Source organism: Heterodontus francisci, chromosome 3, assembly GCF_036365525.1.
Source record: "Heterodontus francisci isolate sHetFra1 chromosome 3, sHetFra1.hap1, whole genome shotgun sequence".
In the NCBI taxonomy this organism is placed as follows: domain Eukaryota; kingdom Metazoa; phylum Chordata; class Chondrichthyes; order Heterodontiformes; family Heterodontidae; genus Heterodontus; species Heterodontus francisci.
Window position 1 is genome coordinate 38,065,825 of NC_090373.1, and position 66,647 is coordinate 38,132,471.

Genomic DNA, 66,647 nt, shown 5'->3' on the forward strand with positions numbered 1-66,647 from the left:
CCCTAAACAAATGTTGTCTATTCATCAGCTCGACACATTCCATTACTCTGACTCATTCCCTCCTTGCAGGAAAACAGAGCACAGAAACCCAAGGAGGGTCAGAGAACTGGATGTGGCCATCCAGCCATTTCCATACTGACAGCTGCTGGGGAGGGGGCACTGGAGATAAGCCAGGTCTCGGTGCACCTGGCCATTGGAGATGGGGGGTGGGGGCCTCCCAGCTATCTGGTGACAGAATTAAATATCACACAGCAACATTCACCCATGTTGGCAGCAGCAGTGGAGCCAGTCCAGGGTGGAGACTGAGCACAGTGACTGAGAAGTTAAAGCGGAATCTCTGGCAACAAAAGCAACATCTTCAAACTCGCTTTAGTGATGTCCCAACCAGAGAAAGAGCCAATTGGTGAGTAGCTAGTAAGTGTTTCTAGATAATAGTCAAGATAGTAAAGGCATGGTAGGGAACCTCAGCCCCATGGAATGCACTTCCTCTGTCATAGGAAAACCTGGATGATTCTTGTGGTCTGGCTGACCACATTTCCAGGAAGTGTTGCCAACTAGTGCAGCTCAAGCTTTGGGTTTCAGAGCTTGAGTGGCAGCTGAAGCCACTATAGGGCATCTGCGTGGCTCAGTGCTTTTTTGTGGTTGCACACAAGCTGTACATTGATGGGAGTGGAAGCCATTGCAGTTTATGAAGATTCCAGAGTGATCTGCGGGCACCTTGACTGTCACACGTATGTGGTCAATAACTCCATGGACCAATGGGAAGTTAGACAAAATCGGACAGCCAAGCACCTGCTCATTCTGACTGGCCTCATTGGTTACAAAATGTACATAATTCCCAGCCCTGGCAAACATGTATTTGTGGATAGCATATTGCAAATTTCTGCAAATGTTCCCTGCAGATCCCTGGAACGAACCAGTGGCAAAGAAGTTGAGGGCGGTGGTCACTTTGACAGCCACTGGTAAAGTGTGGTCGCCAGGTCCACTTGTAGCAGGTTGCAAATATTTGCGTCTGCCTGGTGCGATACCCTGAGCCTTCTAAGGTGCTTCTCTCGTGTACCTTCTGGGCTATGACTTAAATCTGATATCTTAATCCTGAACTTTATTGTTTTGTTTTTCTTAAATCATGCTTTGCTTTCTGATAGATTTTTAAGTTGCCCATGATCAAGTATTAACATTAAGGTGTCTGTCAAGTATAAAGGAAAGCAGGTCATTTTTGACATACGACTTAACATTCCCTGTGTTGAGGGTATTGCCTCCTGTAAGCTGCACTTTCGTGTTCATCCCCTCTCTCCTGTGGAGTGCCAGGAGGGTGAGGACAAGGCTGGTGTTGTTCCTGCTGGTGCTGTTGTTGCTCATTTTGATCCTCAACTGAGGTCCAAAGTAAAGCAGCATAAGTGGTACCCCATGCCGAACTGATGTCTGACAGATGGGAAGTGTAAATCAGACGCGCAAAACACCGAAGCAATAGAAATGACCTCCAATGTCTTGGAAGCCAGCTCTAAAGCAGTGAAAGCACACTCTCAGAACAAGTCCTGTGAACAAAAGCCTTTCAATTAGGCAAGGAAGCAGGTGTTAAGTTTCAATATTTATAGGATTTTTTGCCTACCATTTGTTCAGTTCCCTCAATTCCTTCTATCCTCTCACCTTGCTTCTACTGACGAGTTCCACAAAGCCCAGGAAACCCATGCACCCATACGTAAAATTGACAACCCCAGTTAAAATAGCTGTTAATTACCTCGTAACATATTTAAACTGGCAACACGCCTCTCCCAAGGGAATTTCTCGCATGCAGCTGAACATGATGCTGTTAAAAGTGAAAGTTGGCAGGTTGGAGCTGGGTTCCCGATACTCAGCTAATTTCAGCGCTTTTAACCACTAGCCCAGTCCCAAATCCACTTGTCTGTTAGGTTGTTTCTCTCCCAGCTGATGCCGTCTGAACTGCTGAGTGTTTCCCAGCATTTTCTGTTTTTATTTCAGATTTCCAGTATCCACACTATTTTGCTTTTGGAATTCTATAGTGCCTGGAAATTGTTCATATGTGGAATTACCCTTGCTTCCATGGATAATTTGTACATTTTCATTTCCTGTATAGGACTGGAAGGGATTTCAGTAAGGGTGATTAGGCAGTGAAAACAGTATGGGCAGAATTATGGAATGGCAAATGATGCAAGACTGGTAGGAGCTGACTATAGACTCCCTCATAATAGTGTCGCAATGGAGAATGTATAAATACAGAGATCAGGGATGCATGTGGCAAAAGCAATGCAGTTATACTGGAAGATGTTAATTTTCACAAAGCTTGGGAGAAGTAGAGCAACTCAAGTAGTAAATGCAATGTATTTCCAGAATGCATTCGGGACAGTTTACTAGAGCAATGTTTTAGAACTGACAAAGGAAACAGGCCATATTGAAGTTAGTGATGAGTAATAAACCAGAATCAGTTAACTATCTGATGATAATGCTGTATCTTACAAATAGCGAGCATAATACAATTGAATTTGATATTAAGTTTGAGAGAGAGAGAATGGAGAGTCACAATCCAAGGTTTTAAATTTAAGTAAGAGAAACTTCGAAGGGATGAGAAATAAATTGAGAACAGTAAACTTGACTGAACCGTTAATTGGTAAACCTACAGACAAACAGTGGGAAGTTTTCAGAGATATTTGGTATGATTTAAACAAGTGCATACCTCAAGAGGGCAAAAGCTTATGGTCAAAAACTCAGGCAAGAGACACATGGAGCTAAAAAAAAGGGCTCAGAGAAATGCAAAAATAAATGGAAATCCAGCAGACTGGAAGAGCTATAAAAAGCATCAAAGGGATACAAAGAATGTAATAAGAGATGAAAAAAGGAATACGGAATAAAAATTTACAAGGGATATCAAAACTAACAGAAAAAGTTTTTATAAATATATGAAGAAAATAAAATAAGTAAAAGGGAATAAAAGCAAAATACTGCGGATGCTGGAAATCTGAAATAAAAACAAGAAATGCTGGAAATACTCAGCAGGTCTGGCAGCACCTGTGGAGAGAGAAGCAGAGTTAAGATTTCAGGTCAGTGACCCTTCTTCAAATAAGTAAGAGGGAACGTGGGCCCATTAAAGACAGATGCAGGTGAGACTATGATCAATAATAAGGAAATGGCAGAATTGTTAAATTAACAGCGTTATGGCACATGGTGAGGCCAGATCTTTTGACTTTTGGTGGCCATCTTGAAGCACATTGTGCACTTTTTAAAAAGAAAAGTCAATTTTTATAACTCTTCAGGCTGAGTTCTTGTATCGCTGCACTTCACATGAGCATAACACCTCCCCCAAAAGGGAAAAAATTAAATTCCTTGGATTTCATTTTTATGTTGTATGATTTGTTTTTGGTTACGAAAGAAAGAAAGTATGTATGTATGTATAGGGGTCACATCACTGCACATTTGGCAAAGACACCTCAATCTCACAACTGCTATAGCTGGCAGTGTCTGTAACAGCCATTTCTTGTTGAAGTTTGAGTTTTGCATCATCCTTTCTTTGGATGAGACACAAATACAATCGATTTTCCTTTTTGGATGTTGAGGTTTTTGACCCAGGAAAGCTTCCGTTTCGAACATTTGGAGTTTTTTTCATCCACTTCCCACTTTTACTGTTCCTAGGCTTGTGATATGCAAATTTCCATTAATGTATTGTTCTTGGCTTTTTGCAAATTTCACTGCCTATGTAGTACTTAACCCCTTAACTGCTGTTTCCACAGCACATGGGTTCAATAGTTCAGGTTCTATCACATTAATAATTCTTAACTCTAGGGTGATAGTGGGTGATAAATTGTTTTTCAACCCCTGTGAGGTGTCTGGGTTCTCCTCCTGCATTTTGTCCTAAGTGAGTTCTGTTTGGCTGGGTTCAGTTAGCTCTGGATTTAGAACCTGACTCTGATGCCTCAGTGGGCACATACACACTGACCTCACTTTTAGTTTTCTTGTGGCTTTCACAAATGTTGCTTATCTTAGGGTATTTTACATTCCCTTTTCCTTTTATTTTGGGGATGGGTTTTCCCCTAATCTGCCCCATGTCCTCTGGGACACTACTGTTCACGGGTGGTTGCCCACCTTTCACTGCAATCCCCTGTGGCACTTCAGTTAGATGTGGCATTTTCCTCACTCTTGGTTTGTCTGTATGGGAACTTTCCTTGTCCCTGTTTAAATCCTTAAAGACAGTTTCAGCTAATTATATCTCTGGTGCTTTTACTTCAAACTTTGCTGCTTTTATCTCAGCTCCTTTAAATTCCTCTGGCTCTATCTTTGCCTCTTTAAATTCCGTTGGCTCTATCTTCGCCTTTTTAAAAATTCTTCTTGCTTCATCTTGACCTCTTTAAAGTCTACTTGCTTTCCTTTAGCCTCTTTAATCTTTACTGGCCCTATCACCCCCTGTGGGATTTTTGGGACTTCCTCAGCCCTCTGCAGCTATGCAGAGTTTTGTTTGTTCCCCTCAGTTACTCCAATTTTTGTGGACTGTTTTGGACCCTCTGGGTACAATACTGTGTTTCCTACCAAGTCAATGCCCAGCAATAGGTCGACCCGTTACATTGGTAAGCTTGGAATGATCCAGACTGTCACTACCCTGATGAACATGTTAATGTATAGGTAAACTTTGGCTCAAGGAACCTTCAAGCATTTGCCAGTAAGTCCTTGTACCAATCCTGTGGTATCTGTTCTACTTTCGGGGTGCATTTCTGTAAACTTGGCTGCAAGTAGTGTTTGAAAACAACCTGTATCCCTGAGGATGGTTATCTCTTTGCCTGGTGCCTGAGATACAAAAGGAGTCATTTTCCCTTTGTGTAAGAAGTTCTGGTATGTGTTTTATTCTTGGGTTATGTTGGAACACATGCTTACTACTTTCATAGCCATGGATACTGGCTTGACTGCAGCACCCCCTGTTGGCTTCTGGAATATCAACAATTTGCCCGGACATGGCCAGATTTCCCACACTGGAAAAACATCAGGTGTGCCCCTGCTGATTTATCATCTGAGTTCCTTCTTTTAAAAGTTGGAGACTGATTGGTTTGCCTTCCCAACTCCCCTTTTCTCTTGAGCCCATTTCTGCTTATCTGCATCCCTCCTATCTCTCCCTAGCCCATAAGAGTTACTAGACACAAATTTATATTGAGTTAGTGGGTCTGGGTATTAACTCATAGTCATTGGACATTTCTGGTGCTCCTTTTACTTTTGTAACTCTTTGTTCTTCAATGTCGGTTCCTATACTAACTAGGATGCTATTTTAAATTCTTCCATCGCTTCTCTAAAATTTTCAAAGGAGGGTTCAAGCTGAAAGTCTCTCACACCTTGCCACTGTTCCTCCCTGTGGTAATCAACAGCGGCCCAGGTTGTGGCTACTTCATACCTTCTTTGTTTCAGAAGAACCCATTCAATTCAAAAATGTCTCTTGATGTGATCAGGATGGGTGCAATTGACACCTCTTAGCTTTGGAATGTATCCTTCTGTCCTTGCCAGACAGTAAGACAATTTGAATATACAAGGCCAGGTCTTTTGATCTTTGGTGGCCATTTTGAAGCATATTGTCTATTTTTTTAAAAAGGAAAGTCCATTTTTATAACTCTTCAGGTTGAGTTCTTGTATTATCAATTGCTGTGCTTTATATGAGCATACTTAGTATCCATTTTCACTATGGAAAAAGAGGATAAAATATCAGAGGCAGAACAAAAACTAAAAATAAGTCAAGTGGAAGGACTTAGTGATATGTGTTTAAAAATGCTATTGGAGAAAATAATGGGATTTAGGATAAATAAATCTCCAGGATCTGATAGTTTCCATCTTAGGCTATTAAAATAAATAAATGAGGAAATTACAGATGCTTTATTCATAACTTTCCAAAACTACAGTGTAGGGATAAAGGATTCATTCTCTGATTGGTGGAATGTGACAAGTGATATTCCTCATGGATTTGTACTGAGGCTTCAGAGTTTCACCATATATGTTAATAACTGGAATACAGGAATACATAGTTGTATATCCACATTTGCAGATGACACTAAGGTACAAAGCACAGCAAGTTATGTGGTTGGAAGGAGAAAGTTACAAAGGGATATTGATTAGGGGAAAAAAAACTATGAAAGATAGGATTCAAGGTGGGGAAGTGTGAAATCAGCTTCCAATTTGGAGCCAGGAAAGCCGAATTAGAATATTTTCTTAATAGTGAGAGGCAAGAAACTGTGTAGAAGCAAAGGGGTTAAGATGTCCATGTATCTAAAATCTAGTGGACAGGTTCAAAAAGTAATCATAAAGACTAATGGAACGTTGGTCTTTATCTCAAGAGGCTGGAATAGAAAAGTGAAGAAATTATGCTTCAGTTGCACACAGCCTTGGTCAGATCCATCTGAAGCACTGCATTCAATTTTAAGCACCAAAAATGAGGAAGGATATATAGGCTTCGGAAGGGGTACAGCGCACATTCACCGAATGATACTAGTGTTATGGCACGACCACTCAAATCAAAGCCCCCAATCAAAATATATGATTCTGATTGCAATGGGAGCAACACACTGTCAATTCAGTCCCGTCACTCCACAAGTTGCATAAAATATATCTTTAAGCTTTCCCAAATCAAAGAAAGCAGCAGCCAAATTGAACAATCTTCACCGAAGGAGGTGAACCAAACCAGGTATCTTTAGATATTAACAAATTAACTGTTTATTAGCAAAACTAAAAAATCTTAAACACTACTAAGATAAGCCAATATCTAAAAATAGAAATAACAGTTAAGTCCTTGCAGATTTACGCTTCCTGGTGAACAATCCTCTGATTCAAAGTCCACCCGCAATCTTCCAGGGTTGCTTGAAGCCTTCCAAGGCCTGATGAATCCAACGATAGGAGTTCAGCAATTACAGTTCAGTAGTTGAAGCATTAAACTCTTCTTCTTTCCAGTGATGAACACAGTAGATCGACAAATATCTATTATTTTTTAAAAAATTAATCTGGCTTGACTTTTCAGAATTCTGAGAGAGAATAATGAATAGGGTTTAAATAGACAGAAGGAGAGTTCTCCTAGTTCCTCATGTGCCAGAATAGTCTGTGACCCAAACTGTCTCTCAACCATCTCGCAAAGTCAGTTTTTTTTTCCAGCTAGTTTCAAAATTAAACAGCAACATTGCATGTCCTGTTCTCTGTCTCTGAATGGTTGTATCCAGGGCAACCAAGATGCACTTTTCAGTAACTCCTAAAGTTGGCTTGTTCTCCCTCTCTGTATGGTTGTATCCAGGGCAACCAAGTTGCACTTGGTAACTTCTGAGGCTTGCTGCCTTAAAGAAGTACTGATCTCTTACAGCCTTAAAGGCACACTGCATATTTCCTGGAAAATAAAACAGGATCATGACAGTAGAGCATAAAGGGTTAAATTGTGAGGACAGTTGCATAAACTTGAACATAACTCAATATCAAGCTCATTTCCATGAAGAAAATGAATAATCAATGAATGGAAATTGTGACAGCCATTGCATTTGTATATTGCCTGTAACATAGAAGAACATCACAGAGGTGCAATCAGACAAAAATGGACATCAAGCCAAAGAAAGAAATATTAGGAGGTGTAAGCAAAAGCTTAGCAGTTGGGAAGGTGACTGGGTTTTGGGAGGGAATTCCACATCATGGGGTCTAACTAGTGACGGCATTGCTGCTAATGATGGGTCAAAGGGAAGTGGGTCATGCACAGGAGGCCAGAGTAATGGAGGGTTCTGGCAAGAGTTTGTAGGCTCGGGATAGTGAGGGGCAAGGCCATGAGGGTGCAAATGGAATTATCATACTTCATCCAGTTTATGTGGAATTATCAGCTACCTCAGAGGAATTATTCTATTGTTAGCTGACAATGGGAATCTTGAACAATGCCAATCCTTTTACTGGGCTCAACAATCAAGCACCTGGGCGAGGTATACCAATGCTATTCCAGGGTGTTAACACTGATGCACCCACCAGTCTGGAAAAGTAAATACATCACTGGGATGTATTTGCCCTGAACTCTAGATGAGTCTGTAAATCAATTCTCTAACAGGTAGAATGGTTGTTACATTTCAGGAATTTTTGAGCATTTTTGCCGAAGAATGAATTTGAAAATGAGTTACCTTAAAATGTTGGATTTTCAAGTAAAATGTATTCACACAAGTATAGAAAAAAGTACCTAGATCAAAAGTTAATGGGTGTTGTTTTCCCCAAAGACTATGAGCACAAGAGAAGAGCAAAAACGATAGGGCAGTAATAGCAGGGGATTTTAACTAACCCAATATTAACCGGGATAGTTATAGTGTGAAAGGAATTGAGGGAGCAGAATTCTTGAGATGCATTCAGGAGAACTTTTTGGTCAGAATGTCACAAGTCCAACAAGAGAGGATGCAGTTTTGGGCTTAGTTTTAGGAAATGAAGCTGGGCAGGTGGAAGGAGTGGCAGTGGGAGAGCATTTTGGTGGTAGTGATCGTAATTCATCTAGTTTTAACAGAATTATGGAAAAGCACAGAGATAAAACAGGAGTTAGAGTTCTCAATTGGGGCAAGGCCAATTTTACAAAACTGAGGAGTGATTTAGCAAAGGTGGGCTGGAGACAGCTACTTGAAGGTAAATCAATGTCAGAGCAATGGGAGGCATTCAAAGGGGAGATTCAAGGGGTTCGGAGCAAACATGTGTCCACAAAAAAGAAAGATGGGACAGCCAAATCTAGAGCCCGCTGGATGTCAAGGAGCTTACAGGGTAGGATAAGGCAGAAAAGGAAAACTTATGCCTGACACCTACAGAAAGCCGAGAGGAGTATTGAAAGTTGAGGGGTGAAATCAAAAAGGAAATTAGGAAAGAATATTGGCAAGCAAAATCAAGGTGAACCCAAAGATGTTTTATCAATACATTAAGAGTAAGAGGATAACTAAGGAGAGAGTAGGGCCCATAAAAGACCAAAAAGGTAACCTATGTGGGGCGGAAGATGTTGGTGTGATTCTTAATGAATACTTTGCGTCTGTCTTCACAAAAGAGGGGGACGATGCAGACATTGTAGTTAAGGAGAAGGAGTATGAAGTATTGGATGTGATAAACACAGGGAGGGAGGAAGTATTAATGGGACTAGCATTCTTGAAAGTGGATAAATCACCAGGGCCAGAAGAAATGTACCCCGGCCTGTTAAAAATAAGCAAGAGAGGAAATAGCGGAGGGTCTGTCTGTCATTTCAAGTCCTCACTGGATACAGGTGTGGTGCTGGAGGATTGGAGGACTGTGAATGCTGTACCTTTGTTTAAAAAGGGAGCGAGGGATGGACCAAATAATTAGAGGCCAGTCAGACTAACCACAGTAGTGGGCAAATTATTGAAATCAGTTCTGAGAGATGGGATAAACTGTTACTTGGAAGGGCACAGATTAATCAAGGTTAGTCAGCATGGATTTGTTAAGGGAAGATCTTGTCTGACTAACTTGATTGAATTTTTTGAAGAAGTAACATGGAGGATTGATGTGGGTAGTGCAGTTGATGTGATCTACATGGATTTTAGCCTATGACAAGGTCCCACATGGCAGACTGGTCAAAAAAATAAAAGCGCATGGGATCCAGGGAAATGTAGCAAGCTGGGTATAAAATTGGCTCAGTGGCAGGAAACAAAGGGAAATTATTGATGGGTGGTTTTGCAACTGGAAGACTGTTTGAAGTGGCATTCCGCAGGGCTCAGTAGTAGGTCTCCTGCTTTTTGTGCTAGATATTAACAATTTGGATGTAAATGTAGGGGACATGGTCAAGAAGTTTGCAGATGACATGAAAATTGGCCGTGTGGTTGATAGCAAGGAGGATATCTGTAGACCAGAGGAAGATATCGATGGACTGGTCAGATGGGCGGAAAAGTGGCAAATGGAATTCAACTCAAAGATGTGTGAAGTGATGCATTTGGGGAGGTCAAACAAGGCAAAGGAATACACAATTAATGGGAGAATACTGAGAGGTGTCGAGGAAGTGAATGTCCACAGATCCCTGAAGGTAGCAGGCCAGGTCGATAAGGTGTTTAAGAAGGCACATGGAATCCTTTCCTTTATTAGCCAAGGTATAGAATATAAAAGCAGGGAAGTTATGCTGGAACTGTATAAATCATTGATTAGGTCACAACTTGAGTACTGTGTGCAGTTCTGGTCACCTCATTATAGAAAGGATGTAATTGCACTAGAGAGGGTACAAAGGAGATTTAGGAGGATGTTGCCAGGACTGGAAAAATGCAGCTATGAGGAAAGATTGGATAGGCTGGGGTTGTTCTCCTTGGAACACAGGAGGCTGAGAGGAGATTTGATTGAAATGTACAAAATTGTAGGGGCCTGGATAGCGAGGATGAAAAGGGCCTATTTACCTTAGCAGAGAGGTCAGTGACTTGGGGTATAGATTTAAAGCAGGGTTGTCCAACAGGGTGGGCCAGGATCTGGCCCGCCAAAGGTTTCCATCCAGACCCTGGATGTAAACTGTACCAGGGCCATTCCTCATACTCACCAGGGATCTGTGACCGAGATGAGAAATTTCCCTTTGTCTTCTTCTTGCAGACCAGCTTTAAAAAAAAGTCACAAGTCAGTTTCACTGCTGACAGCTGCTGATGTCAGGATCAGCAGTTTCTAACTTCGAACAGATTCAGAGTTTTCCGGTGGGCTTTTAAAAAAAAGTTGGAACTGGCTGGAAAACCCTGAATCTGTCTGAAGTTCCTGCTCCCAGTACCTGTCAGCTGTGACACTGACTTGCGACTTTTTAAAACAAAACTGACCAACCATCTGCTGAGCGTTTGCGCTCTCTGCAACTGTCAGAGAGAGAGAGATAAAGGAGGACAGAGAGAGAGAGGGGGAACAGAGAGAAAGAGGGGGGACAGAGAGCCCGAACGATACAGAGAGGGGGCAACAGCACAGAGAGGGGGAACAATACAGGGAGGTGTGACACAGAGAGTGGGGTACAGAGAGAGAGAGAGAGATAGAGAGAGAGAGAGACAGAGAGAGTGATCATGATCATTCCTGATGGATCGACATCTAGCTGGAATATGCCACATCACTACAAGTGTGCGGGCAAGCACTATCTACTTCTGCAAAAAAATGTCTCTAACTCACTAAATCAGTGTCCAAAATAGTGACGAGAAAGTAAGTCAATAAATTAGTCTTCTCATTTAAAGCTTCTTCACAAAAATGTTATTGTTTTGATTAGTTGTAAGATAACTTTTTAATGCCTTTATCTTTTAAAGTGATTGGTAGAAAGATTAGAGGTGAGATGAGGAAAACGTCTTTCACCCAGAGGGTGAAAGGGGTCTGGAACTCACTGACTGAAAGGGTAATAGAGGCAGAAACCCTCAACTCATTTAAAAGATGTCTGGATATGCATCTCAAGTGCCGTAACCTGTCGGGCTACGGACCAAATGCTGGAAGGTGGGATTAGGTTAGGTGGCTCATTTTTCGGGTGGCGCAGACACAATGGGCCAAGTGGCCTCTTTCTGTGCTATAAACTTTCTATGATTCTATGATTCAAAGTAATTTGTTAATCCATCTCAGAAAATTATAAATATTGTATACTCAGTAAGTTGAGGAGTCACTGTTTCTTTTTGGATGTCAAAAGAGGGTGATTAAAAAACAGAGAGAGAGACACAGGCTAAACCCAACACACGTGAAAAGTTTAGAAAGCAAGAGTGTGATTAGGAGTTATTTTGCTTAAGTTGAGTGGGACAACCCATTGATGTGGGGAATGTAGCATGCTCGCTATTTCATATTTTATGCAAAGATAAATGTACTGATTGCAATAAGTGAATCCAAACACAACTGTTGCAGTGTATGTTCACGGGCTGTGAAATAAAACAACTTAATGATTTGTATCAGGCCTCATTTTACCAGGTGTTTTCTTGCTCTACTTCTGCAGAGATTAAGGAGGTACATGTATAAAAGACACAAATATCCAGTTCAGATCACAAGAGAATACTAATGTTACACTCCTGGGTTACACTATAACACAGTTATATATATGAGCCAAAATTTCCTTCAGTTAAACTTTGGGAACATTGAAAACATTGGACTGAATTTTACCGGCCTCTCGACGATGCGGGTCGCGGCGCGGGGGCCGGTAAAATCCTGCGGGGAGAGGCACGGTGGCGGCACTCCAATTACAATATGTTAACCGGTACTTTACCTCTGCAAATTATGCAGCCCGCTGACTCTCCATTGACACTTCCTGATTTTTCGCTGAACAGGCGGCCATCATGTGCCGTCCCGTTCACGATTTGAAAAGCCGCGGGTCCTCAACGGTAGAAGGTTTCGCGGCAGAAGGTAAGTTCGCTTTCAGGGGTATCACTCTGTATTCATAAAGGGAGGAGGGAGGGGGGATTACAGGGGTCTCACTCTGCATTCTTAAAGGGAGGAGGGAGGGGGATACACAGGGGTCTCACTCTGTATTCATAAAAGGAGGAGGGAGGGGGGATTACAGGGGTCTCACTATGCATTCTTAAAGGGAGGAGGGAGGGGGGGATACACAGGGGTCCCACTCTGCATTCTTAAAGGGAGGAGGGAGGGGGGATACACAGGGGTCCCACTCTGCATTCTTAAAGGGAGGAGGGAGGGGGGATACACAGGGGTATCACTCTGTATTCATAAAGGGAGGAGGGAGGGGAGATTACAGGGGTCTCACTCTGCATTCTTAAAGGGAGGAGGGAGCGGGGATACACAGGGGTCCCACTCTGCATTCTTAAAGGGAGGAGGGAGGGGGGATACACAGGGGTCTCACTCTGCATTCTTAAAGGGAAGAGGGAGGGGGGATAAACAGGAGTCTCACTCTGCATTCATGAAGGGAAGAGGGAGGGGGGATACACAGGGGTCTCACTCTGCATTCATAAAGGGAAGAGGGAGGGGGGATATACAGGGGTCTCACTCTGCATTCTTAAAGGGAGGAGGGAGGGGGTTACACAGGGGTCTCACTCTGCATTCATAAAGGGAAGAGGGAGGGGGGATACACAGGGGTCTCACTCTGCATTCTTAAAGGGAGGGGGTCTGGGATTACTGGAGGGAAAGTTCTGCTGGCAGGAAGGGAGATAGTGTGTACTCTTCCTCTGTAAACAGTGTACGCTCTGCATTTGTTTGTGTTTGTGAAGGAGCAATGGCAGTCTAGTCACCCTGTGTGTGGGGAAGGTGGCAGAAAGGGAAGGGGCGTTAAGGTTACATCGATGGTGGGGGCAATCGATTCAGCTGGTAGGGTCCTGATGTGGTCATGCTATGCCACTCTGAGTGTTGGCCAAGATGGGCAATGCCATGGCACGCCACATAGTTGATCCAGGAAAGCAGCTGATGTACCTGTCAACACCAATCCCTGCCCTGTTGGGAATTTGCGAATACATGAAGGGTTCAACTTTATTTATCACACAGAAATAGGTATGGCTCATCCTACATTGTGTGATCTTCTGCATGTGAGGATCCAAATGCGCCAGAGGCAATATCAACAGGAAGGTGCGATCCACGTAGAGGCCCCCGGTCGTGAGCAGCGGCCCCCAAGGGGAGATCACCATTATGACTGCCGTGCATCTACAGGCCCCACATGACATACCATCGGATGTCAGAGCACCAGTGTCAGAGAAGATAGCGCGTATAGAGAGGGTGGTGACATGTCTCTGTGCCTTGCTCAAGGATGACCTGCAGCCCATGGGCTCCGGTGGACATCCTATGCTTTTGTTCCTCATAGTGGCAGTGGTTCTCAAGCCTGACGCCTCTGCAGCCTTTTAGGGGCCCACCAGAGACCTTTGTAGGGTCACAGTCAGCAGTGCACCACTGCATCAAGGAGGTCACCAATGTCCTGCACCGGAGGGCCCGTGAGGATGTCCGCTTCAGGACGGACTCTCACAGCCAGACCCAGAGGGCCGTTGGTTTTGGCACCATTGCCTGACCCATAGGTTGTAATGTTCATAGACTGTACTCATGTGGCCATCAGGCCTACTGCCAGGCTACCACCTGCAGACGTCACTATGAAAGGAGGCCTCTCAATCTAGATGAAGCTGGTATGTGAACACCGCAGATGCTTGCAGCGAATGTGTGACCGCTTCTCAGGCAGCTGCCATGACACTTGGGTCTTGTGCCAGTCCCAGCTGCCACCGCTGTTCACTGAACTGGCTCGGATGGAGGGGTGGCTTCTTGGAGATAAAAGCTATCCTTTGCAGACATGGCTCCCGACACCAGTGAGAGACTCCACCATTGCTGCAGAGGAGAGATACAACACCAGCCACTGAGCTACATGAACCACCATTGAGCAGGAGATCAGTATGCTGAAAGTTCTCCTCGAATGCTTGTATGGATAGGGTGATGCCCTGTACTACGGGCCGAAAAGGCCAACTCCTTCCTTTGCTGGTCTGCACAACTATGCACCCAATAGCGGCCAGGCCTGCCATGATGAGGAGAGACATCAACAGGATTCCTCCTTGGATTATGAGGATGCTGAGGACCTACAACATGAAAGAGGGAGGGCAGATGGCACCCAGGCTCTGCACACAGGGCTAGCAGTGAGCTCGAGATGTACGGAAGTGGCTTATCAGACAAAGGCTGTCTGCTCCAGAGGAACGAACATGAGCTCTGCAAGCCACACATCATCCTCGCTCACCTGCTGCGCACCAGTCCACATCTGCAGCCTCCCTGTGTAAACCATTAGTGGCAGCAGCTGACTGAGTCAATGTCCATGTCACTGAGTCCGTGGAGACGCTCATGAATAATGGTGGCATGGCAGTAATGTTATTGCATACCTTGGCTCCTCTGAGGGCCAACGGTGCAAAGGGATGTGACATTGGCACTACATGCTGGCACACATTATTCACAAAGATAAAAAGACACACATGTTGTTGAGGAACATTTAGTGAAAGATGTATTTACATTGCTGTGACACCCATTCATTTCCATTTGTGTCAGCGTGTTCTCTGTAAACCTCTCTAATACCTTTTATGGTATAATTCAGTCCCAGGTCCTGGAATGTGCAAATTTAAGATTATTCACCCAGATACGGCACATCTACACGAAGGAATGTTACACGTGAGTGGGGGAAGAGGATCGCAACTTCACAGGACACTGGGACACAGCAGGGTAAGTATGTGGCAGCAAAACCGAAAGTGCTGGGGTCACTCAGCAGGTCAGGCAGCATCTGTGGTGAGAGAAGCAGAGTTAACTTTCAGGTCTGTGAACTTGGACAAGTTAACTCTGCTTCTCTCTCCACAGATGCTGCCTGACCTGCTGGATTTCTGCAGCACTTTCTGCTTTGCTGCCAGATTGACAGCAGCCCCACTCTTCAGTAGTCAGGTAAGTATTTCTTTGACAGCTGTCAGGTGCTGGGGTGCTTTAAATTGGGCCCCAGCACCTGTTGCACATCTGCCAAAAACTCTCTCACTGCGCCGAATGTCCTGCCTCTCCCCACATAATATGGGGGGGCGGGGGGGAGGCTTGGCGCACTGATGTTAATGAGCCCCCACGTGTAATATCGCGCAGGCTCTGTGGCGGCCGCTAAATGCGGGCACCCCGCTGAGTTTAAAGGGCGCTGCCACGAAGCGTAGCACCCAGATAAAATTCAGCCCATTGTCTTTGGACTCTGCCACAATCACCCTTTCCTATCCAGTGATTCCAACCGTTTCAGGCTGAACTAGACTGTTCACAACCTTGCCGTTCTATTTGAACCTGGGCTGAGCTTCTGACCGCATATTCTCTCCATCACAAAGACGTTTCCACTTCTGTAATATTGTCCATCTCCACCCCTGCCTGAGCTCCTCAGCTGCTGAAACCATTTTCCATGCTTTTGTTATCTCAACTCTCAACTATTCCAATGCTGTCCTGGCTGGCCTTTTTTCTTTACCCTTCATTAATCTGAGCTGATCCAAATTCTGCCAGGCATATCACAATTTGGTTCAAGTCCTGTTCACTCATCACTCTGTTCTCTCTGACCTACTTTGGCTCCTGGCCCACCAACGCCTTGATTTTCAAATTCTCATCCTCCAGTTCAAACCCTTCCATGGCTTAATCCCTTCCTGTCTCAGTAACAGCCTCCAGCCCTACAAGCCTCTGGGACCTCTGCATTCCTCCAACTCTAGCCTCCATATAACCCCCCACTTTCACACCACTGGCAGCCCAGCCTTCAGCGGTCCAGGCCCTATGCCCCGGAATTTCCTTCCCAAAGCTATTTGCCTTCCCACCTTGCTCTCCTCCTTTTAGATGCTCCTTAAAATCTACTCTTGGTCTCAGTGTTTGGTCACCTGGCCTATTTTTGGCTTGATGGCAATATTTGTCTGATTATGTTCCTGTGAAGCAGCTTGGGATATTTAACCACATTAAAGGACAATATGGGCATAATTATCAGCCTGAGCCACACAAACATCTTAGGGGAGTGACCAGCACTACTGCACCCAACAGAATATCTAAGGCAAGACCCTCAGCTTGTTTTTTTTTATTCATTCATGGGATGTGGGAGTCGCTGGCCAGGCCAGCATTTATTGCCCATCCCTAATTGCCCTTGAGAAGGTTGTGGTGAGCTGCCTTCTTGAACCGCTGCAGTCCATGTGGGGTAGGTACACACACAGTGCTGTTAGGAAGGGAGTTCCAGGATTTTGACCCAGAGACAGTGAAGGAACGGCGATATAGTTCCAAGTCAGGATGGTGTGTGACTTGGAGGGGAACTTGCAGGTGATGGTGTTCCCATGCATTTGCTCCCTTGTCCTTCTAGGTGGTAGAGGTCGTGGGTTTGGAAGGTGCTGTCTAAGGATAGCAGTCCCATCTGGACAAGCAGTAGGAAGCATAGGAGTACTCTGCACTGGTAAATGGTACCATTTTAGCCAGGCACAACTCAGATTAGGTGGGCTAAACCTACCAAGATAGGTCTAGTTCACATCAAACAAAGGAGTTCTGAGCAGTTTGCTTTGTGGACTATCAAGGATAAAGATGAATTTCAGTGCATGCCATCTGGTTGATCCAAAAAAAACCTCAGACACCAATCCTACTTTCTGACTTTACCTGGAGAATGTGATAGGATTTTGTTCCGTACCTCTTTGATTTGAGTAAGATGCTTAATTGTGGGTTAAATGATTCGGAGTGTTTCTCTTGCGCCAAACCTTGGCTCGGGCTCTTGTGAGTTGCTCATTGGACAGAGAGCAGAACTTATTTGCATGAAATACCACAGAGCTGATGTTCCGATGAAGAGTGCGGCTCCTTTCCTGGATTATGTGACTCACCGGAGAGCTGGGGCATCGGCTTGGATATCAAGTTCAACCTGCTGGCGCACAGGACACTTGGCGGACGCCGCTCTTCAGCACCACACATCTGGGCGCACGTTTTCAACGGAGTCTCCAGTCTGCAGGCAGGTAAACACCTTCCCTGCTTGAGTGTCAATGAGAATGGCTTGCATGTGCATGGGTTTCTTTCATCTATTTTGTTTGATTGATCCTATTCCCCAGATTCCTGCATTGGTAATAGTGTGAGCTCAGGTGTACTTGTCTGGATTCATATCCAGAGAAACTTTCCGCTCGTCTCTGAAAGTTTCTGAAGTTGTCTGCTCAACATACGCACCCAAGTCAGTTACGCTCACGTAAACTTGTGACTTATTTGCACGCCCGAAGTTTAATTTCTCACTTGCCTTTAATTTTCTTTTTATGTAATGTTAGAGCATTCTCGAGTGAAATATTTCTGAGGTGAGATAAAATTATTAGCATTCATGCAGAGACTGCCCTACCTGACCGCCTATCGAATTGGCAGTAATTTCGACACAGCGCATGTTTTGATTGGCTTTTGACACGTCTAGTTGGCAATGGGGTTTTTAAGATATGTTGTGCTCAGTACTGTCCCATCTTCAGCTCTACACAATCATTGATCTAGACATACAGCTTCTCCCGTAGAATCACCTACTTTTTTTTATAAGTAGGTTCTGAACTTCCAGACTTAACATGGATTTTATTGACTAGGTGGTACTTATGTAAATGTATCTGTTAGGAAGATTTTTTTAAAAGTGGTTTAATTTTTTTTTCCTTTGCACATATAAACCATTTGATCGAGTTGTGACCTGTTACCACCTATAGCATAAACTATTCCATCCAACAAGTTTTGTCAGCAATGCAGAATTGATATTGATCTTTTAACTGCTTTTCAGAGGACAATTCAACTCTCAGCTAAACCGGTTCTGGATTTTTGAAAGAGGCTGTTGGAAATACGTGCGAGATTTTCGTTCGTGCTTGCACAAGCAAAAACACCTCAAGAGGATGTTGAAAGGCGGAGAACATTGTTTCCCAAACTCCGACTACATTTCTCCGCTCGAATCACCAATATCTTGGGACATTAACGACCCCAAACTGCCTCAGGTGAGCGCATTTTCTCAGAGACTACAGACAACATCACCTCCTCTGGCCGCCTGTATGTTAAGCTGTTACCTGTAACTGTAATTTGTCTTTTACCTTCTAGTATATATATATATATATAAATAATATGCGCTATTAAATTGGAAAGCGTATCAATATACTAACGGATATTAATTTTAATTCCAGAGATTAAACATTAATGACAACTTCAATGCTAATTGGTGCCAGATCCCTTTAGGAATTTTTGGGTCTGGCAGAATCTGTGCAGAGAGAAACAGAGTTAACCTCTCAAATCTGTGACGTTCCATTATTGAGTTCTGATAAAGGATCATCAACCTGAAAAGTTAAATCTGTTTCTCTCTCCACAGATGTTGCCTGACCTGATGAGTATTTCTGATTTGATTTCTGATTTCCAGCGTCTGCACTAATTTGCTTTGGCCGTTGTTAATTTTATTGCATTAAATGGAACTATTCCCAGAATCTTTCGCAGTGTGTTAAAATAACAGTTGTAAATTTCAAAAGGTGACGTTGCTCAATACTTTGTGAGGAGCAAGTGCAGAATCACCAGAAAGGTGTGCACATAACTTGTGGATTACTCTCAGTTAAATGTTGCCGAATATAGATCAAAATATTTTGTCCGATATAAGGCGCATTCTTACACCCCTTTTTAAATGTAGTTATGAATTCTGTTTCTCCCCTACTGCCTAGTGGTTTCGTTCGTAAATATTTGGGAACATTTCGTCAACGAATATTTAGATTTATTTTTTGACGCTGAAGCCTTACAGAGCTTCGGCACAATAAAATTACCTTTAGAGCAAGTTTGGATCATTGACTTTTTATAGACGCTGCAACCTAAATGGACAAGAGATGTCCCAAATTTGTCATGTATTCTAATAGCCTTGATACCGAATGACACTCATTCTCCAGTCTGAAAATTAAGCAGAAAGTAGCATAAAGTCGTCTATTTGTGTTTGTTCGTTGCAGTTGACACACGAGGTGGTGAGTAACACCATTAGGACAAGATGACTAGGTAAATCCATCTGGTTCATTAATGTCCTTTAGGGAAGGAAATCTGCTGTCCTGGTCTGGCCGACATGTGACTCCAGACCCACAGCAATTTGGTTAACTCTTACATGCCCTCTTAAATGGCCCAGCAAGCCACTCAGTTGTACCTAACCGCTACGAAGTCAATAAAAAGGAATCAAACCAGACGGACCACCCGGCATCGACATAGGCACCGGAAACGACAACGGCAAACCCAGCCCTGTTGACCTGCAAAGTCCTCCTTGCTAACATCTGGGGGCTTGTGCCAAAGTTGGGAGAGCTGTCCCACAGACTAGTCAAGCAACAGCCTGACATAGTCATACTCACGGAATCATACCTTACAGACAATGTCCCAGACACTGCCATCACTATCCCTGGGTATGTCCTGTCCCACCGGCAGGACAGACCCAGCAGAGGTGGCGGGACAGTGGTCTACAGTAGGGAGGGAGTTGCCCTGGGAGTCCTCAACATTGACTCCGGACCCCATGAAGTCTCATGGCATCAGGTCAAACATGGGCAAGGTAACCTCCTACTGATTACCACCTACCGCCCTCCCTCAGCTGATGACTCAGTACTCCTCCATGTTGAACAGCACTTGGAGGAAGCACTGAGGGTGGCAAGGGCACAAAATGTACTCTGGGTGGGGGACTTCAATATCCATCACCAAGAGTGGCTCGGTAGCACCACAACTGACCGAGCTGGCCGAGTCCTAAAGGACATATCTGCTAGACTGTGTCTGCGGCAGATGGTAGGGTAACCAAAACGAGGGAAAAACATACTTGACCTCGTCCTCACCAATCTGCCTGCCGCAGATGCTTCTGTCCATGACAAGAATTGATAGGAGTGACGACCTCACAGTCCTTGTGGAGACGAAGTCCCGCCTTCACATTGAGGATACCGTCCATCGTGTTGTGTGGCACTGTCACCATGCTAAATGGGATAGATTTTGAACAGATCGAGCAATGCAAAACTGGGCATCCCTGAGGCACTGTGGGCCATCAGCAGCAGCAGAATTGTATTCATACATAATCTATAATCTCATGGCCCGGCATATCCCCCACTCTACCATTACCATCAGGCCAGGAGACCAACCCTGGTTCAATGAAGAGTGCAGGAGAGCATGCCAGGAGCAGCACCAGGCATACCTCAAAATGAGGTGTCAACCTGGTGAAGCTACAACACAGGACTATCTGCGTGCCAAACTGCGTAAGCAGCATGCGATAGACAGAGCTAAGCGATCCCATAACCAACGGATCAGATCTAAGCTCTGCAGTCCTGCCACATCCAGCCGTGAATGGTGGTGGACAATTAAACAACTAACTGGAGGAGGCGGCTCCACAAATATCCCCATCCTCAATGATGGGGGAGCCCAGCACATCAGTGCGAAAGATAAGGCTGAAGCATTTGCAACAATCTTCAGCCAGAAGTGCCGAGTTGATGATCCATCTCGGCCTCCTCCTCAAGTCCCCAGCATCACAGATGCCAAACTTCAGCCAATTTGATTCACTCTGCGTGATATCAAGAAATGACTGAAGGCACTGGATACTGCAAAAGCTATGGGCCCTGACAATATTCCGGCAATAGTACTGAGGACCTGTGCTCCAGAACTTGCCGCACCCCTAGCCAAACTGTTTCAGTACAGCTACAACACTGGCATCGACCCTGCAATGTGGAAAATTGCCCAGGTATGTCCTGTACACAAAAAGCAGGACAAGTCCAACCCGGCCAATTACAGCCCCATCAGCCTACTCTCAATCATCAGTAAAGTGATGGAAGGTGTCATCAACAGTGCCATCAAGCGGCACTTATTTAGCAATAACCTGCTCAGTGACGCTCAGTTTGGGTTCCGCCAGGGCCACTCAGCTCCTGACCTCATTACAGCCTTGGTTGAAAATGGACAAAAGAGCTGAACTCAAGAGGTGAAGTGAGAGTAACTGCCCTTGACATCAAGGCAGCATTTGACCGAGTATGGCATCAAGGAGCCCTAGCAAAACTGAGGTCAATGGGAATCAGGGGGAAAACCCTCCGCTGGCTGGAGTCATACCTAGCGCAAAGGAAGATGGTTGTGGTTGTTGGAGGTCACTCATCTGAGCTCCAGGACATCATGGCAGGAGTTCCTCAGGGTAGTGTCCTAGGCCCAACCATCTTCAGCTGCTTCATCAATGACCTTCCTTCAATCATAAGGTCAGAAGTGGGGATGTTCGCTGATGATTGCACAATGTTCAGCACCATTCGTGACTCCTCAGATACTGAAGCAGTCCGTGTAGAAATGCAACAAGACCTGGACAATATCCAGGCTTGGGCTGATAAGTGGCAAGTAACATTTGCGCCACACAAGTGCCAGGCAATGACCATCTTCAACAAGAGAGAATCTAACCATCTCCCCTTGACATTCAACGGCATTACCATCGCTGAATCCCCCACAACATCAACATCCTAGGGGCTACCATTGACCAGGAACTGAACTGGAGTAGCCATATAAATACCGTGGCTACAAGAGTAGGTCAGAGGCTAGGAATCCTGAGGCGAGCAACTCACCTCCTGACTCCCCAAAGCCTGTCCACCATCTACAAGGCATAAGTCAGGAGTGTGATGGAATACTGTCCACTTGCCTGGATGGTGCAGCTCCAACAACACTCAAGAGGTTTGACACCATCCAGGACAAAGCAGCCCGCTTGATTGGCACCCCATCTACAAACATTCACTTCCTCCACCACCGACGCACAGTGGTAGCAGTGTGTACCATCTACAAGATACACTGTAGCAATGCAGCAAGGCTCCTTAGACAGCACCTTCCAAGCCCGCGACCTCTACCAACTAGAAGGAAAAGGGCAGCAAATACATGGGAACACCATCACCTGCAAGTTCCCCTCCAAGTCACACACCATCCTGACTTGGAACTATATCGCCGTTCCTTCACTGTCGCTGGGTCAAAATCCTGGAACTCCCTTCCTAACTGCACTGTGGGTGTACCTACCTCACATGGACTGCAGCGGTTCAAGAAGGCAGCTCACCACCACCTTCTCAAGGGCATTTAGGGATGGACAATAAATGCTGGCTTGGCCAGTGATGCCCACATCCCATGAATGAATAAAAAAAAACGTTTCTGAACCTGCCCGCTGTAGGAGATCTGAGTGAAATGATATTGTTAGTTTGGTTCAGTTGGTAGGATTCTACTCTTTGGACACAAAGTAGTGGGCCCACTCAGGACTTGTACAGTTCATCTGAGCCCCTTTCAAGTGCAATAATGCAGCGGTGCTGCAGTGATGGAAATGGTAAGATATAAAGAGTGGATATAAAAGATTCCACAGCAATATTTGAAGACGAGCAGAGATATTCATGCCGTGGCATGTAGCTACTACATTTTCCTATGCAACACTTCAAAAATTGCAATCCAGTGGCTGTGAAGCATTTTGCATGACAGGCACTATATAATTGCAAGTTCCTTCTTTATCATTCTAGAACACTTTACCATTTTTTGCATTGTAGATGTTAATTTAGCTGTTCAGTGTCAGGCACAGTACTTCTCCAAAACATTGCCCATTGATAGCGTTACACTATGTTTTAATAAGAAGTTAAAAATTTAACTATCAAAACATGTTTAAGTTAATCAGTTATTTCTGTATCTTTTGAAAGATGAAAATAAGAATTACTGCATTTCTTTTTCAAATAATTCAAGGGCTTGTGCAGCTAAAAATAGACAAGAGGTTTCCTGTTACAATATATTAAGATACAAATAGCTGAAAAAATTATATTGTCCATATATTATCATACACATATAATGTTTTTGACTTTGACCCAAATTGTTTTAGGCTATTGGTATTAAACATCTCTTAGACTAACCTCTGATATATGATATATTGTATTAATGTATCTTTCAAGAATATTATTCTTTGCTACCACAGATAGTTTTTCTAAAGATGTTCTAGTTAAGAATATTAATTAAAGCTGAGCTCTGAATTGACATCAACTCATGAAAAAAAAAACAGTGGATCTAATTCTATCTGGATGATTTTGCCAAAATTAGAGATATTATTATGAATAACTCTTTATGTTACAGGTGTTTGACATTTTCACTTTCAGTCTAGATTGTGATTGAAAGCACAATTATAATAAAAACCCTCTATTCTTTCATTTCTCTTCAAAGGATGTGCATCAATTGGATAGTTTCCAGGAATGGACGGATTCCTATGTAAAATTTATTTATAGTGCTGATGATAAAAATGCCCAAAGACACCAGAGCGGGTGGGCCATGAGGAATACCAACAACCACAATTGCCACATTCTGAAGAAATCCTGTCTAGGTGTGGTAGTTTGCACCAATGATTGCTCTCTGCCTGATGGTAAAAAGATCTATCAGAGACCTGCCATATGTGACAAGGCACGACAGAAACAACAAAGTAAGTAAAATCTTATCAAATTGTCATCAATTCCACTTATCTGAAATTGTTTTTTTTCTTTTTTTTCTTTTTTTTTGTTATTGTTGAACAGAACAAATGGAAACTTATACAACCTAAATTACAATATAATGCCTGGTGTTCACAAAACACTCCAAACAAATTCAAAGTGAAAGTCCAAAATGTTTAGTTCCTCTATTTGGGTCACTAGGTAAATCTAATACAGGAGATTGGTCCAAGCACTTGATATTTTGTAAATATACAATTCACATTTACTGAGAGAAACAGGAACACACACACACACATGCAAAGAAAGGATCAAATGATACCAGGACCGTGACGTTATACCTTTCAGGAAAGGATGAATAGGCTGGGTCTCTTTCCTCTTGAAAAAAGAAGGCTGTGGGGTGACTTAATAGAGTTCTTTAAAATTATGAAAGGTTTTGATGGCATGGACACAGAGAGAGCATTTCCACTTGTGGGCAAGAGCAAAACCAGGGGCCATCAATATAAGATAGTCACAAAGAAATCAAATTGGGAATTTAGAAGAAACTACTCTATCCATCGAGTGGTGAGAATGCCAAACCCACTACCACTGGAAGTGGTTGAGGCAAATATTGCAGATGCGTTTAAGGATATGAGGGAGAAGTGAATAGAGGGTTATGCTAAAAGAGTCAGGTGAGGAAGAATGGGAAGAGGCTTGAATAGAGCATCAATGCTGACATGAACTGCTTGGGCGGAATGTCCTGTTTCTGGGATAGATGTTCTGTGTACTTCTATGCAAATAAATTTGTATTCATCAGTTCAATAGCTGACTCATTATAACATAGGAAAATATCTGACATTGTTTAAGTATGGTTGTGTCAAATTTACTTGGTGAAAACCAGTTCAGGTACTTGAGCCAACAAAGTTTGTGATGCACAAAGTTCAAGTTTGTGTTTTTCTGGCCAAGCCCTAGATAAATGTTATGTGTCTGGCTACCGATCATAGCTATTGTAACTAATAATGTTCTTGAGAGCTCAATAGAACTCTCCTATCATAGCCTCATTGATGCAAATACAACCCTATAAAGCATGACCATATGGATTCTGATGTCAGATATCAGATTTCAAAACAGGGCTGTGGTACATTTACTTCAAAGTAATACTGTGAAAATAAGTTGAATTTGAACACTGGGATTTGATCACTAGAAAAACATACTTACCTATTCTCCTCTTGTTGCATATGTCAATTTATCTGCTTTTCCCAATCCCCAGACATCTGTCCCAATTCCCTTTCCAGGAAGCAAAGAGATACAGACCCTTAGAAAGTAGGCGACATGTTTAGATAGAGGATCTGGATCGGCGCAGGCTTGGAGGGCCGAAGACTGTGTTCCTGTGCTGTGATTTTCTTTGTTCTTTTGTTCTTTGTTCAGTCCATCATCGTGTTTCAATGGAATGGATCAAAGTAAATGCATAGAGCAAGTGGGAAATTGGGAACGTTGGTGGGGGCAGGGAAGAAGGACTGATTCTGTCAATCATATTTTGGCACATTATCTGAACCACTATCTGAATCCCAAGATCTTTTCAGCATTTGCTAAGTGGCAAGTCTTGTATGAAATTTATTATGACATAAAATAAGCTGTATACTAATGTACAGAAAAAAATATTTTGGTGTGCAAGTGCAGATAGATAAAGCTATTGTAAAAGGCCAAAAGCAATTTGGGTTTTGTAACTATTAGCATGGAGCACAAAAGTAAAGATAAATTTGTACAAAGCATTGGTAAGGCCACAGTTACACAATATTGTGGGTACTTTTGCATTCCCCATTATAGAAAGAGCATTAGAACTTAGACAGCGTTTGGCATAGTTTCATCAAGATGATACAAGGATGGGAAACTACCATTCATTTGTGAATGCAGAATTTTGGAATTTTGTTTGATCTGAATGTAAGTTAGTATCATGCACTACAGATATCCACAGATTTCAAAACATCACATCGGAGCATAAAGCAATTTTTCCACAGTTATGGGAAGAGACTTGAGATTATTTTCTTTGTAGCAGAGAAAGCTAAAGAAGATTTAATGGAGTTAAACAAATTAAGATGGGTTTTGTTGAAGTGACTAGGGAAAGACAATTTTATGATTTGGAAAGCCATTGATGGCGAGGTGAGGGGTTAGATGAAATTACTTTATGCAGAGAGTTGTTTAAACACAACATACTTTGCTGTAGAAGTGTTTGATGCAGAGATTAGTTCATATTTTAGGGGGATATTGAATAAATATTTGAAGCAGAGGAAGACACAGAGCTATGGGGCAAAAGCACCTAGTAGATTTGGATTGCTCCATTAAAAAACCAACACAAACAGAGTGGGCCCAATGGCCTCCTCGTGTACTGTAAATTTCTTTTGTTCTGAACATCACTGAAATGTATAATCCAAACTGTAATACAATAAGCAGATAACAACGATTCACCACATAATAAGTCATTCAAATATTTATTTTTAAATGAGGGCATTGCATGGCAAAGCATATATTTGATGAAATTTTAATCTACAATTCATCTGCTTCACCAGTGGAATAAAAATACATATTCTGTTTATATCCAAAAATTTCTAGCAATCTCTTTTTACATATGCTTTTAGGATTTAAATGAGATATTGAGAATGTAAGGAACAAAAGATTTGCTGAGGAGTCCACAAGCATTTGAACATTTGCTGATTGTCAGATGAATGGAAACTCTGTCATTTATTTCTTGTGATAAATTAATACATTACCTATACTTGCTGTCAGGTCTAGAAAATTAGTAATATTGGTCCATTTTAAATGAAAAAAGAAGGAAATAGAAATTACTGTGGCTGGAATTGGCTACACCTACACTATTTGCATTGTATGAAACATATAAAACATATGAAAATGACAGATGGAAAGGGTTTTGGAGAGGGTACTGAACAGATTTACTTGGATGGTTCCAAAGATGAGGGATTACAGTTAAGTGAATAGACTGCAGAAGGTGGGATTGTTCTCCTTAGAGCAGAGAAGGCTAAAAGGAGATTTGATACAGGTGTTCAAAATCATATAGGATTTAGAGAGATTAAAGAAAGAATAAAAGCAAAATACTGCAGATGCTGGAAATCTGAAATAAAAACAAGAAACGCTGCAAATACTCAGCAGGTCTGGCAGTATCAGTGGAGAGAGAAGCAGTGTTAACATTTCAGGTCAGTGACCCTCCTTCTGAAGAAGGAGAAAAACTTGTTTACCCAATGAGTGGTTAGGGTTTGGAATGCACCATCTTATAGGGTGATGGAAGTTTGCTGATGATTGCACAATGTTCAGCACCATTTGCGACTCCTCAGATACTGAAGCAGTCTGTGTAGAAATGCAACAAGACCTGGACAATATCCAGGCTTGGGCTGATAAGTGGCAAGTAACATCCGCACCACATAAGTGCTAGGCAATGACCATCTCCAACAAGAGAGAATCTAACCATCTCCCCTTGACATTCAATGGCATTACGATCACTGAATCTCCCACTATCAACATCCTGGGGGTTACCATTGACCAGAAACTGAACTGGAGTAGCCATATAAATACTGTCGCTACAAGAGCAGGTCAGAGACTCGGAATCCTGCGGTGAGTAACTCGTTTTCTGACTCCCCAAAGCCCGTCCGTCATCTACAAGGCACAAGTCAGGAGTGTGATGGAATACTCTCCACTTGCCTGGATGGGTGCAGCTCCAACAACACTCAGGAAGCTCAACACCATCCAGGACAAACAGTCCGCATGATTGTCACCCCATCCACAAACATTCACTCCCTCCACCACCGACGCACAGTGGCAGCAGTGTGTACCATCTACAAGATGCACTGCAGCAGCATACCAAGGCTCCTTCGACAGCACCTTCCAAACCCGTGACCTCTATCACCTAGAAGGACAGGTCAGCAGATGCACGGGAGCACCACCATCTGCAAGTTCCTCTTCAAGCCACATACCATCCTGGCCCGGAACTATATCACTGTCACTGGGTCAAAATCCTGGAACTTCCTTCCTAACAGCACTTTTGGTGGACATACCCCACATGGACTGAAGCGGTTCAAGAAGGCAGCTCACCACCACCTTCTCAAGGGCAATGTAACCCCTTCCTCCACAAAAGTTAAATAAAAACTGGAGAAAAGAAAACATAGGCTAACTTAGAGGGGCAAAGCACAAGGGCTATTCCTCTCTGAACACAGAAGTGGGCTAACAAGTTCCAGTGATCTCAGATAGTTGTATCTCAAACTGAATTTTCTAAAGACCACTCTAGGAAAAACAAAATAACTTCACAATAACAATATTAGTTATTGTTGGTTAGTTTAATATAATTGTTATCTGTTAGGTACCATTGTATTCCACTCAAGCTCAACTACCATCCTATAACAACAGTTAGACTGTTCTAGCTCAATCCTACTATCTTGATATTGTTTCAAGTGCTTATTGAAGTCACACGTCTTGGATTTAAATGTCTGATCATCAAAGAAGAAAAAAAACAATTGCCTTAGGCATTTTAATCTTGAAGGCTGCTTCCCAAATAGAACTGTGCATCCACACGCAGAGCAACTGGACCCAAGGCCTTTGAACTTGCAGTGTCCCATTGGCACATAAGAGTTCTAAGATTGAAGATTGTTTATTTAGTCCTTCTGCACTTTCAAGATCTAGTCTGCAACAATAATGGATGCTGCACAGCACTGTAATTCATCCCATGAACAAATGCAGCATTTTCATCTTCTCCACTGACTCTTTCCAGATGAGTTGGAGAGCCACTTAGTAACATTATGGAAGAGCAAACAGCAACCAAACATGCCAAAGACTTGTTGGTTGATAGGTTAATTGGCCATTATAAATTGCCCCTGGTATAGGTAGGGGAATATAGGGACAGGTGGGGATGTGGTAGGAATATGGAATTAGTATAGGATTAGTATAAATGGGTGGTTGATGGTCGGCACAGACTCGGTGGGCCGAAGGGCCTGTTTCAGTGCCGTATCTCTAAACTAAACTATATACAGTTGGAGCTCATGAATCTCCTTTTCCAATAATGGGATTCACCAGAATATTGGTTGGTGGGGGTTGTAGGGGGTGGGGGGGGTGGAGTTGGGGGGAAGGTGGATATTTCTCCAGGCCGTTGGAGGTGGATTTGGGAGCGAGCGAGGTGGTAAAGTTCAAGAAAGTGACGTTGGTCAGGATCCCGATGTGATCCTCCCTCTGCTGGCTTTTCCCTGGGCAGGTGGGAATGAAGGAGAGGGGGAAGCCCCTGTGGGTCAGGCGAGTAATTTTGAAGTTGCTGAGGTCGTTGAGAAGGCACTTAAGAGATCATTTAGCACTGAATCCTGGATTTTCCAGCCAAGGAGGCTGTTTTCCAACCTGTCAGCAACTCACTAGGGTCATTGAGATGAGTGCACTGTGAGAAGAGCTTCTTCTGTGACACTGACAAGCTGTGTAGGATTTAATGAGCTACACTGAAGAGCTACAGCTACTGTTCACAGCACTCCTTCTCAGTGCTTTCAGTGCTCAGCAGGTGGTTGCCAACTTCATGGAAGGCTCTTCACTCTAGCACATCACCCACCTTCATCTGCACTTCCCTGCTGTCAGCCCTCAACATGGCATGGGAGCAACTTAAGCAGTCCACCTTCCATCTCTGTTGAGGATCAAGAGCAGAGGCCACACCACCACCAACAGCTCCAGCAGCAGCAGGACCAACACCAGCAGCAGCACCAGCTGCCTTTTCCTCAGCCACATGCCCCTTCACAAGGCAGAGGGAATGGACAGCAAGATCCAGCTGGAAGGAGTTGTGAGATTCCCCAACACAGGGTCAACAGGCAGAGAATCAGCTCTCTCCCATGTCTGAGCACCAGGAGGCTCAGGCTCGCATGGCAAGCTAACTGCTAACATCTGCAGTCTCCTGGAACAGGAATTCCTTCCAGTGGACCAGGTGGGAACACATTGCCAGTGGCCAACAAGGTGTCTGTCACTGGAAGTCCATTCCCTGTCTCCCCTCACCCCACATTTCTGCCTCTCACCAGGTTGTGTGCCCGCTTTTTCTGCAAGGGGAAAAAGCAGGGAAGTGTGGGTGGTCATAATGGCTTGTATGGAGAGGAAGGAAGGACACCATTTGTGGATGGCGATTGTAAGGCGTGGGTGCAAGAGGGCAATAGGATGAGGGCAAGTGTGAGTGTTAGCAGCTCAGATAGGGCTGTGAGATGCCTGCGGGGAAAGGAATGAGTGGAGCTGCAAGGTGTGTTGACCTGAGGAGTGATGTGCAGGAGAATGTTGGGCAACTTGAGTGTGGGGATTAGTACCTGGAAGTGTTATGCCCCTCACCTGTCATGCCCTCCTGAGGTCCTTGACTCTCGGTGCATTGTCTCCAGGTTGGATGGACCACACTCCTGCTGCTGACTTCCACGGCCACTTCCATCCACAATCATTTGGTTGGAGAGGTTGTTCTCTTCCTGCTGTCTTTGGGAGAGCTCACCGCATTGCAGCCCCTTAGATCCCACAGCAGGATCTCCAGATAAGAGTGAGAGCCTAGGGGGTAGCTTTCCCAGGTCTGCTCTCCATTCCTGTGGTTGCTATAGCCTTAAAAATTCAAGTGCTGGTGTACCCTTGTATCCCTTTAATCAGAAATCTTTTCTTTGACAGAATGGCCGCGTCATCCTGCCCTCACTCCTTAATTGGTTGGGGAGCCCAGAGGTGGGATGTTAATTGTTTTGCTTTGGTAAAGAGCTACCAAAAGGCCCACTAATCGAGAAGTCAGGTTTTCGACCCCAAAATAGAGATTAAAGCAGTAACATTCCACCCATCATGTCAGTCAAAGAAATCCATAGACTTGTGCCATTTACAGAGACTAAAGAGTCCAGTCCCTAACCTGTCTATCATTCTCTTGGAGTAGTTGATTATTTGCTGAATTTAACCTATTTACTTGCAGTCCAAGAGGAAATTAGAGATGGAGATTGCAGTGAAATCCCTGACTGGTTAAGAAAATCAAAATTCTTTGTACTGTTAAATGTACACTGAGCCAATCTTTTTCTCACAGGCAACAAAGACTTGTCTAGTGAATAGTTATAGTTCTTGGGGAAAGGTGTTCACATTCATAAGAAGATGATTTTCAGGAAGCCTTGCATCAACAGGCCTTATATGACATAGATAGCCCAAAATTGGAAGGGCATTTAAGTTTTAAACCAAGCTCCATACATGTATGCATCAGTCATAGCATTCTTTCACCAAATTTGCCAGAAGGTCTTTGGTAGATCACTTCCTTCTGTAATATATGAAAAGAGCCTGGCAAAACCTTAAGTGGATTAATAGAAGAAAAACCAACGATACTTAAGTCAAGCTTCGAAGATGCGTGATAGGAGAGTGCTGCCACGTAAATCCTGGCAGTATGGATCTGAATTTGATTCTATAGCAGTTTACTTACCTGTCTTTCCCTGCTACCAGTGGTTAAAAGTTATTACATTAGTCACTGAATTGTAGGTGTAGGCCCCAAATGGCTATTTGGGTGCAAGTGATTAAGAAGAAAAATGGAATATTGTTGTTTATTACAAGGGAAATGAACATAAAAGTAGGGAAGTTTTGTTACAGTTGTACAGAGCATTGGTGAGACCACATCTGGAGTACTGCGTACAGTTTTAGTTCCTTTACTTAAGAAAGGATATTATTATATTAGAAGCAGCTCAAAGAAGGTTCACGTGACTTATTCCTGGGATGAAGGGGTTATTTATGAGGAAAGGTTGGACAGATTGGGCCTGTATCCATTGCAGTTTAGAAGCATAAGAGGTAATCTTATTGAAACATATAAGATCCTGAGAGGACTTGACAGGGTGAAAGGATGTTTCCTCTTTTGGAAGAGACTAGAACTAGGGGACACAGTTTAGAAATAAGGGGTCTCCCATTTAAGATGGAGACGAAGAGAAATTTTTTCTCTCAGAGGGTCGTTAGTCTGTGGAATTCTCTTCCCCAGAGAGCAGTGGAGGTGGGGTCATTGAATATTTTTAAGGCTGAGTTAGATAGATTCTTGATTGACAAGGGAGTCAAAGGGTATAGCAGGTAGACAGGAAAGTAGAGTTGAGGCCATGATCTTACCAAACGGCAAAGCAGGCTCGAGGATCCGAATGTCCTACTCCTGCTCCTAATTTGTATGTTCATTTGTATGTAAATGACTGTTTGTTTCTCGCAACCCGTGAAAGCCAAGAATAAAAGAAAGGACCTTTCTGTACTGCTGGTGCTGCTGTTCAGGGAAGTTGCTGGAGATTGTAAAACAGCTAAGTAAAGCGACTGAAAATAAATAATACTTGCACTTATGCAACACCTAATCATATTGCCAAAATATCTCATGTAGTGAATTACTTTTGGAGTGCAGTGACAGCTTATGGGCAAATATGGTAGTCATCTTGTGCAAGCAAAATCCCAGAAACATTACATACGTTAAATGAACTTCGCTGACCTTAGTAGGCAAATGTGGTAGCCATTTTATGCACAGCAAGTTCTCACAAATTGAATAACCAGCTAGTCTCTTTTTAATGCTGCCAATTGAAAGGAAATGTTAGGTAGCACTCAAGGAGAACATTCTGTTCTTCAAATAGTGACACAGGGTCTTTGGTGTTCAGTTGAACCACAAGAATAGGCAGGCCAGGCCTGTGTTTAATGATATCCAAAAGGTGGCATTGCAGTGTCAGCCTGCTTGAGTCCTAAGTGGAGCTAAATTACAAAACCCATAATCCTGTGTCTCAAGTGTGAATGCACTACTGACAGAGCCAAGCTGACACAAACACTGATGGTATTTGTTCAAGGAGATATGCTGGCCAGAATTTTGGAAGTACTTCTTTTAGGAACAGGTAGTTAATTTTGAAACCAAATTTCTCTATATTTTCAACAACCTGTCCATAAGCAGATTGTGATTTAAATTTTCCCCATTAAAAAAAAAACCCTGATGGTGTATTTCTCCACTCCTTCAGTTTGTGAACCCTGATTCTTAAAGGACCACAACAACAATGTTGTTAATGTTTAAAAAAAAAGAAGCAGTGCGTGTTAACACATGCTCTTAAACTTGTGAGGGGGTTAACTTCTCAATGCACGCTCACAAACATACAAGGAAAGGTAAAGGCATCAAAAGGACAAGGACATTTACCAAGTAGAAAATATCTTAATTACAAACTGATGGGGGTCCCAGTTGAAACCAGAGTCCGTTATTAATTAAAGTTCAAAGCTGGAGTTAACCGACTGGAAATGTGAGTGGAGTAGGAGTCGTAGGAAATCTCTTCTCTTAAACTTCCTTCGTATGCACTTTCAGAGATAAGCTGAGGCAGCTTAGTTTCTGATTTCCCCCTTTTCAACCAGAGAGAAACTAGCAGAGAGCAAAGACAGATTTTCTTGCTGCTTTTCAGACTGTTTTTTTCCCCTTCTCCTTGTAGGCAGGCTCCGGAGATAGTGAGGTGCACAGCTTCCAGGCAGCTATTTCTTGTACGAGTTGTTCTCTTTAAACTGAACCTGTTTCAAAATTAGACAGGCTAAAAAAGTGACTTCTAGGTCATGTGACTGGACCCCTTCAAGTGGCTGTCCCACCTCCTTTTGGTGAAGTGATCTCCCCCACTGCATTTTAAGCAAGTTGAACACAGAAGTAAATCAACTTAACATGCTATGTATAATGGCAGCTGACTACAACACCCAAGTGTACAAATAACTATGATTTACTGTTGGTTTTCACACTGAAGGATGGTTTTGTTCCTCAGACATGTTGAGGTAGTTCATATGTTAGCTATACACCCAGTGGATAGAGTAATGTCAAGTCGGGATGGATCATGCGAGGTTTCTGCCACCAGAAAGAATTGTTGACTGTGCACCTGCCTTTTCATTTCATCTCCATACTGTTGAGAATAACATTACCCATAAGTATTCTGAATAAAAACTGGACACAAAGGAAAAGCTGGTAGATGTCAAAGAACAGAAACAAAACTATAATATTGTAAGATGTATCTAACAGGCAACAAACATGTGTCATTCAAGAACTCAGTCTGCTGTGAGCACCACTATAATGGCAGTTTTAATTGAGGGAGATTCTGGCACATGTCAAGCGAAATATTAAACTGAGGAATTTTACTCAACACTGCGTACAGCCATTAATTAACGAGCTTAACTGAGTTGCCCTTGTAATGTGCGCTACTATTTAGTGCACCATTTAACCATAAGTAGCAACTTCTTTACAAGTGTTACAAACTTATGAATTTGGCATTACATTTAATGCCTGTACTGCCTCAGCACTAGTCTTGAACTAACACATGATAACTTATCAACCATGGGAATTCAGGACTGTGATAGCAATATACATCAATATTTAATCAGAGGCATTTCTTGGCCATAAGTATTTGATTTATTTTAACAGAGTTTTTGCACAATACTGTGTTTTAGTCAATTGCTTTCTCTTTTATCTAACTTTGCATCCAGTGAAGCTGTCAATTCACTGAGCATTTTACCACAGGCAGGTTCGTAAAAAACAGTTTGTTTTAATGCAAATCAGAGGTTACAGAAACTAACTTGTATTTTTTAATCTAGAAAATAAATTTTGATTTTGATTAACTAAAGTGGTAGTGTAGATGAACAGAGAGATCTTGGTGTCCAGGTGCATAAATCCCTGAAGGTTGCTAACCAGGTTATTAGGGCTGTTAAGAAGGCATATGGTGTGTTAGCTTTTATTAGTAGGGGGGTCGAGTTTCGGAGCCACGAGGTCATGCTGCAGCTGTACAAAACTCTGGTGAGACCGCACCTGGAGTATTGCGTGCAGTTCTGGTCACCGCATTATAGAAAGGATGTGGAAGCTATGGAAAGGGTGCAGAGGAGATTTACTAGGATGTTGCCTGGTATGGAGGGAAGGTCTTACGAGGAAAGGCTGAGGGACTTGAGGTTGTTTTCGTTGGAGAGAAGGAGGAGGAGAGGTGACTTAATAGAGACATATAAGATAATCAGAGGGTTAGATAGGGTGGATAGTGAGCGTCTTTTTCCTCGGATGGTGATGGCAAACACGAGGGGACATAGCTTCAAGTTGAGGGGTGATAGATATAGGACAGATGTGAGAGGTAGTTTCTTTACTCAGAGAGTAGTAAGGGCGTGGAACGCCCTGCCTGCAGCAGTAGTAGATTCGCCAACTTTAAGGGCATTTAAGTGGTCATTGGATAGACATATGGATGAAAATGGAATAGTTTAGGTCAGATGGTTTCACAGGTCGGCGCAACATCGAGGGCCGAAGGGCCTGTACTGCGCTGTAATGTTCTTCTAATTCTAAATTATATTATTTCTAATGTAAATTATGCTCATCTTGCCTAAAAAGGCACTGAAACAGCTTTATATGGCTCGTAAACCAAACCTTTAGTATAATTTCAGTTGCACAACTCACATTAAATTCTATAATATATAAAGACAAGACTCAGGTTCCACCCCAAAGGCATCTGTTTTAGATGCTCCTGATTTCCAAATGTTTTGCTTTACAAAGAAAGAATAAAATGATGACTGGGTTTTGGGGAAATGGCAGAATGTTGGATTGACAATTAGTGATATCATTTTCTAATTGGATAATCCTAATATCACTGTCATTCAAGTCATGTGGAAAATATTGATTTATTCAAACATAATTCAATTGTTGGAGCCTGTTGGCCATCTGAAATATACTTTTCCTATCTATGTGCTGAATATGGTTAAAATAATATAAAATATGTTTGTTCAAAATAATAACATGGACAAGAGTGTGTTTCAGGGACATTGGTGTTAGAATCATGTTGTGTTAATAAACCATCAGGCACTCTTACTGTTGTACAATGCTTTATAAAACAGTCCTACAAAGTGACTCAACTAATATGCCAAAGGATGTGGACAAAATGGGCCCGATTTTAACTCTGTGCAAGTTGATGGGCTTTGAATAGATTAAAATCAGGTCCAATTTATTAAAATCATCTTATTTATAAAAAACAATTGCACATAATTTCTCAAAAGCCTACAGGTTTTGTTGTTGTACATGTACATCGAAAAGGAAACAACAATGGGAGTTGAACAGTTACATTGACTGACAGTGGCAGGAGTGAATATTTTGGCACAAGGTGAAGGTGAAAAGTTCAATATTAACATTAGCTTCCTTATCTATTTATTAAAAATTAAAAAAATTCTCCAGGGCTTTTCATATGGCTATCAGTCAATGATATAACTTCATCCAAAAGAAAACTACAGCTAAATTGCATTATTATGAACAATATTATTTTCATTATGTAACACATTAAGTAGTAAGGGATGGATAGTAGTGTTTTGCAAAAGCCTCAACCTGTAAACACATAACAGCACAAAACTTGTAATTATAAATGTGGGAAAATGATCTGACTACTGGAAAAAAGAATGGTTATTGTTTTGCTATCACTGTGTTCTAAATTTGGTTACTTTCTGCACTCATTTTACATTTTTCATAAAATTGGATTATATGTTACAGAGGTAATAGATAATCTTCAACATGTTCTATGGTTTCATGTTGTTGGCATGAGATCTCATAAAATAGATGAAATGTATTTGCATTAAAACTTCTTGTTTTTTTTAAAAAGTGTCTTTCCAAAGTAACAAGTGAAATTGTCCAGCAGTTTGCTGGGATTCTTAATATCATCCTTATATTCTGCAATTAAAGCGATGTTAGTGAGTCAAAAGGGCAGACATTTTTACAACAATTTGTCCCTTTGATTCATTCTAAAGCACACAGTTTTACTGAACCAAAGTCATTTTGTGAAAATAAGGGCCAACAACAAATTATTTTAGCAATATTAAGGAGAAAGCAGCTTGCAACTTATTCATTGTTGAACATATGTATAAGCATAGTCTATATAATAGCAGATCCAATTAATGCTTGGACTAATAATTATTTGGAAGGAAAAAGACGTTTGCCTCAATTTCTTTCCTCATAAGTTACATTTGACACTAAACAAAAAATGTGCAGATAAAATCAGCAACGTATAAAATTTGCTCTCATTTTGAAACTCACATCTGATAGATGATCCTTCTCTAACCTCTAGTCACCAGCCACATTTGCTCACAAGCTTTCTTGCCTTTATTTTGTCTACACTATTGTGGTCATTACTCCTCTCTCATTCCACTGAAGGTCCAAATTTTCCATGATATATGCTCTTCCTTCTCCCTGCATCTGCACTGTGTTGGAATCAACACCATTGCAGAGATGAAACGTAGACTGGGTGATCACTTTGTGGAACACCTCCATTCAGTATGCAAGCGTGACCCTGAACTTCCAGTTGTCTGCCATTTTAATTCTCCACGTTGCTCCCACTCTGACCTTTCTGTCCTTGGCCTGCTGCAGTGTTCCAACAAAGCTCAACTCAAGCTCAGGGAACAGCAGCTCATCTTTTGACTAGACACTTTACAGCCTTCTGGACTCAACATTGTGTTTAACAATCTTAGTCTGTAATCTCTGCCCATTTTATTTTGTTTTTTTCTTTGCTGGTTTGTTTTTTTCTCTCTCTTGTTTCTCTCTTATTCGCTTTTTTTGTTTTTGGATAGCAGCTATACAGAACCCTGCCATTCACACCTCCTCTAGATACATCTTCAGTTTCTTTACTTGTCTCATTACCACTCCCTTTGGCCCTGCACCTTGAAACGTTTTGTCATTTAATCTCTCCTTCCCACCATCCCATCATGGACCTTCCCTTTTGTTTTTCTTCCCACCCTCCCCCTTTTCACTTGCCCAACCTATTACATTTCTAACTTTTCACAGTTCTGATGAAACGGCACTGATCTGAAACATTAACTATGTTTTTCTCTCCACAGATGCCGCCTGACCTGCTGAACATTTCCACCATTTTCTGTTTTTATCTCATCGCATTCTCTCCCACTCTAACTCATTCTTTCTGAGCACCATTAAACAGAGGACCTCTTAACCTTCCTTAGGCTTCCCCTCCTCCAACAATCTTCATGCTTTTAAACCACAGGTTTAGTATTACTTAAACACTACTTCTGAATTTACTGAATTTCTCTCTTTGCAATCTTAGTGTGGTCCTGATTATGGTCCTTGGCCTTTCAGCTACATTCCTCAGTAAAATGGGAAGAAGGCCCATATAGCTATTCAGTACCATAAGTAGAATCTTATAACTTGCCTGCTAATACAACTATTTGCCTACATTTTTCTAAATATAGTTTTCCTGTAAAATTTATAAAACCTGTTCAGCCTGTATTTAACCTGATAGTAAAATCAGCAAGGGAACAAATCAAACTGTTGCACCACTTCAGTCTATCTGATACCCAACCCTACGGAGATATTAACATGTAGACTTTAAAATAATGACTGCTCAGGCAGAAGACATATATACAGCATTAAACGTGTCTCGGAACTTAAAAACACACAAGGGTAGAAAAACAGAAATTTCACTGACAGTACCTTAGTAGAGTCTGAATTAAAGGTTCTGGAGCAAGTATAGAGGCACATTTGAAAATTACTACCAAAAATGCATAAATGCAATTAATTTATTATGCAGTACAATGAACGGTTAGTGTATTACTGTCATACTATAGTGCTCTTATTGAACCTTTACCTGTATTTCAATTCACTTTAATGAATGCTTCCCAATTATTCAAAGTCTTATTCCTATGATGGTGGCAAATGCACCAACAATGGAAAAGAAGGGCAATGTCTTCCAAATCATTGCATAATTGGAAAAGAGAACAGATCTCAGTCAGGCAAAACTTCAATGTCTTCCAAAGTATTCCAGTACATCACTGAAGCAACTTTCAATGTATTCTAATACATCAGTGACATGTCATACAATATATTCTGGCACATCAGTAAGGGTTATCTTACGATATTAGGTGGAATTCCTTGTGGAAATATTGACTGAAATAATGTATAAAGGACTAATCTTTGTCATTTTAAACATGCTTCATTCTCATTCTTGTTCCATTTTATCCTTATATAATTAAGTATTTTATTTACTCAGAGTATTGATTACATTAATAGGAATTAATGAACAATATTTTTATTTGGTCTTGGGATGTGTGCGTTGCTGGCAAGGCCAGTATTTACTGCCCATCCCTAATTGACCTTGAGAAGGTAGTGGTGAACTATCTTCTTAAACTGCTGCAGTACATGTGGAGCAGGTATTTCCACAGTGCTGTTACGTAGGGAATTACAGGATGTTGCCCACCAGTGATGAAGGAACGACAACATATTTCAGAGTTAGGATGTTGTGTAACTTGGAAGGGAACTAGCAGATTGTGGTGTTCCTATGCACTTGCTGCCTTTGTCCTTCTAGGCAATAGAGGTCACAGGTTTGGAAGGCGCTGTGGAAAAAAAACCTTGGTGAGTTGCTGCAGTGCATCTTACAGATGGTATACACTGCTGTCATGGTGGTGGAGGGAGTGAATGTTTAAGCAGGTGTATGGGGTGAAAATCAAATGGGCTACTTTGTCCTGGATGGTTTTGAGATTCTTGAGTGTTGGTGGAAATGCACTTGTCCAGGTAAGTGGAGAGTATTCCATCACACTCCTGATTTTTGCCTTATAGATGGTGGAAACGCTCTGGGAAGTCTGGAGATGAAATTACTCACTGCAGAATTCCCAGCTGCTGACCTGCTTTTGTAGCCACAGTATTTAAGTGTCTAGTCCAGTTAAATCCCCCTCCTCCCCCCTTCCCCTCAGGATGTTGATGGTGGGGGATTCAGTGATGACAATGCTGTTGAATGTCAAAGAGAGACGTTTAGATTCTCTCTTGTTGGAGGTGGTCATTGCCTGGCATTTGTGTGGCGCAAATGCTACTTGTCACTTATCAGCCCAAGTCTGAATGTTGTCCAAGTCTTGATGCATTTGGGACAGACTGCTTCAGTATCTGAGGAGTTGTGATGGAACTGAACACTGTGCAATCATCAGTGAACATCCCCACTTCTGACATTATGATGGAGGGAAGGTCATTAATGAAGCAGTTGAAGATGTTGAGCCTTGGTCAGTGTCCTGGGGCTGAGATGATTGGCTTCCAACAACTGCAATCATCTTTCTTTGTGCTTGGTATAACGCCAACCAGTGGAGAGTTTTCTCCCTGATTCCCATTAACTTTAGTTTTACTAGGGCCACGTTCGATCAAATGCTGCCTTGATATCAAGGGCAGTTACGTTCTTCTTTGCTGAGAATGCCCTTAAAAGGATTTGAATTGAAATCAGTAGCGATAGAAGGATGATTCAGAACTAACTTTTAAGTGTTGGCTCCCTCAAAGTACTGTGGGTGGCATCCCCTCTATACTGTATCCCTGACACCATTAGCACACCCAGTCTAAAAAAAACATTAAAAATAGACTAAAATAAACAAATGTTAATGTTAAGCAGATTTTTAAAAACTTATTCTCAAAAGGGGTCCTCACGATGACTCTTTAAGACACCTCTTCAAGAACAGAATTATGATATTGAGTTCTGAAAATTGAACGGAAGTGGCTCTACATTTTTGTGTTTGGTAACAATGTAGCCCTCACTGCCTCATTCTTTCAAAATTGCATATTTATAAAATCATGTGATAAACCACAATTTGGGCTCAACCATAGCCAATTGAAAATATGTAGATCATATCAGAGAAACTTTCCACCAGTCTTTCAAAAAGCTACATGCAATGACTGAAACAGACACTTGGACTGTTTAGTGAGACAGGATAAAGAGGAACAATGTGGGGTCGGAATAAATCAAAAATGGACAGGTTTGTTAGCTTCTTAAAGTTTCCTATAGCAGACATTGGCTACTGAGAGCCAGTTGTAACTGAAAATGTCCCAAATGAACAGAGGCCAAAAAGTTGGAAGCAACATGATAGGAAGTCACTGAAATATCAATCATTTTACTTTTGTTAACCAGGTAACTGAAATGGGTTTTTTAAACCTATCATCGGGTTTAGGAGTATCCAAATCAACATAATGAGAAATCCACAGAGAGATTTTCTATTTGCCTGACATGGAATGAACAGTTTCCCCATGGGGACACTTCTCATTTATACAGAGAGGACTGACCTAGTTCCAATCTTTCATCATCAGGCGTTGTCGTAATGCCCGTAGGACAGTTACTAAGTTAATCATTACCTGACTGACAAGTGTAGATTTGAATTCTTGCTTGGTGAATAGTTGGAACAGGAATTCAAGATTGATATGATGAGCAGCATAATTCACAATAAAATGTGCTATTGCATTGTAACCATCTACTGGATTACAGCATGGACACATAGCATATCTGGAAAAGATAAAATCCATAATGCCCTTTATTCAAACACTAAAGTTGGCATCTGCCAGAAACCCCAATATTGAAATGAATAAATAAAAGGAAGAGCAACAAGCACAAACAGATTTTTGGGAATTTCTATCAACTAGCAAGAAACTAGTAGTTTCCAAGTTCTATGATCTAATCGATCAAGAAGGACTTATCTGCAGCCTCATGGCTGTGAGACTTCACTTTTATCCTTTGGGAGGTAATCTAAAACATTTTGGAATATGCTCAACAACATTACATCTCAATCACTGACAACAAACTGGAAATTAATTCAGGCCAGTTTTATATGATCTTGCTCATGGTCGTGCATAACACAGAATAATTAGGCAATATCATAAATCTCCTAGCTGTACATACTCTAATCAGAAATTATGCAAGTGGTTTAAGATTTGAAAGATTCCGCCGGTTGCACTTAGTTCTCTGTGTAATTTGTATACATTAAAAAAGCTCTCCCATCCCAAAATTTGCATTTTCTCCCACTTCCAGCTTGGGTAGATGACTCATTCCCTGTTCTCTGCCAGGATCTCTAATTCCCAATCCCTTTATCAGTAGATGTGTCTCTTACTTGACATTTTTCAAAGTGGCCCAGGTAAAATTGAGAACTCAGCATGTAGGAAATTGCAGGAGAGAATCTACATACTGTTACTCCACAGTGCAATGCATCAGTGTATTAAGGTGCTCCACCATGCAGCCTTCCTCTTTTAGGTAGGATGTTGAAATAACAGCAGTCATGTAAAAATGTGCATGGAAGTAATCAGTACAACAAGTGTTAAAGTGACAAAATGTACATTCACAGCATTTATATTCAACATGAGATACTAATTAACAAAAAATAAATATTTTCAGTAAAAAAATCCACAACAGTTGTATTTATTCTGTTATTAGGATTAAATATTTTGACTAAGCTCTTTTCATTTAACAGAATGATTGATGCCAGTCTGATTTTGGCCTTGTTTGATTTTTGACTACGGTATGTGGCAATTTCTAAAATGTAAGCTGAAAAGCAGAAGTCCAATTTTTAAAACAAACGTTCCATCTATTCCCAGTTACTTCTATTTCTATTGCCATCATTTATTAAGATTTTCTATGAAATTGTTAATTAAGGACAGGAAGCATCAGCCCTTGAGCTGTGATCCAACTGCACTGTCCCTTGTATGTGCAAATTCTACTTAAACATTTATGGAGTTGATAAAAATACATAAATCTTTTTCTTTCGGATGAGATGTTAAACGGAGGCCTCGTCTTGCCATTTCAGGTGAACATGAAAGATCCAATGGTAGTATTTTGAAGAAGAGTAGGGAAGTTCTCCTGTTATGAACAGAAATTTTCTCCAATTAGATACTGGGAAGATTGAAGCCATTATCTTCAGTCACTGCTACAAACTCTGTTCCCTAGCTACCGATTCCATCCCTCTCCCTGGTAACTGTCTGAGGCTGAACCAGACTTGGCAACTTTGGTGTCACATTTGACCACACGATGTGTTTCCTACCACATATCCGCACCTTTGCTAAGCCTGCCTATTTCCACCTCTGTAACATTGCTCGACTCTGCTCCTACTTCAGCTCATCAGCTACTGATACCCTTACCATGCCTTTGAAACCTCTAGGCTTGACTATTCTAACGCACAGCTGGCCATCTTCCCATGTTCTACCCTCCCTAAACTTGAGGTCACCCAATACTTTGCCGCCCATGTCCTTACTCGCATCAACTCCTGTTCAATTATCACCCCTGTGCTCATTGACCCAGTATCAGCTTCTGGTTAAGCAACGCCTTTATTTCAAAATTCTCATCCTTGTTTTCAAGTCCCTCCATGGCCTTGCCCCTCCCTATTTCTGTAGTCTCCTCCAGCCCGATAACCCTCTGAGATATCTGCACTCCTTTAATTCTAGTCTCTTAAGCATCCTCAATTTTAATCGCTCCATCATTGGTGGCTGTGCTTTCAGCTGCCTAGGCTCCAAGTTCTGGACTCCACTCCCTAAACTTCGCACTGCCTCTCTATCTCCTCAAAACTTACCTCTTTAAGCAAGCTTTTGGACATTTGCTCTAATATCACTTTATGTGGCTTGGTGTCAAACTTTGCTTTATAATGCTGCTGTGAAGCACCTTGGGATGTTTTATTAAAGGCACTATATAAATACAAGTTGTTGTTGGTGTCCTGGCCATTATTTAACAACACCTAATATTAGATTATCTGGTCATTATTGTATTTCTTTGTAAGACCTTACCGTGCACAAATTGGCTGCTGCATTTTCTACATTACAACAGTAACTACATTTAAAACTTCACTTTACTTGGCTGTAAAGCACTTTGGGACATCCCAGGTTCATGAAAGGCGCTATATAAATGTAAATTATTTTTTCTTTCTAACTGGAGTGTCATATTTTGGGTAATATATACCATGTGCTAGCAGTAAAGCAAAAAAAAAAGTCTCCAACCACCATAAAATTGTCTTTGCTATTACAGAGAAATGTTGCCCAAACTGTGGTGCACCTTTGAATCTCATGCCCTGTCGAGGTCATGGTGGCTATCCTGTCACCAACTTCTGGAGACATGAAGGAAAATGCATATTTTTTCAGGTTGGTTTTTCTTCCTTTTGAAAACAGATGTTGACCTGCACACATCATCAGGTATTACAGATAAACACCTATTTACTGAAGAGACATTTGGATTGTTGACTTTGAGGACATTTAGAAAAGGCAATATTAAGAATTTCTGTGGCATGTGTAATTACAGGCAAGAAAGATGCAACAACTAGACACTGGGGCTTTTGTTCATTTGAATATGTTTTTAACCATGTTGTTAAAAGTTAAAATGATTTAAAAATGTTAAAATGAATGTCAGACACTTTACTGACTGTGTTGATAAGTAAAAAAAAACTGTTTTAGTTCAATAGAGATACAATTTGCAATCATTAAACCAGTTGGAAAAATAGCAATTTTTAGGGCAAAGGCAACATGAAAAATAAAGGACTGTACTAAGAAAACAAATTTATAAGAGGTATATTTGCTATAGGTTATTAAAGCAGTAATACTGGCTGGAGTTTTATCAAAGCCCGGGTTGCCTGCCGCCAGGACCGAAAGTGGGACTCGAGCCCTTGTGGTCGAATGGCAAGACACTGAGCAGCATTTTACTGGTGGCAGCCTCTGGACTGCCGTCCAACTGAGGACAGTGGCCCACCTCCCAGAGCTGCTGGCCCAATCAGAGAGCTGATAGCTCAGCAGCCCCAGCAGGGCCAGTGATAGAGGTGGCCACTTGTGGAGGCTGCAGGAAGAAAAGGACTACTTCATGTCGAGTTGCCCTCAAAGGCTAATTTAATGTGCCAAGGCCAGATAGGTAGGCCCTGGTGATCGGGGGGGTAACCCTTCAACAGTGGCACCGTAGCTGTGGGTGTGGCCACTGCCGCCAGGGAGGTCTTTCCATGGATAATGGAGTGTCCATAAAGGAGGCCCAATCCCCACCCCCAGGAATCCACTGGGAGGCTGCCATGGTTTACCTGGTGGTCTCCTCACGTGCTGACGTCCCTCCTGCTGCCAGTAAAATGCCAGAAGGGGAGAGAAGTGGCTGATAACTGGCCAATTAATTGGTTTAATTGGCCACTTGCCTCTGGTTGGTGGGCAGCCACACTGCTGAAGTCCTCAGCCCTGAGAATATCCTGTGGTAGTGGGAAGACATTGGGTTCCCCTCCCGCAGCCTTCCACTGCCATTTATGAGGCCTCCCACTTCCTGGCGTGTCTCCACAGGACTGGTAGCATCCAGCCCATCCTTTCAGTTTTATTTACATAAAGTGATATTTATTTTGGCTGTACTGGCACCCTGTGATTGCATTAGTTTTGTTAATGAGAATAAACAATGGAAAGATCCACGAACAATTTGTGTAACTCCAGCAAGTTCTCTTACACTAATAGCTGATTTTCTACGTAATTCATCAGCAAATTGACAAATTACCATCCACAGCATAGTTGTAATTTTCAACTTTGTTTACTTCAAACACAGCAATATATACATGAATCTTGCAGATAGCATGAACAGATCGAAGTGCAAAGAGCATACCAAAACAGAGAAAGCTAATTTTTTCTCCCCAAATTTATAAGGACCTCCCAATTTGCAACCTTTGTTCACCTTAATAACTTTTGATTGACCTGGGTATTTACAGTAGACTTGGTGGCCTTAAAGGGTCAGGTCAAGTTAAACACAGTTCCAACTTTGCAGTAGAATAAAATATCACACAATATGGTATTGTGAGCAATACCACATTGTGGGATTTGCTAGTACAGTTCTCACCGTTTACAGTGATTTTCCCACTATATATGATGGATGGTAAAACCATAATAGGTTGTAGCAATGAACATGTCTTGGTTGAACACCAACAGCACATCCATACCTCATTTGGTTACCAGAACATTTTTCTGCAGTGCAAAAAAGTTCACATCCAGATTAAAAAAATCATGTTTGATGCAGTATTGTTGAGGTCTCCGCTATCCAACTGCCCCTCATAATTGTTAGCAGTTGTCATAATTGTGCGGCGGCACAGTGGCGCACTGGTTAGCACCGCAGCCTCACAGCTTCAGCAACCCGGGTTCAATTCTGGATACTGCCTGTGTGGAGTTTGCAAGTTCTCCCTGTGTCTGCGTGGGTTTTCTCCGGGTGCTCCGGTTTCCTCCCACAAGCCAAAAGACTTGCAGGTTGGTAGGTAAATTGGCCATTATAATTTGTCACTAGTATAGGTAGGTGGTAGGGAAATATAGGGACAGGTGAGGATGTGGTAGGAATACAGGATTAGTATAAATGGGTGGTTGATAGTCGGCACAGACTCGGTGGGCCGAAGGGCCTGTTTCAGTGCTGTATCTCTAAACTAAACATCACCAAATCAATAGCAATTCTAAGAATCTCATCACTAAGGTAGTCACATTTTAATGAATGAATAGCTGATTGAAGCTGCTTGAAGACCCGACTTTGCCTGAAATCAGCAGAGTTCTTTAAATCTGTAAATACAGGTGATTAATGAGGTGTGAAGAATGTATTGAACTGCCCGAAGTAGCTGGCACCCTTAACAATATAAGCAGCACCTTTATAATGGACTGCTATGGTATTGACAAACAGGCAGCTGCTTGTGATTGGCATGGGCACTAAGTGACAAGGACTGTACTAATAAATTAATAGTAAATGCCAAAAGAAATTCAGGGTGAATAAGTCCTAAACATCTAAAACAACATTGCCAAATAAATAAATGGCTGGTAGTTTCCTCGGAGCTGCTTCCAGCATTTGCACATGTAGAAGAGGTTTTTGCCACACTTCTGGTGAAGTTACGACGGCAGAGTAGGAACACCTGCCAAAATTCCTGGCCATTGTTTTGAATTTTATTCATGATAGAATGAAGTATATTTAATCAGTATAGCGCAATAAACAAAAAGTAGGTTTCAGCCCCACTCTGGGATTTGAGTATAAAATCTAGGATCATAACCCAGCATGGTTCTCGGGAAGTGTTGCAATCTTGAAGATGTCGTCCTTTGCATGTGACATTAAACAGAGGCCTCATTTGCCTGTTCCAACTGGACGTTAAAGAGCCCGTAGCACAACTTGAATAGGAATGTTTCCTAGTGGCCTGGACAACTTCCTTGTCTTAACCAACACCATCAAAACATACGAACTGACTTTCTACTGTTCGTAAGATCTTGCTATGCTTAAAATGGATTGCCATATTTGCATATATGTTACTGAACTTCAAAATAATTAATTATACATGAGGTTCTTTGAAACTTTTCTAAGGTGTGATGAGATAAAGTCCTTTTAATTAAGAACTTCATTTTACCCTTTTAAGTCCCTACTTTATTGTTGGTGGTAGAATTGCTATTATAGCATTAGATGGTTATAGTGGACTTATCTGTATATACCTGATTTGTCCAATATGTCCAATGTAACCTGACAAATCAAGTTTGACAAACTGTAGCATTGGATATAGGGTTTGCCAGTTAATGCAAAGGAGTGCATAAGGGTTTGTTAGTTTGGGTTAGGGAGGTTTGGAGAGACAGAAACAGGTTGGGTCTTCAGTGGTGCGGGCCATATTTGGTGTCATAAGGGCCTTTGCACAACAAAGGTTTCCCATATCCTTGAATTCTCCAATTAGAAGTCTTTCAGGACATCCTGCCTGGTCAGGAAAAAAAAGTTTACATTCCAGGTGTTTTATAATAACCAGAAAATTGGGATATTCTAGAACTTAGCAAGTTCAAGAAATTGAAGTTAAAGATAAAGCTTAATTTCTCATATTCAGGCAATTGGCTCACCTTTAAGGATGCTTAGTTCCAGATGGAAAATGTAAATTCCTATTCCTTAATGTCAACAGAACAAATATCCATTTCAAGGTAATTCCTTTCATTCGTATTGGCCCCCTCCCCCATTAATTTACAAAATATGTTGTAGCCCTGTATATCTGTCGTACTTGTATTACTGTTAGTATTTAGATGATTGATCTTTCAAATTAACTTGTTGAGAGACATCATAGACATTGAATTCTGTTTCTGTGCTTCTACTTTCCATTTTGAGAAACCCCAGTCAAAGCTCCTGAAATTGATAGATGCCTATTTTTGGAGAATTTTGGAAATTAGGTCCCTGCCAACAAAACATGTTTCCATTCTTCAGTTAGTCTAATTGCAGAAACCATCCTCATGATAGATTGAAAACTCCAAGAAGCATTCTGGGGCAGGTAGGGGTCTTCATGGATTTATTCAATTTTGGATCTATGTTTTGGAATTTGTCATGGGGAATATTAGGTCCCAAATCCAGTTTATGTCTGACAGCATCCACATTGAAAACAACGCAGTTACATATTTTAATGCCCTAAATTTCTTTACTCGGCAGGCCAAAGGTATACATGATCACCCCAGACCGGAGACAAAGACAGAAGCTGAAGCAAGGAGGTCAATCAACAAAAAAAGACCATATGCTGAAAATGGTTGCTATAAAGACAAAAGGGAACTGCAGGTACAATGTGCAATGCAGTTAACTGTTCCATACAAGTGCTGTGGGAACTGAGGAAGCAGTATAAATAGGATAACTTGATGCCAACAATGATCAAGATAAATATAACCAAACTGTGTCTCATGAGTGAAGAAACTGTGATTGAGTCAATCTCACTTGAGGCAATGGTTTAAAGTAACTTGCTTTTGTTGGGCAGTCTATAGCCATCACACTTGGTAGCCTGCCATAACATTTAATAACTAGCTAAATCAAAACATTCAATGCACAGGAAGGAAAGCACTAGTCCAATCCTAATCATCATCACAGCAACATTTATCACATTAAAATGCATCCCATATCAAAGGGACCTAGGGTTATAAAATAGCACTGAGCATTCAATTTACAGCTAACATTGAACTGGCAGTATTTGAACACCACTAAAATTTCAGATCATAGGTTCAACCTGAGTGAGCAGCTAGGAAGTAAGATGGAATGATGAGCAAAGGTGCAAAGTTTGTGGTGGAAAATTAGCATTGGAAAGACTGAAGCCATCATGTTAGGTTGGAGAAAGTTCTTGCAGATTTGTGACTTGGTGTCAGATAAATACTTGGATAGCTCAGTTGCAGTCTTGGAGTTGAGGCTACTGACAGAGAGTTAGAGTTAGGCATACAAAGAACAAAGAACAGTACAGCACAGGAACAGGCCATTCGGCCCTCCAAGCCTGCGCCAATCTTGATGCCTGCCTAAACTAAAACCTTCTGCACTTCCGGGGACCCTATCCCTCTATTCCCATCCTATTCATGTATTTGTCAAGATGCCTCTTAAACGTCGCTATTGTACCTGCTTCCACCACCTCCCCCGGCAGCAAGTTCCAGGCAGTCACCACCCTCTATGTAAAGAACTTGCCTCGCACATCCCGTCTAAACTTTGCCCCTCGCACCTAAACCTATGTCCCCTATTAACTGACTCTTCCACCCTGGGAAAAAGCTTCTGACTATCCACTTTGTCCATGCCGCTCATAACTTTGTAAACTTCTCTCATGTCGCTCCTCCACCTCCGTTGTTCCAGTGAAAACAATCCGAGTTTATCCAACCTCTCCTCATAGCTAATGCCCTCCAGACCAGGCAACATCCTGGTAAACCTCTTCTGTACCCTCTGCAAAGCCTCCACGTCCTTCTGGTAGTGTGGCGACCAGAATTGCACGCAATATTCTAAGTGTGGCCTAACTAAAATTTTGTACAGCTGCAGCATGACTTGCCAATTTTTATACTCTATGCCCCGACCGACGAAGGCAAGCATGCCGTATGCCTTCTTGACTACCTTATCCACCTGCGTTGCCACTTTCAGTGACCTGTGGACCTGTACACCCAGATCTCTCTGCCTGTCAATACTCCTAAGGGTTCTGCCATTTACTGTATACTTCCCACCTGCATTAGACCTTCCAAAATGCATTACCTCACATTTGTCCGGATTAAACTCCATCTGTCATTTCTCCGCCCAAGTCTCCAACCGATCTATATCCTGCTGTATCCTCTGACAATCCTCATCACTATCTGCAACTCCACCAACCTTTGTGTCGTCCACAAACTTACTAATCAGACCAGTTACATTTTCCTCCAAATCATTTATATATACTACAAAGAGCAAAGGTCCCAGCACTGATCCCTGCGGAACACCACTAGTCACATCCCTCCATTCAGAAAAGCACCCTTCCACTGCTACCCTCTGTCTCCTATGACTGAGCCAGTTCTGTATCCATCTTGCCAGCTCACCTCTGATCCCATGTGACTTCACCTTTTGTATCAGTCTGCCATGAGGGACCTTGTCAAAGGCTTTACTGAAGTCCATATAGATAACATCCACTGCCCTTACTCCATCAATCATCTTTGTCACTTCCTCAAAAAACTCAATCAAATTAGTGAGACACGACCTCCTCTTCACAAAACCATGCTGCCTCTCGCTAATAAGTTAGTTTGTTTCCAAAAGGGAGTAAATCCTGTCCCGAAGAATCCTCTCTAATAATTTCCCTACCACTGATGTAAGGCTCACTGGCCTATAATTTCCTGGATTATCCTTGCTACCCTTCTTAAACAAAGGAACAACATTGGCTATTCACCAGTCATCTGGGACCTCACCTGTAGCCAATGAGGATGCAAAGATTTCTGTCAAGGCCCCAGCAATTTCTTCCCTTGCCTCCCTCAGTATTCTGGGGTAGATCCCATCAGGCCCTGGGGACTTATCTACCTTAATGCTTTGCAAGACACCCAACACCTCCTCCTTTTTGATAATGAGATGACTGAGACTATCCACACTCTCTTCCCCAGACTCATCACCCACCAAGACCTTCTCTTTGGTGAATACTGATGCAAAATACTCATTTAGTACCTCGCCCATTTCCTCTGGCTCCACACATAGATTCCCTTCTCTGTCCTTGAGCGGGCCAACCCTTTCCCTGGTTACCCTCTTGCTCTTTATATACGTATAAAAAGCCTTGGGATTTTCCTTAATCCTGTTTGCCAATGACTTTTCATGACCCCTTTTAGCCCTCCTGACTCCTTGCTTAAGTTCCTTCCTACTGTCTTTTTATTCCTCAAGGGATTCTTCTGTGCCGAGCCTTCCAGCCCTTACGAATGCTTCCTTTTTCTTTTTGACTAGGCTCACAATATCCTGTGTTATCCAAGGTTCCCGAAACTTGCCAAACTTATCCTTCTTCCTCACAGGAACATGCATTATCAGCATTCACGATGAAGCTAACTCTATACCTACAAATTACATCAGTGACTCAGTGACCAGCAGTATGTAGAAAAGGAAAGCATGGATCAAGACTGGAATGTATAGTACAACAACTATTTATATGAGATTTTTCCCTTTAGGGTTAAATATATTTCATAGTATATAACCAGTTAAGATTTTAGCAGATCTATCACATTATTCCAAAAATAAAATTGACAGAATAATGGGTGAGAGTTGCTGGACAAGACATACCTAGGCCCAACCATCTTCAGCTGCATCATTAATGACCTTCCCACCATCATAAGGTCAGAAGTGGGGATGTTTGCTGATGATTGCACAGTGTTCAGTCGCATGTGCGATTCATCAGATACTGAAGCAGTCCATGTCCACATGCAACAAGACCTGGACAACATCTTGGCCTAGGACACTACCCTGAGGAACTCCTGCAGCGATGTCCTAGGGCTTAGATGTTTGGTCTCCAACAACCACAACCATCTTCCTTTGTGGTAGGAATGACTCCAACCAGTGGAGAGTTATCTCCTAATTTCCATTGACTTCAATTTTGCTAGGGCTCCTTCATGCCACACTTGGTCAGATGCTGCCTTGATGTCAAGGGCAGTCACTTTCATCTCACCTCCAGAATTCGGCTCTTTTGGAGGTCTGGAGCGAGTGGCCCTGGCAGAACCCAAACTGAGCATCATATTACAATTGCCAGGCAATGATCATCTCCAACAAGAGAGAATCTAACCATCTCCCATTAACATTCAATGGCATTACCATTGCTGAATCCCTGACCATTAACATCCTGGGGGTGGCCATTGACCAGAAACTTAACTGGATCAGCCATATAAATACTGTGGCTACAACAGCAGGTCAGAGGCTGGGAATTCTGCAGTAACTCACCTCCTGACACCCCCAAGCCTGTCCACCATCTACAAGGCAAAACTCTGGAATGTGATGGAATATTCTCCATTTGCCTGGATGGGTGCAGCTCCAACAACACTCAGGAAGCTCGACACCATCCAGGACAAAGCAGCCTGCTTGATCAGCATCCCATCTGCCAACTTAAACATTCATTCCCTCCATCACGGTGGCAGTGGCAGCAGTGTGTACCACAAGATGCACTGCAGCAACTCGCCAAGCCTCCTTCGACAGCACCTTCCAAACCTGCGACCTTTGCCACCAAGAAGGATAAAGGTACTGGACACATGGGAACACCATCACCTGCAGGGTCCCCTCCAAGCCACACTCCATCCTGACTTTGAACTATGTTACCGTTCCTTCACAAAATCTTGGAACTTCCTTCCTAACAGCGTTGTGGGTGTACACCAAATGGACGGCAGTGCTTCACGGTGTTGGCTCACCACCACATTCTCAAGGGCAATTAGGGATGGGCAATAAATGCTGGCCTTGCCAGTGACGCTCACATCCCATGAAATAATAAAAAAAGCTTGCATGCTAACTTTCTGTATTTTATGTGCAAGGACACCCAAGATCCCTCTGTACTGCAGCATTCAACTGTCTCTCTCTATTTAAATATTTTGCTTTTCTATTCTTCCTACCAAAGTGGATAATCTTACACTTTCCCATATTATACTCCATTTTTCAATTTTTTACTCACTTAACCTATCTATATCCCTTTGCAGAATTTTTGTGTCCTCCTCACAACTTGCTTTCCCACCTATTAATATAGATTGTAAATAGTTGAGGCCCCAGCAGTACCTCACTGTATGTTTGCCAACCTGACAATGACCAATATATCCCAACTCTCTGTTTTCTGTTAGCCAATCCTCTATCCATGCTAATACATTGCCCCAACACCATGGGCTTTTATCTTATCACGTATCCGTTTATGTGGCACCTTATCCAATGTCTTTTAGAAATCTAAATATACATCTACTAGTTCCCCTTTATCCACCCTGCTTGTTACATCCTCAAAGAACTCTAATAAATTTGTCAAACATGATTTCCGTTTCATAAAACCATGTTGACTCTGTTTCATTGTATTAGGTTTTTCTGAATGTCCTGCTACTACTTCCTCAATAATGGTTTTCAACATTTTCCCAATGACAGATGTTAGGCTAACTGGCCTATAGTTTCCTACTTTCTCTCTCCCTCCTTTCTTTAGAGCCATATCATTTGCGGTTTTCCAATCTGCTGGGACCTTTCCAGAATCTTTTGAATTTTGGAAGATTACAACCAATGCATTCAATATCATTGCAGCCACTTCTTTTAAGATCCTAGGATGCAGGCCATCAGATCCAGGGGACTTGTCAACCTTTAGTCCCATTAGTTTGTCTAGTACTTTTTCTCTAGCAATAGTGATTGGTTTAAGTTCCTCCCTCCCTTTTGCCCCCAGATTTTCTACTATTCTTGAGGTGCTTTTAGTATCTTCTACCGTGAGGACAGATACAAAATACTTGTCTAAAGTTCTGCCATTTTCTTGTATCCCATTATTAATTCCCCAGTCTCATCCTCTAAGGATCAACATTTACTTTAGCTATTTTCTTCCTTTTTATATACTTTTTGAAGCTCTTACTGTCTGTTTTTATATTTCTTGCTAGTTTACTCTCAATCTATTTCCTCCCTCTTTTTTTTAAAAGTCATCCTTTGCTGGTTTCTAAAGTTTACCCAATCTTCTGGCCTACCACTAATCTTCACAACATTGTACACCTTTTCTTTCAATTTGATACCATCCTTAGCTTCCTTGGTCAGTCACGATGGTTCATCCTTCTTGTAGTCTTTCTTTCTCAATGAATATGTCTGACCATTTCATGGCCAATCTCTTCCTTTCTTTGTAACCTTCTCCAGCCCAACATCACTCCCCCCAAAGTCTCCATTCTTTGAACATCTCCCCCAATGGGCCGAAGGGCCTGTTTCAGTGCTGTATCTCTAAATAAAAATAAATAAGTAAACCTCTTCAGTTTCCCAGCCTCTGGAAATTCCTCCCGAAACCCCTCTGCCTCTTCAGCTTTCTCTCCTCCTTTAAGACCCTTCTTAAAATCTACCTTTTAAACCCAGGTTGCTCCATCACTGCTCCTAATACCACTTTTGTTTGGAGAAGCAGTTTGGGAAGTTCTTTTGTGCGAAAGGTGCTCTATGAATACAAATTGTCACTGTTGTAACTGAAATGCCAAATTGTTACTTATTAAACATTTTGTTTGTTCAGCTGATAACAGGGGCAACTGAAGACGAAGGATCTCAGCCTACATTTACCTCTAATCCAAAAAACATTTTGTCCAATCTCTATGTAAATGGAAATCTGGAAGAATGTGTAGCAGTTGAGAACATCCCTGGTAATCCATGTTTATCATATGCGAATGGGCATGACCTTGGAAAGCCCACCTACCTTTATGATCCACATTGCGAAATGGATATTAGCCGATTCTATGGTAGGTGTACACAATTTAGTGGAGGGTGCCATAATCCTGGGAATTATGGTGGCCCCGGAACAAACTGCAGTACAAATTTTGAGTGTGGAGAGTATCCCAACTGGAATAAAATTACACTGGGAAAGACTGCTTACAGCAACTCTTTTATTAGATATTCTCAAGGTTCTTCAGATCCTTGCAATGAAGCTGCCAGTCCCAAGAACTTCAGAGATCCAACACAGAACACACAAACTGCAATAAACAACATGAACAAAACCATGTATCAGACCTCTAAGCCCAACCTGGATGAATATAGTGATTATCTATATGATGCTATGTTCCTGCAAAATCAGAACAGCACCTATGTTCCTGCTGCTATTTATCCACTTTAGGGTCTCTCCAGATACAATCACCATTAACTGCTATAGAAAATGTGGAGAGCCACAATGTACCCATTCTACCTTTAATAAGACCTTTTTTAAACTGGTTGATTCTTAACTAATACATCTATGAACTGGAAGATATTTAACATTCCAACTGTATGTTTTTATATCAACCCAACCATAAAATGCACTTAAATGCTATTTAAAGAAAAACAAAAAAAAACTATCAAATACGGGTTCAAATCATGCTGTAATTTCTGCTCTAGATTTTCTATAAATATTGGGTGAAATTATATCAGCTTTGTATGAAAGACTATCGCAAATAGTAAATCAGAGATGTTTAAGCACTAAGGTAGCATGTGTGCAGTCTATCAACAATCACTCAATTAGAGTTCTTGCTAGTACATTCTGCAGCATATTCTGTCAAACACAAACATTGACAACCATGTTATCAAATTTCTATGAAATTTAGTACCATATCACAAATATAACACTCACTGCTTCAGTTCATTAATGTACATAAATTGTGACGATATTCATCCATACGTAAAAATAAATGACTGACACATTTGCTACATCTACATGGGATCTACGGTGCAATGAATGAATGGTTGTAATATGTTTTCTGCTTTTCAGACAAGTTACCTTCGGATTAAATTTAATTATAAATACATTAGGAGGTTGTTTTGCGTGGAAGGTAAAGGCGCTAAATCAAACCTTTGCCTCGTTGATAGTTAAAAAGCCAAAGAATCAAGAGTACATATCTATCCCTATCTGAATTTTCTGAATAGAGAAATTCAATAACCTTTGGAAAATTGTATTCCCAGATTACATGTGAAAGGGGATTTTGGGGATTTCTTTACGAGGGTCACAAGTGCTATCATTACACTTGACCCATGTCATATTCAAATAAAGAAATCATCTTTGATTGCCAGGGACAATCAAAATAGCCAGACCATTCTTTTAAATGTTCCACCCGAATAAGAGGGAGATACACCACTTTTTAAACATTGTTTGCCTTTGTGCCTCTCTTTGGATTACTTTGCTTTTTGTAATTTTATTATTGCTTCATTCTGAATATTACAATGTATTTTAGGGAAATGTTATCAAATGTCAGTGTCAGACTGAAAATAGTGTTCATATAGTTAGTAATGCCATTAAAAATACCTACATGGATAAAGTTATACGTGTTGTGTTACTACTTGAATACCATCAAGTAAAGCTATGTTTTAAAATATATTTTGAAGTCCATCATGAGTTCAACTTTAGTTAGGACCAGAGTTTATATTAGTTTGCTTTTACATTGCTTTTAGTGTCATATGTCCATGCTGGCCATCAAACGCTTATCTATTCTAATCCCATTTTCCAGCACTTGGCCAGTAGCCTTGTATGCTCTGGCGTTTCAAGTGCTCATCTAAATACTTCTTAAATGTTGTGAGGGTTCCTGCCTCTACCACCCCTTCAGGCAGAGTGTTCCAGATTCCAATCACCCTCTGAGTGAATTTTTTTCCCCTCAAATCCCCTCTAAACCTCCTGCCCCTTACCTTAAATCAATGCCCCCAGTTATTGACACCTCCACTAAGGGAAAAAGCTTCTTCCTATCTAACCTATCAATGCCCCTCATAATTTTGTATACCTCAATCAGGTACCCCCTCAGCCTTCTCTGCTCTAAGGAAAACAATCCTAGCCTTTCCAGTCTCTCTTCATAGCTGAAATGCTTCAGCTGAGGCAACATCCTGGTGAATCTCCTCTGCACCCTCTCCAGTGCAATCACATCCTTCCGATAGTGTGACAACCAGAACTGTACACAGTGCTCCAGCTGTGGCCTAACTAGCATTTTATACAGCTCCATCATAACCTCCCTGCTCTTATATTCCATGCCTCAGCTAATAAAGGCAAGAATCCCATATGCCTTCCCAACCACCTTATCTACCTGTGCTACTGCCTTCAGTGATCTATGAACAAGTACACCAAGGTCCCTCTGTACTTCCTAGAGTCCTACCACCCATTGTATATTCCCTTGTCTTGTTAGTCCTCCCAAAATGCATCACCTCACACTTCTTAGGTTTAAATTCCATTTGCCACTGCTCTGCCCATGTTACCAGCCCATCTATATTGTCCTGTAATCTAAGGCTTTCCTCCTCACTATCTACGACATCACCAATTTTGGTGTCATCTGCGAACTTACTGATCATACCTCCTATATTCACGTCTATATCATTAATGTACACTACAAATAGCAAGGGTCCCAGCACCGATCCCTGTGGTACACCACTGGTCACAGACTTCCAATCGCAAAAACAACCCTAGAACATCACTCTCTGCCTCCTGCCACTAAGCCAATTTTGGATTCAATTTGCCAAATTGCCCTGGATCCCATGGGCTCTTACCTTCTTAACCAATCTCCCATGCGGAACCTTATCAGAAGTCTTACTGAAATCCATGTAGACTACATCAACTGCTTTCCCCTCATCTACAGATCAAGTCACCTCCTCGAAAAATTCAGTCAAATTTGTTAGACATCATCTCCCCCTGACAAAGCCATGCTGACTATTCTTGATTAATCCCTGCCTCTCCAAGTGGAGATCAATCCAGTCCCTCTGAATTTTTTTCCAATAGTTTCCTGACCACTGATGTTAGACTCACCGGCCTGTAATTACCTAGTTTATCCCTGCTAACCTTCTTGAATAATGGCACCACATTCGCTGTCCTCCAGTCCTCTGGCACCTCTCCTGTGGCCAAACAAGATTTGAAAATTTGTGTCAGAGCCCATGCTATCTCCTCCCTCGCCTCACATAGCTGCCTGGGATACATCTCATCTGGGCCTGGGGATTTATCTACTTTTAAGACCACTAAAACCGCTAATACCTCCTCCTTTTCAATGCTAATTTGTTAGAGTATATCACAATCCCCCTCCCTGATCTCTACACCTACATTGTCCTTCTCCATAGTGAACACAGGTGAAAAGTAATCATTTAAAACCTCACCTACGTCCTCCGGCTCCACACACACATTGCCACTTTGGTCCCTAATGAGCCCTATTCTATCCCTGGTTATCCTCTTGCCCATAATATACTAAACAGCCTCTGCTGTTTTCAGTGCTCCAAATCTGCCATAAACCTCCTTTATTTTCCTTATCCAATTCTCTATATCCCTTAACATCCAGGGTTTCCTGGACTTGCTGGTCCTACCCTTCACCTTTATGGGAACATGTTGACGCTGAACTCTCACTATTTCCTTTTTGAATGACGCCCACTGGTCAGATGTAGAGTTTCCGACAAGTAGCTGCTCCCAGTCCACTTTGGCCAGATCCTGTTTTATCACATTAAAATCGGCTTCTCCCAATTCAGTACATTTACTTCCAGTTCATCTTCGTCCTTTTCCGTAACTACCTTAAAATTTACAGAGTTATGGTCACTATCCCTGAAATGTTCTCCCACTCACACTTCTACCACTTGTCCGGCCTCATTCCCCAGGATTAGGTCCAGTACTGCCCCTTCTCTTGCAGGGACTTTCTACGTGCTGGCTCAAAAAACTCTCCTGGATGCACTTTAAGAATTCTGCCCCCTTTAAGCCTTTTGCTCTAAGACTATCCCAGTTAATATAGGGAAAGTTAAAATCCCCTCCTATTATTACCCTATTATTTTTACACCTCTCTGAGATTTGCCTACATATCTGCTCCTCTATCTCTCCCTGACTGTTTGGGGGCCTGTAGTACACTCCCAGCAAAGGGATTGCCCCCTTTTTGTTTTTAAGTTCTACCCATATGGTCTCATTTGAGGAACCTTCGTAGATATTATTCCTCCTTACTGCAGTAATTGACTCCTTGATCAATAGTGCAATGCCACCTCCTCTTTTACTTCACCACCCCCCTGCCCCCGTCACGCCTGAAGATTCTATATCCTGGAATATTGAGCTGCCAGTCCTGCCCTTCCCTCAACCATCTCTCTGTGATAGCAATAATATCATATTCCCATATGTTAATCAATGCCCTCAATTCATCTGCCTTACTAGTAAGACTCCTTACGTTAAAATAGATGCAATCCAGCCTTGCATTATTCACTTGTGCCTTAACAGGTCTATATTTTCTTTGCCTCCCAGACTGACTTAATTTCTCTTCTATATTTGACTGTGCATCACCCCCTACTGTACCTCCACTCTGTATCCCATCCCCTGCCAAATTAGTTTAAAGCCCCAACAGCACTAGCAAACTTCTCAGCAAGGATGTTGGTCCCGTTCCGGTTCAGGTGCAACCCATCCATCTTGCACAGGTCCCACCTTCGCCAGAAACATACCCAGTGATCCAGTAAACTCAAGCCCTTCCTCCTGCACCATGTCTTCATCCACTCATTCATCTGCTTTATCCTCCTATTCATATACTCACTAGCACATGGCACGGGGAGTAATCCAGAGATTACAACCTTTGAGGCCCTGTTTTTTAATCTGTTACCTAGCTCCCTAAATTCTTGCTGCAGTACCTCATCCCTCTTTCTACCTATGTCGTTGGTACCAATGTGAACCACGACCTCTGACTGTTCACCCTCCCCCTTCAGAATGTCCTGCAGCCGCTCCAAGACATCCTTGACTGGAGCACCAGGGAGGCAACATACCATCCTGGAATCACATTTGCGGCCACAGAAAGGCCTATCTGTACCCCTTATGATAGAATCCCCATATCACTATAGCTCTCCCACTCTTTTTCCTGCCCTCCTGTGCAGCTGAGCCACCCGTGGTCCCACAGACTTGGCTCTTGCTGCATTCCCTGAGAAGCTATCTCCCCCAACAGTATTCAAAGCAGAATATCTGTTAGACGGGGAGTTGGACCCAAGGGATTCCTGCACTACCTGCCGAGTTCTTCTACTCTGCCATTCCCTTACTGCCTGAGCAGTCTTTACCTGCAGTGTGACAACCTCTCTGTACGTGCTATCCATGATGATCTCAGTCTTGCGGATGCTCCACAGTGTCCTCAGCTGCCTCTCCAGATCCGAAATGTGGATTTCGAGTAGCTACAGCTGGAGACACTTCCTGCGCAGGTGTTCACCCTGGACACTGGAAATGTCCCTGACTTCCCACATTGCACAGGAGGAGCTCTCCACATTGCGGGCTGCCCTGCCATGACTTACCCTTAATTTATTCCCTTAAATTACTCAAAAATTAGAGACTGTTTACACTAGGGACCTTGATTCCCTAAAAAACACTACTTATGATATTAAAAAAAAGAGTAATAATTACTAGTCATTATTAATAAATTACACTAATTAATAAAAAAACACACTTTAGTAGTACTAACCTTATCACTTATGAGGTAGGTTTTGAGGTTTTTAAAGAAAAGAACCCTGATTTTTATAAAGCTATTGTCATGGTCCTGCAGTTTTTTTTGTTTGGGAAGAATGCGGTGTTCCTTTAAGGCTGGAAAAGGAGCCATATGGCTTTAAGAACCAGCAAGCCTCAGGAGTTAGAGAAAGTGCATTTTGGTTGCCTTTGGATACAATCATATGGAGAGGGAATCAACCAGCTTCAGAGAATGCATCCTGGTTGCCCGGCAACATCCATTCAGGGACCCAGGACCGCATATACAAAGTTGCAAGAATCTTTTGAACTGGCTTTTTAGTTGAAACAGACTGTTCTAGTTGAAGACAGACAGACAGTTGGTGTTAGCACCTGAAAGAAGAGCTCTCAGCCATTTAAACTGAAGTAAGAGAATTTTGTCTGTTTAATTATTATCTCTCAAAATTTTAAAAATGTCAAGCCAAAACAGAGATCGCTGATGATTTAAACTGAAAGAAGGGAAGTTAAACTGTGACACTCTTTTATCCCTCAAAAACTCTGAAGTCAGATTGATTGTACTGAAAGTGTTTGCAAGTCGTTAATTGTTGAAATCCATCGCTGGAGAAGGAAAGCATCACCTACTGCTGGAATTAGACTATGGACTGTTCTACTGTTGAAGAACTTTTATTCCCAACGGATGGCTGTGAGGACTTGAAGCAACATTGGACTGTAATTTTTTCTATTTTAAATGTTGTTTATAAACATCTTCATAATGTTGAAAAATTTACTTTTCCTGATTAAACAGTTAATTTGTTGATTTAAAGCCTCATTCGGGGGTTAATAGATGGTACAATTTGGCTGGGCCTTTCTTTATTTTGGAAAATTTTAAATGATATGTCCGGCGATCCGTGGAGGGTCAGGATTGAATTAACAGTGCGTTTCTCCCAACACAATCAGAATTGTATATTTTGATTGGGGGCTTTGGAGCGGTCAGTCGTAACATATTAATTGGGGGCTTATCCGCGATTTGAATAACATATTGATTGGGGGCTCGCTTGAGATTTGAATCACATATTAATTGAGTTTCTCGGGATTTGAATCATATCTTAATTGGGGGATCGCTTGCAGTTGAATCATATTTAATTCGGTGGCTGGTGTCTGGGATCAGAATCAGACGAATCTGGAGGGCTCGCATTTGGAATCATATTAATTATTCATTTCTGAGATATCATTTAAATTGGGGTCTTGCGTTTTACATCAGATTAATTGCTCTCGGGTCTGGGTTCATATCAATTGGAAACTCGATTGTTGGGATCTAAATCTAACACCAACTACAAAGAAATTAAAAGAACCAGGTCTCTTGTATAAGGTACAGTCTATACCATTGTTATGGCATTAGTGGTTGCAGCAGAGCTTTTGGGAAAGCAGAGTGTTTCTCTGAGTGACTTGATAACTTTAACTAAAAGAATTGGCAGTGAAATTGGGGTTGGAATTGAAATCAGGTGCCAAAAAAGCAGAGATAATTGACATAATAGCTGAACATCTGGAATTAGTAGAAGAAGGTGATGATGATGATACAAATGAAGGGCAGTACGAGGAACAAGAAAACGAATGAGACAAGAATGTAGTAGGTCCGAGAGTAATGCAGTGGTATTGGCTAGGAGTTACCTTCCAGGAGAGCAGTGGAGAGGAGTCCAGGCGCGCCGGAGTTTGAAAACAAAGTGAGCAGTGACGACACAGGAAAGCTGCAAGGTGTGTAGTTGATGAGTACTGCCATTAGGGAATACCTCTAAATGGCTGAGATAGTGCACCAGTGTTAGAGTGAGTGTGTAACTAGCTTAATAATAAGGAACAAGTAAGTAGCTTTTTTTTTTGAGTAAGGTTTATTTAAACTGAACTGTTTTGATTTTTTAGTAGGATTTATCAGTAGCTTCAAAAGTAAAGGTAAGGACTTTAGCTTGTAGTGGGTAGTGTTTGGAGTAGAACAAGGCCCCCAGCGTAATTAGTATTTTTTAATTAAAGGGAGCAACTAAGTAATCTAAAGGCAAGTCATGGCAGGAGAGCTCAGCCCCGTGATGTGCTCCTCCTGCACTATGTGGGAAATCAGGAACGCTTCCAGTGTCCCTGACGACCACGTGTGCAGGAAGTGTATTCATCTGCAACTACTGGCTACCCGCATTATGGAGCTGGAGCTGTGGGTGGATTCACTGTGGAGCATCCACAATGCTGAGATCGTCATGGATAGCATGATTAGCGAGGTGGTCATACCACAGGCAAATGCTGCAAAGGCAGAAAGGGAATGGGTGACCACCAGGCAGAGTAGAGGAAGGCAGATAGTGCAGGAGTCCCCTGTGGCCATCCCCCTCTCTAACAAATTTGGATACTGTTGAGGGAAATAGCTCAGGGGAAAGCAGCAAGAGCCAAGTTCATGGCATCATGTGTGGCTCTGCTGCACAGGAGGACAGGAAGAAGAGTGGCAGGGCTATAGTGATAGGGGATTCAATCGTAAGGGGAACAGACAGGCATTTCTGTGGCCCCAAAAGAAACTCCAGGAAGGTTGCCACCCTGGTGCTAGGGTCAAGGATGTCTCTGACAGGCTGCAAGGCATTCTGAGGGGGGAGGGTGAGCAGCCAGTTGTCGTGGTACATATCGGTACGAATGACATAGGTAAAAAAAAAAGGGATGAGGTCCTACAAGCTGAATATAGGGAGTTAGGATGTAAATTAAAAAGTAGGACCACAAAGGTAGTAATCTCAGGATTACTACCAGTGCCACGTGCTAGCGAGAGCAGAAATAGCAGGACATATCAGATGAATACGTGGCTGGAGAAATGGTGTAATGGGGAAGGATTCAGATTCCTGGGACATTGGGACCGGTTTTGGGGAAGGTGGGACCAGTACAAGCTGGACGGGTTGCATCTGGGCCGGACCGGGATCAATTTCCTCAGGGTGGGGGGTGGTGTTTGCTAGTGCTGTCGGGAAGGGTATAAATTAGAATGGTGGGGGATGGGAATCTGAGCAGGGAGACAGAGGAGGGGGAATCAAGGATAAAAATGAAAGACAGAAAGGTAAGAAGCAAAAGTAGAAGGCAGAGAAAACAAGGACGAGAAACAAATGGGGCCACAGTGCAAAATAAAGCTAAGATGACTAACAAGGTTAAAAAGATAAGTCTACAGGCATTGTGTCTTAATGCGTGGAGCATTCACAATAAGGTAGACGAATTAACAGCGCAAATAGATATAAACGGTTATGATATAGTTGCGATTACGGAGACATGGCTGCAGGGTGACCAAGGATGGGAACTGAACATCCAGGGGTATTCAATATTTAGGAAGGCCAGGCAAAAAGGGAAAGGAGGTGGAGTAGCGTTGTTAGTAAAGGAGGAAATCAATGCAATAGTGAGGAAGGATATTGGCTCGGAAAATCATGATGTGGAATCTGTCTGGGTGGAGCTAAGAAACATCAAGGGGCAGAAAACATTGGTGGGGGTTGTCTATAGGCCCCCAACAGTGGTGGAGATGTCAGGGATGGCATTAAACAGGAAATTAGAGACACATGCAATAAGAGTACAACTGTAATCATGGGTGAGTTTAATCTACATATAGATTGGTCAAACCAAATTAGCAATAATACCGTGGGGGAGGATTTCCTGGAGTGCGTATGAATGGTTTTTTAGACCAATACGTTGAGGAACCACTAGAGAACAGGCTATCCTAGACTGGGTATTGTGAAATGAGAAAGGATTAATTAACAATCTTGTTGTGCGCGGTCCCTTGGGGAGGAGTGACCATAACATGATAGAATTCTTCATTAAGATGGAGAGTGAAGAGTTGAATCCAAAACTAGGGTCCTGAATCTAAATAAAGGAAACTACGAAGATATGAGGCGCGAGTTGGCTATGGTAGATTGGGGAACTTTACTAAAAGGGTTGACAGTGGATAGGCAATGGATAATATTTAAAGAACGTGTGCATGAATTACAACAATTATTCATTCCTGTCTGGTGCAAAAATAAAACTGGAAAGGTGGCTCAACCGTGGCTTACAAAAGAAATTAGGGATAGTAATAGATCCAAAGAGGAGGCATATAAAATTGCCAGAAAAAGCAGCAAGTCTGAGGATTGGGAGCAGTTTAGAATTCAGCAAAAGAGGACAAAGAGGTTGATTAAGCAGGGAAAATCAGTACGAGAGTAAACTTGCAGGGAACATAAAAACTGTCTGTAAAAGCTTCTATAAATATGTGAAGAGAAAAAATTAGTGAAGACAAATGTAGGACCCTTACAGTCAGAAACGGGAGAAATTATAATGGGGAACAAAGAAATGGCAGAACAATTAAATACATACTTTGGTTCTGTCTTCACAAAGGAGAACACAAACAACCTCCCAGAAAGGTTAGGGAACCAAGGGTCTAATGAGAGGGAGGAATTGTAGGAAATCAGTATCAGTAAAAAAAATAATGCTAGGGAAATTAATAGGGTTAAAGGCTGACAAATCCCCAGGGCTTGATAATCTACATCCCAGAGTATGAAAGGATGTGGCCCTGGAAATAATGGATGCATTGGTGGTCATCTTCCAAAATTCTATAGACTCTGGATCAGTTCCTACAGATTGGAGGGTGGCAAATATAACCCCACTATTTAAAAAAGGAGGGAGAGAAAAAATAGGGAATTACAGACCAGTTAGCCTTATATCAGTAGTGGGGGAAATGCTAGAGTCTAGCATAAAGGGTGTGATAGCAGAACACCTGGAAAGCATAAACGGGATTGGACAAAGTCAGCATGGATTTACGAAAGGGAAATCATGCTTCACAAATCTACTGGAGTTTTTTGAGGATGTAACTGGTAGAATAAATAAGGGAGAACCAGTGGATGTGGTGTATTTGGATTTTCAGAAGGCTTTAGATAAGGTCCCACATAAGAGGTTAGTGTGCAAAATTAAAGCACATGGGATTGGGGGTAATATACTGGCATGGATTGAGAATTGGTTGACAGACAGGAAACAAAGAGTAGGAATAAATTGGTCTTCTCCCGGGTGGAAGGCAGTGCCTAGTGGGGTACTGCAGGGATCCGTGCTTGGGCCCCAGCTATTCACAAAAAAATATTAATGACTTGGGTGAGGGAACTAAATGCAACATTTCCAACTTCGCAGACGACACAAAGCGGTGGGGGGGGGGGGGGGGGAGGTGGAATGTGAGCAGTGAGGAGGATGCAAAGAGGCTCCAATGTGATTTGGGCAAGTTGCGTGAGTGGGCAAATGTATGGCAGATGCAGTATAACGTGGATAAATTATCCACTTTGGTTGTAAAAACAGAAAGGCAGATTATCTGAATGGTGATAGATTGGGAAAGGGGAGGTGCAACGAGACCAGGGTGTCCTTGTACACCATTCGCTGAAAGCAAGCATTCAGATGCAGCAAGCAGTTAGGAAGATGAATGGTATGTTGCCCTTCATTACAGGAGGATTCGAGTACAGGAGCAAGGATGTCTTACTGCAACTATACAGGGTCTTGGTGAGACCACATCTGGAGTAATATGTGCAGTTTTGGTCTCCTTATCTGAGGAAGGATGTTCTTGCCATGGAGGGAGTGCAAAGAAGATTTACCAGGCTGATTCCTGGGATGGCAGGATTGACGTATGAGGAGAGATTGGGTCGACTAGGCCTATATTCACTAGAGTTTAGAAGAATGAGAGGGGAATTCATAGAAACCTATAAAATTCTAACAGGACTTGACAGGCTAGATGCAGGGAGGATGTTCCCGATGGCTGGGGAGTCAAGAACCAGGGGCCACAGTTTCAGGATATGGGGTATGCCATTTGGAACCGAGATGAGGAGAAATTTCTTCACTCAGAGGATGGTGAACCTGTGGAATTCTCTACCGCAGAAGGTAGTGGAAGCCAAGTCATTAAATGTATTCAAGAAGGAGATAGATATATTCTTAATTCCCAAGGGATCAAGGGATATGGGGAGAAAGCGGGAACAGGGTACTGAATTAGACAATCAGCCATGATCTTTTTTGAATGGCGGAGCAGACCCGAAGGGCCGAATGACTTACTACTGCTCCTATTTTCTATGTTTCTATGACACAGTTAGAAATTAAAAAACTGGAGCTTCAACAGGAAAATTTAAGAAAACTTGAATTGGAAAAAGAGGAAAGGGAGAAAGAGAAGAGAGGGAATTGAAGTTCAAAGAGATAGAACTAAGACAAAAGGATAGTCTTGAATCCAGGGAAAATTCAGGTCAGGAAGAATCTGACTTTAGATCAGGATCCAGTGAGAAGTTGTTTACATTTATACAGACTCTGAGTTCGAGGAAAGGGACGTAGAGGCATTTTTCATATCTTTTGAAAAAATAGCCAAACAGATGAAATGGCCGAAAGAAAGCTGAACATTGCTCACGCAGGGCAGGCTGGTAGGCAGAGCTCATGAAGCTTATGCCATGCTTTCTGAAGAGGCTTCTGCAGATTATGAGATGACAAAAAAGGCTATTCTCGCTGTGTATGAGTTAGTCCCTGAAGCTCACCATCAGAAGTTTAGGAACTTAGGGAGATTGGCTGGGCAGACATATTTAGAATTTGAGAGGGTGAAGCAAATGAATTTTGACTGTTGGATATGAGCATTAAAGATCGAAACCACATATGAGAACTTTTGAGAATTGATTCTCTGAGAAGAGTTTAAAAACTCCATTCCTTCAGTAGTGAGAACTCATATAGATAACCTGAAAGTTTTGAAAGCTAGGCAAACAGCAATGATTACTGATGATTTTGAGCTTGTGAATAAGCCAACCTATTTTGTCCGACACCCTCATAAACCCGAGAAGGATAGAAAGTGGGAGAGTGAAAGGAAGGCAAGTAGCCAGGGACAAGAAGGAACAGCTGGGAATGCCCCAGGATCACCTCCTCAGGTGAGAAAGG

The 66,647-nt window shown here is 42.1% G+C and overlaps 1 protein-coding gene across 1 annotated transcript; it reads left to right on the forward strand.

The window, feature by feature from the left end:
* The first annotated feature begins 18,227 nt into the window (after positions 1-18,227).
* Positions 18,228-54,482, forward strand: LOC137352182 (chorion-specific transcription factor GCMa-like). Its single transcript, XM_068017371.1, has 5 exons — positions 18,228-18,326; positions 23,515-23,767; positions 43,496-43,608; positions 47,888-48,010; positions 53,889-54,482. Exons 1-5 carry the CDS (start codon positions 18,228-18,230, stop codon positions 54,480-54,482), a joined length of 1,182 nt encoding a protein of 393 aa, XP_067873472.1.
* Positions 54,483-66,647: the final 12,165 nt, after the last annotated feature.

Bases quoted from the DNA above. Each gene is read 5' to 3' on its own strand.
- LOC137352182 (XM_068017371.1), top strand. From the start codon at position 18,228: ATGTTGAAAGGCGGAGAACATTGTTTCCCAAACTCCGACTACATTTCT. The intron at 23,768-43,495 runs GTAAGTAAAATC...TTGCTATTACAG, and splicing joins GGCACGACAGAAACAACAAA to AGAAATGTTGCCCAAACTGT. The intron at 48,011-53,888 runs GTACAATGTGCA...TTGTTTGTTCAG, and splicing joins AAGACAAAAGGGAACTGCAG to CTGATAACAGGGGCAACTGA.